We start from the raw sequence: 72,089 nt of genomic DNA, 5'->3' as shown, positions 1-72,089 counted from the left end.
ACATGAATTTTGTGTTTTCATGCATCGTAAGTAGCCCATGTTATCACTGACCTACTACATTAAATGCAGTTTTTGATGATGTGGCCAAATCACATTGTAACAAATATAAATTTCTTGTATCTTGTAAATAGAAGCTCCGGATTCATTTGAAAGTGGCATGATAGGTTACCAACATCACATGTGGATTAACAAATCAGAGCTTAATGCATTAGGGTGTCATGGGTCTCATACTTCCCAAGCCTCACATTTTTTCTTTTTTTTTACACACGCACACACACACACCCACACACTCACCCGTAGTGGGATTTCACCACCTATAGATACTCGAACCCTTGTCGGGTGTTGAAACTCCTGAGAGTCTACCACCCGAGCAAGAGTCATTCATAGTGTAGTTACTCCACATGGATTCAGGAATTATTTACTGTCAAGATTTGATTGAGCCATGTATTGCTGTCATTCACCTCTTTAACACTAGTAGTTCATGGCTCAATCAAATCTCACTGCATCAGGAAATCACCGTGCTCCACAGTTCTCTAGATGTATTCAGTCACCATCCCAATCGGAGGTGTGCATAATACAGACACTGGCTAGATATGCACATATGGTGGAACGGCAGTCTCGTGAGCTTGATTTCTTGTAAGCTTTTGCAGGAAGTTCCCTGTGCAAGGACGTTGGGTGGGCCCCACTGCAATGTACGTCAGAAATTCATTCTGTTCATCCGCTTTGCGAGATCATTTTTGGACATGCAACCAAAACTTAAGTGTATCCAACACTTAAATGGGCCACACAAGAAGAAACAGTGGGCATTCAGTGAGTACTGTTGAAGCATTCTCATGGATATAAAAGTTTTGTATCATGATATCCTTTTAGTGTTTTCACTTCATTCAACCTGGAATGACGATATAAATGGCTCAGATGGCATATAAACATTAAGCCGGACCTCAGGAAGGTTTCAATTAGAAATATCTTTTTCCAAATTTTCCTCTCATGTGACATACTTGAGTTTTTTTCCCACCTCATTTTTTTGACTCACCTCCTGAAATAACTCATAAAATGAATGGATGAAATGGATTTCTCATATACACTACGGTGGCCCCAACCCAGCATCCTTGGGTAGGAACTCTTTGCGAAGGCTTTAGCAGGAAATCCGCGTGCTGCTAGATGCTCTCAAGGTCCAAGTTGCACAAATGGTTCGAAGGTTATCAAAGTTACTTGGGCCCTCATGATGTATTTATCATATACGTTCATCTATTATCATTTTAGACTTTGATTTTTAAAATGAGTAATTTGGAAAGTTCAAGTGAACTATACCACAAAGAAAAGTGGGGACAATGATTTCTGTGGGTCCCATCATGAGGTATGAGTTATATCCAAAATGTCCATCTACTTGGTGAGCTTGTCGTAAGGCTTGAGTTGGAAAATAAGATGGATTGTAAAAAGCAGAGGACTGTACACATGTCATTGAAATCCTTTTGAGGGTCACTGTAATTTTGGATGAATATGATATTTGTTTTTTCTCTTCAATTAGGTCTTTATGACCTATGAACCCATTGAATGGATAATAAATATTATGATAGGCCCTACTAATATTTTAACAGTGAGAATCATTATCCCCTTGCTATTCGTGGTATAGTCCACTTTAATCTTGGAAATTACTCATTTTTAAGATCAATATTTAAGATGATATCACCAAATAAACAAATAAATGATGTAAATATGACAAATACATCATTGTGGAGGCAATGTAAGTTTCATCTCTTTGAACCGACCACCAGCCATTGGCTGGTGTCAGGGGGAGTAGCCAATCCGTTCCCGCGACTCGGAGCTGGAGGAGCGTCAGCATTCGTCTTCGCACGACACGTACTTACACCAGCGAGGTTGCTGTTGCATGGTACACCAGCCAATCCGCTTCACACATATTCGTCTGCATAGGGTACGGATCACATCTAAGCTGTCCATCAAATGTCTACAAAGGTTGGGTATTATACGGATGGTGGGCTCCACAGAGGTTGGGTGTTGTACACTGCCAACACTAGGTGTCGTAAGTTTTTCCCGTCCCATCAAAACCGTTGGAAGATATGTCAAAGAATCAGGGCCATTCATCAGTAGGTGCGCTGAACATGGCACAGACTAAAACTTGTGTACGAGAAGAAGCGACCGTAACCTTAGGACCGTACATGTGTCAGACATCCTGCCATTCATCACGTGGTTATGACGTGAACATGGCATGCAAAATAATGTTAGCTAATTCTGACAAGTCTAACTTGCATATGACAAAATAATAATAATTATAATTCAACGACGTGCCGCTGTTAGAGATTGGCACTCGAAAAGCACATATGAAAGTTGTTCTATAGTGTTTTTGGACCATCTCTACCGTAGTATATTATTCCATCAAATATTGTAATATTGTACCTGGGCCAACTTTGATACAGGCAGAGGTAGTACCAATCCATGTTATAGAAAAATAAAGTTAGGGCTTAGGTGGTACCTTTGAAGGGCGTATTATGATGAAAATCTCACAATATGCCATACGTATTCCTGCAATATCAATCTTTTGTGATAGCTAGGATATTTTTTGTGAAGTTATGAGTAAGATTTATTATGATAATTATGTAAATGTAGGCGTAAGGTATAATTTTGTTAAATTATTGCTTATATATAGAGTAATCATAGTGAAATATGTTAAATTCATCCTAAACTTAGCAGATTTCTTAATAGAAAGTTTATCAAGGGATCAAATAAGGAGAACCATTATACAAAAGTGACGAAGATATACAAATGTATAACTTTCACTTTTGATGGTAATCCTACTTAAGTTTTGAAATATATGCTGGGTTTAGAGAGATAAACAAGTCAAACATATTATTGAAACATATACTAGAAAAAATTTGAGTCTCATTCTTAAAAGTTTAGTTTTTGGTTTCCGCATTTTAAGAGGCTGAGTACTAATTCTTAATTGGCTTAGAACCAGATTTTGCTGGGATGAAACAATTTTAAAAAAAAAAAATAGATTTATCTATATGAGTAGATAAGTGAGGTTGATTTTGAAGAGATTGGGATCGTCTTAAAAATACTCATGAAAATAAAATACGCACAAGGCCAGAAATGTACAAATTTTTACATCTCCAGTTACATATAAATAGATATGTGTTATATGTCCGGTGAGTAATATAAGGTCTTTAGTTTAAAACTAAGACAAAACTTTGATATGTATACATTAAAGCAAATGTCCAAATCCATAAGATATATTTATTTATGCACCTTTTTATAATAATATACCATTCGTTCTAGCCTTTGGTTTTATTTTAAAAATTGTGGGGAATTTTTGTGTTTTAATAATAATAATAAATATTTTATTTTAGCAAGTAAATAAATATATTGATTATGATTTTTTTTTAAGAGTATACAATCAATTGGTAAGAAAATAGGTTTTTACTTCTACAACTAGGGTTCAAAGGTGACACCGTGGGGGAGATGAAGGTACATGGAATACATTGAGTTAATCCAAATTGACGAACACGGAGATTAGGATAATACTACTCAACCCCAACCTTAGCATTCATGCATGTCTCTACGGTGCCGCCATAATGGATATCTCTGCAGATGAGATAGCTCTCCCAATCTTTATCTCTTAGTCGAGTCCTCTCAACATTGCTTGTTTCATAATCCTCTATGAATTATGTCGGACCAAACTCTTTATTGTTGAAAAGACAATAAGAATGATTGTATTTGTCTGGGTTAAAAGATGAAGAAATTCATGTATTTAGTAAAAGAATGAGTGGTTCAAGGAAAAAAAGATATTTCTATGGCTAGAAGAAGTGAAAGAATCTAGAGGGAGGATATGATTTACAAAGCAAAATCTAAGTATTAGAAAAATCACATTTGAAGAAGCCACAATGGCCTCCTGCTATGGTAAAAACCTTTGGTGGTCGCCTCAAACATGCCACGATAGAGGTGTTTAAGCACGAACGGGGCAAGAGGCTAGCTATCGACCCTGGGCGAGCGCCTTGGCTAGATGAACATACTATTTTGTGATTTGCACGACACTCACACATAATAAATAACGTTATATCCACATCAACAAAAATATTGTATGTTCTTTATTACCAAAAATAGCATGTGTTTTATGGTAGAGCAACATGAAGTTGGAATAAGCCTTGCTACTCTTGTCTGAAAGGGAGAAGTAGTGTTGCTTGCCCCGGTGAATTATGGTAGACTAGATCGCCTAAAGGAAGAAGATGGGTGAACGCGCGGATGTCTATGATCGTGGCATTCATGGGACTACATCAAAATGAAATGTGTTAGTCGATTGACTCTAAAAGACCGAAGATGCAATAAGAAGAGAAGTGTCTGTTGTATATTTATGTAGAGAAATGCTGATGCATTCATATATGCCAACATGTCTCTATGAATTGCCATATTTATGGGATATACGAGCAAACCATTCTGGTCATCCTTTCCATGCTCTTGGTCAGGATCTCAATGTCTTGAAGGTATTTGCAGGGTCTAGAAGAGAGTCAAATTTAATAAGGAGTTGTTCGCTTATATAATAATGGAAGAATTGATCAAGTAATTGTAGTTAATCAAGGGAGATTTCAGAGTGAAATGTTAGACCAAGCCTGAGAAATACTCTATCTACATCAATGGGCGTGGAGAGAATAATGTCATCCAAAATTTCAAACAATAGTGCCTCTAACTCTCTTATTACATCTTCCTGATGGAATGTTGTAAGGCCAGAAGATAAGGATGCAGTCATGGCAGTAACAATGTCGATTGGAAAGAGCTTAAGAAGAAGAAAAGCAAGAGTCATGTAAAAATCAAAATTAGTTTGAAATAGCATATATACAGGTTAGAAACATGTGCATTGGTGAAAGGATAATCATTACTCCTCGTACGATACAATTCTGTGGTACGTGTCACAATGACAGTTTTAGGGTAGAGGCAAACCCTCTATTTGGTTTTCACCTTGATTAGGCATAATCAATAAAAAATTCTCATGTGGAATAAGTGCCCAAACACATTTATGGCATAAGTCAATGAACCAACATCACTTTCACATTTTTGTCCATAGGCGAAGCAACGTGAGGGCAATATTGTACCATGACTGATCCTAAAATAATCAATCAGAGAATGACATGTGTCATTGTATGGGAAAGAAATAGCATACAAAAGATTTGTAGAGATATTGAGAACGCTTTTTACAAAAGCACAATTGGCATTGAGTTGGATAGTACACGTCATCTGGTGACATGGCATGGACGAGGAGTTTGAGAGACAAAGCGGTCGAGAGAAGATGAACGATTAGAAGAATACAAAGAGGCGGGAGGATTTGGAAGATTAACGTGGCAACGATTCAGCTGTCATAATGATTGAAATAGAGAATAGAATGGGAAACCAATATAACAAATCATCTCATACAAACCAAACAAACTAATTACTTTATATTTCCTTATCATAGCTTTAACTTTTACGAGTAGCGGTAATCTTTATTTGGAATCGAAGTCTATGCTCTTATACTAGACTATTTCCATTTTAATACAACATGTCTTCATTTAGAAAAGCTCATTGCAATCTCACCCTGTGTTTGATAGTAAGTATTCATTTTCTGTGTGATTGTTTTTTATTACCAGGTATACCAAAAGTCCTTGAATACGGAAAGCAAAGTGCAACCCATCTTTAGAGGGAGAACTTCATCCTCTGACCGTTGTCTAATTATTCTGTAACAGATTGTGTGAGTAGCTAAATAGGCAGCCAATATTCTTAGGTATCAGTCACATAGGATTGCATTTGACGTACCTTCATATCTGGATGCTCGGGGTCAAAGTTGTTTAGTTTAAATTGAGTCGGACAATCAATTCTTGCATGCCGGCACACACCACAAGTGACTAAAAACAAACTGGAAGCCAACAATATATAAGAGCTCACTTAGGTACATGTATATGTCAAAGTGGTATTTGTATTGTACCTGCCAAGACCTGATTGGAATTAACCCAGGTACGGGTACTCCAATCCCCAACCTAAATAGAGAGCGGTGACCCGAGCCTTACCCAAAATGGTGCGGCCCTTACCGTGAGGCTCACCTTAATGCATGTAGTCTATATCCACGCCGTCCATCCATTTTACCAGGTCTTGTTAGGGCATGAGCCAAAAATGAAGAAGATCCAAATCTCAAGTGGACCATACTATATGAAACAATACTAATTAAACACCCTGCCCCACCACAATGTTTATTTGCCATCCAACCTGTTGATAATATCACATAAACCTAAATGAAGGGGGAAAAAATGTCAGGATGATTAAAAACTTGTGTGCCCTATTAATGGTTAATCACCACTATTGCCATGTTATGGTCCACTTGAGAATTGGATCTGCTTCATTTTTAGGGTCATGCCCTAAGTTGATCTGGAAAAACAAATGGACAATGTCGATATAGAATACATATATAAAAGGTGTGCCCCACAATTAGGGCCGCACCATCTTGGGCAGGGGTGTACATGAGCTGAGCTAGCTCAATTGGCTCGCTCGACTCGACTCGGTTCAAAGCTAAGTTTGAACCAAGTCGAGCGGATTTTTGGAGCTTGAAAACAAGTTCGAGCTGAGTTCGAGCTTGCCCCAGCTCGACTCGACTCGACTCGAATCGAATACATCTTGAACTCGGTTTGATTCGGCTTGACTCGGTGCAGGGGTATATATACCATTCAAAAAAAAATCCTACTTACCTGTACTCATTTTCACTCACCCGGCCACATGAACCCTAACTCCTTTGGCCCTTTCCCTTACTCAGCGTCCCTAAACCCTAACCCGAGCTCGAGCTCCCCTCTTCCAATCTTCCTCCCTCTTTCTCTCTAGTCTCTCCCTCCTCTCTCAGGTGCTCACCTCGGTCTTCCTCCCTTTGATATTGATGTTGCTCACCAAGTGTACGTTTGATGAAATGACCCAATGAAGTGTGGCCGGTGGCAAAGAAGGTACGTATATGAAACCAATACCTCTTTTTTTTTTCTTGATTTTTATGTTTCTTATAAGGTGTTTGATAAAATACTTGTAAAACCATTGTTGCTTTCTCAAATACAATGAGATTTTGAAGGTGTAGTCAAGATATTTGGGAAAATGCGGCAATGGCGAACTCGACTCGAATTGGCCCGAGCCGCTAACTGAACTAAGCCGAGCTAGCCAGTCAGGCTCGAGGACCGAACCGAGCCAAGGTCAGCTAGTGGCCAAGCCGAGTGGAGCTGAGGCTAACTCGACTCGGTTCTACTCGATGTACACCCCTAGTCTTTGCTAAGGCCAGGGCACACCTAATCCAATCCCTCGAAATCATGCATTCAAACAGCCCCATTGAGAATGAATCTGGTTTGGGGGTATTGGGGCGGCCATCCTTTTAACCGATGGTACAGCACTAATTTTTAAATGGCTATGATTGCAATTCAGTGTGATTTTGGTCTATGACTCGTTGATGCGTGTCCCTTGTCAATGAACGGTTCTGATGATCATATACATGGCATGTATACTGTACGTAAGCAGTCCTGGATCTATTCCAAATTCCCAATGAGATAAAAAGAGTGGCTAGTAGGCTACAAGCCAACCTGACTTTGACATATTCCAAAGGGCGGCGGGTAGGCGGAATCTTTGTTGATGTGTTGGAAATTGGAATTACACCGAACGGAGTTTCAAGTGGGCCACACTTACATCTTTAAAATGGACGGTTCGGGAATTAAAGAGATCCACTAGTTCGCATTATTATTTGGGACGCTGATTGTGTCCTACCCAGTTGGGAACAGGCAGCAGATTTGAGTGGTAACCGTGATGTATGGGTCTTATACACACTCTCCATCCATTCTCCCTGCCATTTCAGGGAATAAGACAAAAAAATAGGCAGATCCAAGGCTCAAGTGGACCACACCACATGAAGTTGATGGTTTAATGATTCTCACGTTTGAAGTTTATTTTCCATCTAACCTGTTCGTAAAGTTACTGGATAAACAGAAAACATAAATATCAGCTCCATCCAAAACTTATGTGGCCCTAAGAAGTTTTCAACGGTAAGAGCTTAATACCTGTTGAAGTCCACTTGAGCTTTGGATATGACACACTTTTGTGTTTATGCTCTAAAATGATGCGAAAGAATGGATGAACGGTGTGAATAAGGCGCATACATCATGGTGGCCACTCAGAGCTGCTGCCCGTTCCCAGCTGGAGACCTGCCATCTTAGTACTTTATATCTGTACATGTGGGCCCATGATTGATTTATCCAAGCCATTGATCTGATGTCCATCTTCATGGATGAACCACAAACCATCAAATCTTTTGTTTTTTCTCTATTGAATGTGGACTATTGGTGCCTTTCTTCTTATCCATTTATTTACATGCTAATGCTAATAATGGAAAAAGGTTAAAATCGACTAATCCGGGCCCCACATTTACAGATAGGACTACCAAACGGGGAAGACCCCTGCTCGGAACGGATGCAGCTTCGGTGAATCCCTAACTGTGGGGCCCACCATGTTATATGTTTCTCATATCCACGCCGTTCATCCGTTTCCCCAGATTATTTTAGGGCATGATTCCAAATTTGCAGCAGATCTAAACCTCAAGTGGACCACCCCAAAGGAAATGGTGGTGAGTGAAGGTCCACCATTAAAAACTTCTCTAGGCCACCGGAATGTTTTTTTGAGACCTAACAAGGGACCACACAAATATGCTTGATCCAAAACCTTTGTGGCCCACAGGTTGTTTTTAATGGTCAATCACCACCGTATGGTGTGGTCCACCTGAGAATGGATCTGCTGCATTTTTGGGATGGACAGTATGGATAATTGGATATAAGACAAATACATCACAGTGGACCCCACAGTCAGGAATCAACCGACCTCGGTTCCTCCGGGAATCCACCGAACGCGCGTCCGTTCCGAACTGATTAGATGCAACCCTACGTTACTCTCAAGGCCCAAGTTCCTTTTGACACGTCGGATTGAGTACTATTGCTGACATTAGCAAACAGCACCATGCCATGAAAGAATGGAAAGAGCCAGAGAAAATGGAGCTCCCTATCTATTGGATCGTCCATCCATTCATGAAAGGGATATCCATTATCGGTGCTCTTGTTCTTGAATCAGGTGTGGGCCATCGTCTACAAGGGAACGGACCAGGTAAGACCCCGGTCTCGCTCAAGACGGTGCAGTCCTAACCATGGGGCCTACCTTGATGTGTGTATTATGTATCCATACTGTCCATCTCTTTTTTCAGATCGAATTATCCAAAAAAAAAAGCAGATCTAGCGATTGGCCATTAATGGGCCGTAAAGGTTTTGGATCAGGCTGATATTTCTTTTTACCCTTCATCTAGGCTTAAGTGACCTTATCAACCGATTGGATGGAAAATAAACACCAGGGAGATATTAAGGTGCGCCTTCAAAAGTTTTTAACGGTAGGGTATCATTACTGTTTCCTATGTTATGGTCCACCTGATAATTGGATCTTCTTCATTTATTGGATCATACCCTAAAATGATCTGGAAATTAAACGGATGGACAGGGTGGATACAGAGTACACACATCAAGGTGGGCCCCATGCTGCACTATCTTGGGTGAGGCAGCGGTCTTACCTAATCCACTCCCTGACTACAACCGACATTGAGTAGCGAGACTGCTAAAGTGATGTCACCAAGTTATGTGGGCCCCACCATGATGTATGTGTTGTATTTACACCCTTCATCCATTTGGAGAGATCATTTTAGGACATGAGACAGAATGAGGTAAATCTAAAGTTAGAGTAGACCCCACCACAGAAAAGAGCAGAGAGAGTGACACCCACAATTGAAACCTTCCTAAGGTCCACCGTGATGTTTATTTGAGATCAAACATGTTAATAAGTTAAGACATACGTGAATGAAAGAAGGGAAAACACAAATATCAGCTTGATTTAAAACTTGTGTGGTCCTTAGAAGTTTTTAAGGGTGGGCACGCGTCACTCTTCCCATTGTTTTTGGTGATTGGGTCTACTCCAACTTTGTATCTGACTCATTCTTTGGCTTATGCCCATAAAAAGATTTATCCAAATGTATAAATAGTGTGGGTACAAAACATACGTCATGGTGGGGCTCACATAACTCAATGACGTCACTTCAGTCACGGGTGTAGCTACTCAACCTGTAAGTAGCTAGCCGGGCTTATCCATGAAACTGTATGATTTGGATATGTGTTGGATTGTCTTATATTACTGCCGATCATTCAATGCATGTATAGAAAAATGTATACTTCTAGGAGCTTTTATATATATATATATATATATATATATATATATATATTTTACATACGCACCCGACACACACACACACCCACGCACGCAGCAGTGAGATTTCACCACCTATGGGTATTGAGAACCCAATACCTCGTGTTGAAACTCCTCAAATTCTACCACTGAGGTAAGGATATGGTTGAGAAAATAACTACTTCAGCTGTCTGATGGATAATTAATGAAAAAAAAAAAAAGTCGGCAGCTTAAAAAGATAATTTGGTCCATTCTAAGCATAGTTTCCACTGCCTCACCCTAATTGCACCTGACACTGTAATGTCTGGTAACCCCAAGTTTGTTTAGGCCCATTTCAATGTTCTTCTTCTCACATCCATTCTGTCCATTATTTTCGTGAGCTTATGATAGAACATGACTAAAAAATTAGAAAAATGTAAAACTCAAGTAACAACACCACAAGAAATAGTAGGATTGAGCACATACCATTAAAATGTTATAGGTATCCAGAGAAGTTCCTAATGAGGCTGATATTTGTGTTTTTCTGTCATGTTGGGCATCACCTTGTGAATGGGTTGAATGTTATATAAAGATGGTGGTGGACCCATGAAGGTATTAATGTGCGTTTCCATTTCTAAATCCTTCTTATGGTGTAACCCACTTAAGTTTTGGATATGTTTAGTTTTTGGGCTCATCCCTATCATGAGCTCACATAGTTAATGGACGAAGTGGATGTCACAAAGACATATTCATAGTGGGCCCCATGAAGGTTTCAACGGCTGGTGGTGTTTCCATTGTCGAGTGTTTTATGTTGTGTGGTGCAACTGAGTTTTAGATTTACCTAGATTTTAAGCTCACGCCCCATCATGAGTAGGCAAAATTGGCGGATGAAGTGATTGTAGAGGCCCCATGGAGCTTTGGGTTTACACCATCTTTGAGTAAGCATGTGTGGGTGACATTTAACCACGGATTAGTTGGGTTAGTTAAGGGGGTTTTTACAATGAGTTTTTTAGTAATTTAAATGTACCATATTGTTGGATTTTTATGGAATTACGATGGAATTTAAGTTTTTTAAAATCTTGATCATAATTAGCCATATGGATCTCCGTCCATGATCACGCTATGTTTCAAAGAAAATGCAAACCATGCATCTTAAGATCATACCTACATGGGAAAATTGTTGTTGTTGTTTTTATATGTTTGTTTGTTTGTTTGTTTTGTTTTGTTTTTTTTTTTTTTAATAAGTCTTTTTTGTTGCCTATCCCCCGATATAGGGAGTCTTTTCTCAATCTATCACAAACGTTCAAGGATGAAGAGCCATTTCAAGATCTCTTATAGAGGCCAAGGGTTAACTTAAGTTATCCGAGGGCAGACTCCATGCCAAGGAGCATGCACACGTAATGGGAGAAGAAAGGTGACACATTCCACCTATCCTCTCTTTTCCACTCTCTCACGTGTTCCCTAACTTAGACATAAAGGGGGGTTTGGACATCTAGGGCTCTTCCATGGTTCTCTCTCCTAAATATGATCTTAAAGAAAGAGGGTTTATGATTTCAAGAGGAGTACCCAGTATGGTTGTAACGCCCCGAAATTCAAGGGCTGAGTAGGGACTCGACTCCCGAATTCCAGAGTGCCACGTGTACCCTAACGAGCCTCATATGCATGTGAATATAGGTATCATGTGATCAACGGAGGATTGAATCAAACATAAAACAACAATTCATTTAAAGATTTAAGTACTAAATCATTTAAAAGCTCAAGTGCAACTACCACAGTAAATATTTAGTACAAATCCCATGATCGAAAATGAAATATCTATTAGGGACCTAGCCCATCCTCTCATCACTCCCTAAAAAGGGTTGGCTGCCAAAAGTCTGGAAGTACGCCTGCTCCTCTTCGTCGTCCACACCGACATCTTCCAACACGTCTCACTCCAATGTTCCTGCATCTATGCCAGATTCTGGTTGGTGTTTTAGAACACCATTCCAGAGTGGGAGTGAGTAGCTAACTCAGTGGTATCAACAATAAATCGCACAATCATCATACATAGAATAGATTTAGTAAAAAACATTCATCATAAAATCATAAGTACTCTTAGTTAATGAAATGCATGGTTTAATGAAATGATGCATGCCCTCACCACCAATTCTCCCTCGAGCGATGACGTCTAACGATCGTAATGACCACCACTCCCTCAGTTGAGACCTCAACTACCGAGTCGCTATGATAAGTAATGCGATGTCATGAGAATGTTAGCCGAGTTGATTAATTAGGTTCATTCATCCAGCAGGTTGGGAAAACTGGAATACCCTTATCAGAAACATTACCCTAATCTAATCGTGTGGCTCAAGGTCGTGGTCGTACGACTCTCGCGTTCCTTAGCCCTCATGAGTTTGTCAATCCCATAACTTTAAGCTCATACGTAAAATCGATTGGGACTTCCAAGTCCTACTCGTGGTCATTACAGGGAGGTCGTCACCCCAGCGTAGGCCGACAACACGGGCACAGTGTCTCATATCACCGTCCCCGGCTCATGAGTCTTGGTGCTCATTGGTCACTACGGGGAGGCTCGTCACCCCAGCGTAGGCCGACAGCACGGGCACAGTATCTCATACCACCGTCCCCGGCTCATGAGTCTTGTGGGCCGAAATTTATAATTAATAGTTCGCGTAAAGGTCTCGGGTTATCTCGGGTTCATACAGAGGTGTGCAACCATGGTTAACATGCAAGGATGGCCGATTGTGGGCCAATATGCCCCCACTAGCTGCACCATAGACCGAACGGCCTGAGAACGGTGTCTCATGCAGTCTAACTACAACCGACAATTTACAGCTCAACTGGTTGGGCCAGATTTACCCATGGGCTGAACTAACTAAGGGTTTCCCAAATAATTTCGGTTGATCGGCCAATCCATGATAGGGCAGTTTCATAGGCAGATAGCATAAATTTAGCAATTTCAGGAATAATTACACAATGACAACAAAATTCAGCATTTCAAGTACATGAACAGCAATACACTAACCACCACCAAGCTACGAGAATAATGTTCGCACATTCCAACAATTTCTACAAGTTGGACAGCCATACACCCATTCACATTAATTCAATTTCACATATGCTAGCATGAAGCATGTGATTCAGCAATATCAGAAATTTGGAGCAATTAATGAAGAAATTTAGCAAGTTAACATGTAACCAAGTTCGACTAATCAATTCAGCAATGTTCGGAGAAACTGAGTGCATATGCTCTAATTTAACATGTATAATAACATTTCACACATTTGGGGATGTTCAAACCTAAACGCCTTTCCACATTTGGGGAAAATTCTAAATTCACAATCCCAAATTAATCAATCGAAAATTCAGCAACAAGCAAGGACAAAACATCATGCACATTTACTAAAAACTACACTATGCATGAAAATCAGCCATCTAAAAGTAATGGTCCGCACCTATTGTTGACCGGAGGCCTTCGCAATTGACCTAACGTCATCGGGTCCGCAAACTCGACGCACCGAGGCCCTGCGTTGCATGAAAATGGCGGTAAGGTGCATGCATGTGGCTGGTTGCTAAGGAAAGGTAGGTTTGAGTTCGAATCTCACCTTAGATCGGACGTAGATTGGTTCTACGACGATCTTCTCTCTCCCTCTCTTTCTAGCGTGAATGTCCAGCAATACTTTTTTTTTCTTCTCTCTCTCCTCTCTCTCTCTCTCTCTCTCTCTCTCTCTCTCTCTCTCTCTCTCTCTCTCTCTCTCAGATTTCAACTGCTAGAATCTCAGCAAATGAGAGAGGGTTTGGCATTAAATACCTTGGAATTAAATCCTTTGGCCCTGAGTTTTATAAAGTACCTTCATTGGCCCTATGGGGCCCATTTCCAGCTATTGGGGGCACTTTGATGGGCCCCTGGCCCATCTAATTCACGAATAAGGTGCCCCATGGCCAGATGAACGACTGGGTAAAGTTTGACGGCAAATGGATGTGGGGTTTTGTCGCAACGGTCCGGTTCACAATTAACGGTTACCGGTTTTTTTATCAATGATCAAATTTTGTGGGCGAGGCTAGGGAAATATTTTTAGCCTTCGGTGTAAATTTAGAAGAGATCCAACGACTGGAATGCCCAGATTCACTGACTCAAGAAACGGGGTCAATTGATTTAAAATTTCAGATTTTCATTTTTTAAGACCAGCGACTTGCGTTTTCCAAGCGCTGACTGGATGACACAATTCGTCCATTTTTGGGCACCATCTGAGCCTGACGCCTGTGATGGAACACAAGCCTAGTGAGGCCCATGGCCCCCCAGAGTTTCGAAATTTTTAGTTTTTCCTTAGGCAGTGCATGGCTCGCACGAACGAATGCTAAGTATAATTTGGCCATCTAGCTCTAGGACCCGTGTTCGGCCCGAACATAATTAGATCCGATGTATTAGTGGCTTAATCAGGATTAATTTATCGAAAATAAGTCCACACGTGCGTTCGAATCATACGGTCCTGCGTCAATTCACACGTGAGCGCCTCAGGACACTATTCTGACTTGGGCCAGGTGTTACAATGGTGCTCCACCACCCCATGTTTTTATGTACCTTACCGTAAAGTAAACTTATTTACCTTCTTAATCCATGTACCTAATTGTCTAAGTCCCTTCATTATCCTGGTTACCATTCTTAGGAAATTATATGCCACCCCAAGGAGTTGTTCAATAAATCTTAACCATTGGATGTCCATCGGTAGAATTTAAATCAAATCGACACTTGAAAATTCATCATTAACTAATTTGAAAATAAATAAATTTTAGTCGACCTTTAAAACACTTGATGGATGGTTTGAACCATAAGATGAACCCATATACTAATGTCTTAAGAAAATCTAGTGGATCCTATGTATAATTGTGTAGACTTCGACGATCTTAGATCCTATGTATAATTGTGTAGACTTCGACGATCTTGGATCCTTTGTATAATTGTGCAGACTTCGACGATCTTGATCAAACTACCTGACCAAACCCACAATTTGTTCACACGGTAGTCTCGTAAGTGAGCTAAAGCAATATCAATTAGAATCTCTCCATACACACATTCTTATATTAAGATATTTGACAGAGCTAGTCCAATTGCAAGTATCTTCTAGTCTAAGTATGATAGGCCTCCTAGACTAGTTACTTACAAGCAATTCTACAGATGAAAGTGATTCAAGGCTCTATCCCGGTAATCATCCACTCATGTGGGGTATGTGAAGGCACAGTAGCACCGAGTCAGGTCCAATGGTGGAGACTGTCCATCCTAATGTGAAGTCAGTCCCTTAGATACGATGGCTAAGCTGAATGTCATGAGTATGTCTAAGAACCTATATAGTCATGGCCAAAGCACTAAGATCTATAGATTACAACTCACTTGACTATAGGATATTGTGTCTAATCCCAAGGTGCTTATAGATAACAAATCCATAGGAATAAATATGTTCCACATACAACTAATTAGGCTAATAAATGTGTTTACTCCCGTTTTTGGCACATTTATGTGGACCAATGAGATGTCATCACGTGTTGGCACTATGTGCTAAATGATTGATGAAATAGTACTAGCATACCGAGAATATTGTTTACATCTAGCCTAACGCACCCAGATCAAACGGTCTGCAAGACGCCATGTGGCAACCACGTCACATATGGTGTAGATGACTTAGGAAGAGTGGTTAGATACGTGCATGTGAGAGAACATTTAATGCTAGAGTTATATCAAAAGTACTCTCTGCAAAAGTAAGAGTCTCATTAAAGCAAGAGTATTTGTCTCTCTCAACATTAAATGCTAAAATCCTATCAAAGCATATCTCAATATAATATTAAATGTAAAAATTATTCTGAAAGAAACTCTCTACGAATGCTAAAGCCAAGTGACAATGGGACTACAACAACCTTCCTATGCATGAGTCCAATGACATGAAGACTTTATATGATGCATGCGAGAGTATTTCTCTTGTACACATGAAAATACGCAATATTCTATGCTTACGTGAAAAATCAATGAGATTTGAACAACCGATCGTTCAAATTCTTAACAATGTTAAAGATTACACAGGGCCATCGTCTCCCATAAGCTATAAAAGCAATCATCGATGAATAGCTAGAGACCCACACCAAACACAATCTATCTTTACAAGTCCTTACTTTTATCCTTAGCATAGCTTAGCCTAGTTTTGGTTTAGATCACTTGTGTCTAGTGTGGAGTTGGGGCATCGAGTCAAGTCGAATCGAGTTAAGGCTAACCCGACCTGGTTTTGAAATAGACTTTACCCAAACTCGACCTGACTCGGTACTGAGTCCAGCATGTTGGACCTGATATGAGTCCAGTTCTAGAGTGGACTAACCTGAATACCGAAACCGGGTGGGTCAAGTTGACCTTTACTTTTAAGAGTTTAGGGTTTAGGTTTACATTTAGGGTTTATAAAATAGCTCAGCCTGAGCTAGTTCGAATACACCACAGCCAACATGGACGTACCCAAGCTAGCCCGGACCAAATACAAGCACCTGACCCATTCCAATTTGTCCATTCAACCCTACTCGACCACAATTTCAACAAAAAAAAAAAAAACTGAATTAGAATACCCTAGCTTGATGTATTTCACAAGAATAGAGAAAATCATGAAATAGAAGTCTTCTTGAATACAAAATTACCTTGATTAGTTGATTTGAATAGTTTAATGGTCGCCAAGAGTCAGCGGCAAGTGGCAGGGCTAGGTGGGTGCGGATGAGCTGCTCAGTCGAGATGAGTGGGAGATGAGGGAGTGGAGGAGAGAGAGAGACTTTTATGGGCCTTGAGTGTCACGCCCCAAACTCGGGGACGGACAGCTTCCGTGATGTCCCGAATTCGGCACTTGACTTCTATACACCAAGTCCTGAGTTCGGCGCACCACAAGGAAGATTTTTAATTGAAATTTTTTTTTATATACATATACATAGTAATACCTGAGCATGAAGATCCATGATCAAACTACCAAGCAATACTCTCCATCATAAGTCCCGATGGTTATAAGTATAATGTTTTACAAAAGATACGCAACGTCAACATTGTCAAATCGAAGAATAAATGCAATGCATCGAGAAAGCTAAGTCTTCCAAGCTACTCCAACCCTGAAAAAAATGGAAAATAGGAGGCTTAGGCAAAAAGCCTAGTGAGTACACACGTGTGTGCAGTGTGTCCTACAAGCAGGAAAGATAAATGTACTACAAGGAAATCATACCATAGCCATAACCATATTACATGCATCCGTAATCACGTCATCATCATCATATTGTCATGCCATAATTATACAATATCGAAAATACTACAAGTCCATGAGTCATATAATATCAGAGTACGCAATATAAACAGCATGTAAATGAGGAGTTATAAAGGGTCAAATATCAGATGTCGAGGATGCAATGCAATATGTGGTGCGAATGAAATAACTATGCTGGAGTGAAGTCGGGATGGTGGTACATAGTATCGTAGACTATGGGGTTCGTCACAAGGGACTTCTATCCAAGCCAATCTTATACCTAAATTTGGATAGCCAGACTCAATGTGATAAACCCTTGACGCCCCAACCGAAATCTTTTTCATTGCGAAGGTACACAACAATTAGTTGCGCACCACCAACCCGAGTGAATAGTAAATGAATGAATGAATGAGTATGCAACTCCTATTCAATAAGTCCACGTATCAGTACTGTACATCTCTGAGATCATCACCGGAGTCTAGTACACTCTATGCTAGTGTGCCACCCCATCAAGCGCACAATACAACTGGGTAAGTGGAAGAAACCTCAGTATCCGCCTGGCCAATAGTCTGCCAACCTATCTGGCACGTCGATAGCGGACCTATTTATGAGTTGGTCAAACTCAACCTAGTAATGCCCCCTACCCTCTGGCGAGTAAGGCCACACCCCCTCCTAACCAACCATGACACAGTGGGAGACGCGGCCTCTTGGTATTCGGCACTCGGGCGCTCATGTATCCACTCGGTCTCGATGTTGGGACGTCTCCTGGCCTCGGAGGTTTAAAGATTTTCACCCATAGACATATATGGTGCCCGTATGCTAGAACCAAACATTTCCGGTGTCCCATCTTGCCATCCACGATATGCCTGTGGAGGCTACGGCCTTGATGTCGCTAGGGCACACAATGCAAGATGCATGAGTCATACAATATAGTCATGCATCAATCCTACACATACCGTGCACTCATATGAGATAACCTCCGCCTCTCAGGGAGTCTCATAACAATCTGTCCAATGACATATGCAATGGTCAATCACATCTCATAACAAACATGCAGATGATGCGTATGGGCATGTATGATGATGCTGTTACGTACTCATAATTAGTATCAATAACCGGCCTCAACAATTGGCTTCGACAATGTGGACATTTAACCAACATTGCCCCTAAGGAATGACCCACATAAATATCAATACATACATCATTGTGAAATCACACATCACATCGGTCCTCAGATACATTGCTTTGGGTCTCACACAAGGGCCGCACATTCATCGCATTGGGCCTCACTCATGGGCCATGAATACACCACATCAGGCTTCACAACCCATGGGCTTCAAATACACAATAGGTGGGCCCTACACATGGGCCTCAAATACAACACAATGAGCCACAACCCATGGGCCTAAAACACATCTCAATGAGCCACACCCATGGGTCTCAAATACATCACATTAGGCCTCGCCCATGGGCCTCGAATACATTGCAAGTGGCCTCAAATCCATTTCACAGATGCCTAATACACATCACTATGGGCCACATCACATGGGCCGAAAATACATCACAATGAGCCTCATCATATGGGCTGAAAATATATCTCAATGGGCCTTGCCCATAGGCCACGAATACATGGCTACACCAATTATGATAAGTCCTATACTACAACCACTTCGCATGTCACATAGATAATGACTCATATTCGGTGTCACTGGTTAAGGGCCGAGAGCCACATTTCATCATACCATTTATAGTTTAAAGATCACATTGTATAAAAATCTAGGATCTTGATAGCATTAGCTTGGGTAATATAACCCTAAATCATATTCGGTTTAGTGTACAACTTGGTCATGTGTGATTCAAGTGGTGGTATCTATGTCGATAAGTACAAATCTACATTGTTGAATGGTCATCAATGCCACTTGATTTCATACGGTTAGGTGGCCTTGTACGTATTTCACATTCATACAATTAGATGACTACGTATACTACATGTACTCCACCATTGCCTATGATTAGGTGGCTATACATACATCAAATACCCACATGATCAATGGGCCAAACAGGTAATATCACACCCTCACACCACTAGAGTTTATATATTTGTTATAATTAAACATGTTTTTAAGAGTTTAAACACATGTATCATGATCTTATTACTTGGGGCCGCACTCTAACCAAAGTGCCAAGTGATCAAGGGATGTCCACAATCAGCCCATTTAAAGGATTAATCATCATTACTTCAAAAATTACAATACCAGTTCATCATACATTCCACACATGGAAATTACAAACTCTTATCGAAGAGGCCCAATGGTTAGCCCAAACAAGGCTATCACTGATGGGTCCACATGGCGTTCACTCAAAATGGGCCTTAAAATTCTTAGGCTCACATATCAATGGAATTCATAATGGGTCCTATGCAGTAGAGTCCATGGGGATTTCCCATGAGGTTGAGTTGTGTGTGACCCACCTACGACTTAGGTCTGCTTTGATTATTTTAGTCCAAGTCCTAAAATGATATGGGGAAGTGGATGGTCTGCATGAATTAAATAGATACACCATGGTGGCCTTAAGTTGAATTCAATAGTTAAGTACTTATCCTCACAGCCTTGTATTGCATGGTCCAATTCAGGTTGGATTGACTGTTCTGTGGGATAATGGCTTAAAGGAAACCCGGTATATGGGTCGATATCTAATACATCGTCAGGATGGCTCATAATGAATTTTTAATGATGAGAGTCTAATTTGCATTATTTCATAACGTACGACTATCTAATCATTGAATGGGCCTAAGTCTTGGTAACATATCGTCAAAAAAGTTGATAAAATAGATAAACGATGAGGATCTTAAATATAAATCATGTCATAACCATGGTGGATTAAGTGGCATAACACCTACATCAAAGTGGGTCATACCACACACAAGTTGAGAGAGTTACCCTCCCTTAAATATTCATAATTATTTGTTGGGCCCACAGAGGTGTGGTTCATAAATCCAGCCCATCCATTATGTGTGTCCCACTTGGTTGAGGGGTCAGACCAAGTTTCAAATACATCCAAATTTCAGGTGGACCTAACAGGTGATTTACATACTCGAGCTTCGAGTTGTACAGACAGTTAAGGAGATCAAGGTTACATGGGTGCAAAGAGATGTATTTATTGCATATACACAATTCACTTATTTTTATTTTTTTATTTTTATTATTTTTTTTGAGATCATTTTATAGCATCATCCAAAAATGAATCATATCCGAAGATTATCTGGACCTCACCACAAACAGTAGTGGAGATAATGATTTCACCACTAAACAATTTACAGGGCCCACCATACCGTTTATTTTCCATCCAATCTGTTCATAAGGTCACAAAGACCTGAATTAAGGGGAAAAACAAATTTCATACTGCTCCAAAATTTCTAACCCAAAAGGGTTCCAATGGTTTATGTTCAATCCCCGCCACTTTTGTAGTGTGGCCCACTTGATAGTTAAATCTATCTCTTTTTTTTTTCCAGCCTTAAGACAAACTTGCCAAATGGATGGACGGTTTGGATATAACACATACCTCGTGATCAGATTGATCCAAATCTTTTTTTGTAATTATTATTTATTATTAATATTTATTTTTATGGTGTGGGCCGCCTGAGTTCTGTGTACGGCTGAAATTTGGGGGTGACCCATTTTTAAATGGGACCCATCAAATGCACAGTGCTGATGTTCGACATACATCAAGGTGGGGCCTGTGGTGAGGCCCACATCCTTCCAGCGTCAGACGCTGGCAGCAACAGCGTCACTGCTGTTGTGTTTTTCTTTTTTCTTTTTTTTAATTTTTCATATATGGGGCCCACAAAAGGATGATCCAGTCCATCTATTGTGTGTGTCCCACTTGATGGAGGGGACGGTCCAAGTTTCAGATGCATCCAAATTTCAGATGGGGCCCAGCAAGTGCTTTTATATGTTTTAGCCATGTCTGCACATTATTTTAGATGGTGTGGGCCACCTAGGTTCTTTGTACGGTTAATTTTTGGCGTGACCCATTTTTAAGAGGGGACCCATCAAATGCACGGTACTGATGTTCAATATACATCAAGGTAGGGCCTGTGGTGGGGCCCATTTTCTTCCAGTGTAATAGAGACGTTGCAGCAGCAGCGTCAGAGTGTTTTTTTTTTTTTTTAGTTTTTTTTTTGTTTCTCATATATGGGGCCCACAACAGGACGATCCAGTCCATATGTTGTGTGTGTCCCACGTGGTGGAGCGTTCAATCCAAGTTTCAGATGCATCCAAATTTCAGGTGGGGCCCAGCAAGTGCTTTTATATGCTTTAGCCATGTCTACACATTAGTTTAGATGGTGTGGGCCACCTAAGATTTGGATTGTCTTCATTTTTCAGCTCCATGGCTAAAATGAGCTGAGAAATTAAATGGACAACGTGGATTAAATACATACATCACGTGTGGGGCCCGTTGGGGACCCACAACCCCTACCCCTTTAAATCAAATGGCTGGAAGTGTCCCTCTCTTCTTCTTTTTTTATACGTGTAAGTGTGTGTGAGTTTGGCCAGCCCAATGGGCCAATGGATGGGTGATTTGGATGCCATACAAACATTTTGGTGGGGCTCACTATCAATGGGTCCCACATGAACTCTATAATAAATTAATTTTATATGTTTTCTCCTATGCATCCCCACCATTAATAGCATCATCATCATTATTGCAATTATCTTCACCATCAATCATACTATCTTCATCATCCACACCATTAATCACATCATCATTAACATCATCTCTACCATACATAAACACAACAAAATAAAATAAGAATGAGTAGGGTGGGTGTACTCACCTTGATGAATTAGATGGATGGTTGAGATGAAATTAATGGTTGAGATGGATGGAAGGGATGTGATTGATGGCCCACCAAGATCAATTCTCTCTCTCTCTCTAATTGTAGAAAAATGGTGAAAGGCTAAGGGGTGGAGGTGTATTTATAGAGAAATGGATAAACTTTTGGTTAAGTTAAGCTAATGTGATTAATATTAGCTTAGGCTATAATTTTGATAATTAACTCATGATTTGTAATTAATGGTGGATTAAAGAAGCATGGGATGGCATGGTTTGATGATGTCATACATGAGGTGTGGCATGGAGAGATGTTGACTTTGGGGAGCACATGAGAGATGGGAGGTATGGGTATGTGACATCACACACATGGGTAGAGATTCTCTCACCCATGTGTGGCATGTACATGTGTGCTTGACATGTGTTGTGCACATGTGTGGAATGAAATACATGGTGTCATGCGCACATGATACACTTATTATTCTTCACGGCGTATCTCACTAACGGAGTATCATACCGACGCACGGGTGGTACCTCCACGATCGCGACGATGGGGCGGTCGGTATGAGATAGGTTTCAAGGTCATGGGGTTCTGGTCAGTTGGGTGTATATTATGAACGGTCAATCCAGGTCTAGCTAAGGACATCAATCATCATGCACATATGCATGGAAAATAGTACCGAATGGACCAGGTGTTACAGGAATGACTGTGATATGCATGAAAATGACCGTGAAGTGAGGCATTAAAGCAAGAGTATTTGTCTCTCTCAACATTAAATGCTAAAATCCTATCAAAGCATATCTCAATATAATATTAAATGTAAAAATTATTCTGAAAGAAACTCTCTACGAATGCTAAAGCCAAGTGACAATGGGACTACAACAACCTTCCTATGCATGAGTCCAATGACATGAAGACTTTATATGATGCATGCGAGAGTATCTCTCTTGTACACATGAAAATACGCAATATTCTATGCTTACGTGAAAAATCAATGAGATTTGAACAACCGATCGTTCAAATTCATAACAATGTTAAAGATTACACAGGGCCATCGTCTCCCATAAGTTATAAAAGCAATCATCGATGAATAGCTAGAGACCCACACCAAACACAATCTATCTTTACAAGTCCTTACTTTTATCCTTAGCATAGCTTAGCCTAGTTTTAGTTTAGATCACTTGTGTCTAGTGTGGAGTTGGGGCATCGAGTCAAGTCGAACCGATTTAAGGCTAACCCGACCTGGTTTTGAAATAGACTTTACCCAAACTCGACCTGACTCGGTACTGAGTCCAGCATGTCGGACCTGATATGAGTCCAGTTCTGGAGTGGACTAACCTGAATACCGAAACCGGGTGGGTCAAGTTGACCTTTACTTTTAAGAGTTTAGGGTTTAGGTTTACGTTTACGTTTAGGGTTTAGAAAATAGCTCAGCCTGAGCTAGCCTAGTCATGCCCAAGCTAGCCTGGATTTACTCAAGCTAGCCCGGACCAAATACAAGCACCTGACCCATTCCAATTTGTCCATTCAACCCTACTCGACGACAATTTCAAAAAAAAAAACTGAATTAGAATACCCTAGCTTGATGTATTTCACAAGAATAGAGAAAATCATGAAATAGAAGTCTTCTTGAATACAAAATTACCTTGATTAGTTGATTTGAATAGTTTAATGGTCGCCAAGAGTCGGCGGCAAGTGGCAGGGCTAGGTGGGTGCGGATGAGCTGCTCAGTCGAGATGAGTGGGAGATGAGGGAGAGAGAGAGAGAGAGAGAGAGAGAGAGAGAGAGAGAGAGAGAGAGAGAAGGGTGACTGTCAGGCTTAGGAGAGAATGAGGAGGGAGGGAGAGAGGTTAGGTCGAGTGCAACAGGTAGGTTAGATAACACACACATACACACGCGCGTGCGCACACACACTACTTGAACCCGAGTCGAGTCGGGTTTCAAATCGAGTCGAGTAAGTACCAAATTAGATTTTGGGTCGAGTTACTGGGTGTCCTGGACTCGACTCGGTTTAAGTTCGGATTGGACGAAGTCTACTCGGTTCAAATTGACTCACCCACTCGGTTTGGGTCAACTCAGGTCTAAATGAGTTCGCTACAATACCATAGGAGTTATTAAATGTTCGCGACCTTCCGTCACTAGATCCCAATCACTTGAGTTCTTACTTGAGAGATCAAACACTCTAGTCACATCTTGCTGACCAATCTGCCTCGATTATTTGTCCATAAAAGTTATCGTGGGTATTTATCTTTATTTCTTTGTTTATTTTGTTTGCTAATTGTAATAAGCCCCAAATACAAATTAATAAAATTAGATTTTTAGCTTTTAGTTTTATTTCTTTATTTATAGTTGTTGTATTGATAAATATTAGAATCCATTAGAAATAACCCACCCCTAACCTTTCGTAAATCGCATGATTACTATTACAACCAGTGGCTAGCTCGATAACTGAATTTTCGAATCCGATCTTACGCAACCATTTCAGTGCAGGGGTCAGTAGCATTTAATTAAACATTGAGTCGAGTACGACTCTGGTATGCCCGCACCTCATAATCACATATGAAATCTGAATAATGGCCATCGATCATATGTGTGGCCTTGTGTTTGATCGAATTGCTCAAACAAAACAACTTATACATCGACTTATAAAATAGATCAATAAAAAGCTAAACATTGATTTTTTTAGGGCATAACCCAACACATACTTTATACATATGAATTTTTAACGATGGGTACTTGATCAATCACCTAAAAGGTGGGTGCTTATTTGGAAACAATTTTAAAGTATGTAATTTTTTGTATACACTAAATGATAGGTGATCATATGAAAAAATTCCTTTTATAATATGCGCCCGTTTGAAAAATTCCTTTTAATGAAGGGGCACATGAGATCCTCAACAAATACATGTTTTTTTGTAACTACATATATAAATGTGAATATGGAGTGCAACTTGAATGAGAGTATAGTTTATGCATCAAATTGATTTTGCATTGAATGGCCCATCTACAAGATACGTCATGGGCCGCATCAAATTATTGTCTTGAATTACCTACATTAGGAAGTGGTGGGAATCTGCCTAAGTCCATCGATTTCCATTTTGAACATTGAATTCATGATGAGTCAAGTTCTAAAATATCTGCCATTAGAAGGTCCTTACTGTAAGATAGTTGTCTGAAAATGGACAGTCAAAAACGAATAAAAAGGATCACATATGTGATGAACATGTTCACCGATCAACATGGGGATGCTTTTCAAGAAAAAATGGCAAATGGCTTGTAGTACTTGAAAATAGACTTCTTCTTTATCGTTATGGGATTGAGAATTCTTTAGTCTTCCATTTCTTGACTATATATATATATAGTTTTTCATTTCTTGACAATATACGGGGGGTGCATTCAACCTCATGTTGAACATCAATACTGTGCATTTGATGGGTCTCCTTTAAATAATGAGATATCTCAAAAATCAACTATATACGGAACTCAGGTGGGCTATACCATCTAAAAACATGTGAAGACATGCTTAAAACATATAAAAGCACTTAATAGAGCCCACCTGAAACTTGGTCTGACCCCTCATCCAAGTGGGACACACATAATGGATGGGCTAGATTTGTGAACCATATCTCGGTGGGCCCAAAAAATAATTATAAATGTTTTAATGGGAAGGTAACCCCTCTCAACTTTTGTATATGGTGTGGCCCACACAAGTCATGGATTGATTTGATTTTTAAGCCCGAGGCCCACCATGGAATGGTGCATCTGATTGAAGGGGTAGATGTTTGCCATGCATCGCAGTGGGCCCACACAGCTCGACCTCGTGGCAAGTTCCCATGAGGTTGGGATATTTTATTTTTGGCAAAATTTATTATTTCTGATAAATTTTGATTTAGACAAATTAAGACTCTTAATTAGAATTTTTGTTTTTCTATTTGACTAATGTAATCACAAAGTCTAAGTACGATTGAATAATAAAAATTTGAATTTTCCTTTTTATTTCATGCATTCAAGATTGACCTTATGAATTTAAGGTTTTTGACTACTCAAGAGTATACATATCTTCCTACTTGTGTCCTTTTTGTGCTCTCGATTGTTACAAAACTCACTACAAAATCAGACACGTCCATTTTTACAATGGGCCACAAAGGGCTGATACATCTATCATAAGTTAGAATGAATGGGGAGTTACTATTGGTCGTCGTACTTGAGGGCCCAATCTAAATATATTTTTAGTACTTTTTTAATTACATAAGCATGCAGATTCCATATGAACTCCGGATTGCAATTTTCATTGGACCGGACCCCACCTGTTCCAATCTCGATTCGGCATTTTCCAACCATGACTGAGAATTCGAGAGGAAATCGAGTGGCCCAAATTGAAATGGAAAAATCAGATGGTTTCTATTATCTTCTCAACGTAATTTTTGGATTTTGCACCATCCACAGCTGGGTTGGCCATTTGGGTGGAATGGATTGCCATAAAACTAAACCACGTGTACGATTGAACGGTCGCCACCATTTTCTAAATGGTGGTGAACTAACGCAGCAAAACTCGTGAGATCAATCGAAAGACGGCATTGACTAAATCGTCTGTCCGTTTTAGCCTCATCTCATGAAACCAAAGCAGGCATTGTCTATGAATATGTTAGCAGTATGGAATGTCGTCCACTCCCGGCCTCGCGTGCCAACCAGGAAATCATGCGGGAAATCACAGCCTTACATTTAAGTGGGCCCCATCTTGCAGATAACATGACCCAAATACCACATGGTTCTACTCATCTGGCAGAGAACACGTCAGGCCAAGAGATGTACAGAAGTTGATAACGGTCCACAAGTTCAACTGCATGTGGGGCCCACCCAGTGAGTGAATTGGCCTGATTTTCGTGTATCTCATGCGCACAGGAGGGCCCACCTGACCGACAGATGGAATATCCAACACACGATTGGCACGTGCGGTGTACCTTTGTGTGGGCTTGGGATTACGTGGATAGAATAAAAATTTTACTACAGTTTTCATTGAATCTACACTTTCAGCAAACCCCATCAACGACTCGATTCGATGGATTTCCGTACCCTGGCCGTAGGATGTAAGGTTCACGGAGATGGTACCGTTTAATCAATAGAACCGGATTATGGTTGAACCTGTTGTTGCTATTTCAATCTTGAGTCACGTGATAAGTGCGCTTGCTAATATTGATTGTGTGGCTGGATTCAAACCAAACAAGGTATGACCTAAGTGCCAAGGTAAGTAGATAAATCAAAATTTGATTGCATATGATGGAGTTCTAGTAAAATTGATAGTTTATTTAGTTGTCTGTACAATGTTACTTAAGGTGATTAAGTAATAGTCAAATGATAGAGTTTGTCCTATAAAAATAGGCCACACTTCTGTCTTACATACGAAAATACTTTTTATTTCTAATACAAATATAATAAAAAGAAAATTTTTATCATCAAACACAAAAAACAACTATAAAATGCTTTTCTAGATGGAGAACTTTGTTTGATGTTCGAATTGAATATATCATATAAGCGTATATTCGAATTACAGATAAAGTTAACAACTACTTGATTACAATAGCATATTATACTAAAAAATGTAAATAGTAGCTAAAAGTAAATTATTACACTACGAAATGTAAATGAGATATAAAAATAAGAATTAAACTATGTGAATGATTGATAATTAGAAAAATAATTAAAAAATAAATTTGATTTATTTTGTTTGGTATAAGATAATTTTTTCTATTGAATTACATTGATATTTATAGTCTTAAATAGGCTATATAAATGCTTTACACATTCTTACCTTTGGTATAACTAGTTCATCACTACTGAATTTTTGAAACCATCTTTCTCAGCCCTCCACTTGTACTGATAATCGCTCTAAGTCATGTAATCATGTTCTGCTCAGTCACTTAATAATTTATAGATGACGACAAATGTCAACTATGTACCCGCAAATTGTTCTTAGTTTGGATATCTCAATGTATCCACGCAACTTAAGCAACATTAAGCATACCTCTTTATAGTTGGTTTACGGTGGAATGGATGGAAATAGGGTACAACGTAACCATTTTTTCACCGTACGTACGCATGGTTGCTTGGTTTATCAATCAGGACTATCCATCTAGCGAACCATCTCATGGATGTCCAATATATAAAGCATCACAGCCATTGGGTAATTTTATTAGTATTTTCTTCATGTTCCTTCGCTGATTGTTGATCAGAGGGCTGTGATCATGGACCTATATTTATTTTTGAAACTTTTGCCATCCAAGGTAGAGGTAACCAGATGGACGGTCCAGGATAAGTAATTATCCTGCCACGTGGACCGTTCCCAACACCCGGATATGCTTATATGTTAATTAACCCTGCTTCACTCATGTGGACCAATATGCTTATATGTCACTTTAGGTGTGAAACAAACTCCACTGCCTAACATTGGTGTTACTCTATGAATATGGACCGACCAGATACTTGGGCTGGGGCATATAAACTGTGGGCCCCACATGATGGATGGGTCAGATGTTGCACATATCTGTGGTTTGATGGATCTGTCTGTCTGGATCTAGGTCTTCATTAACCTCAACCGTTTATACCATGGGCCTCATTAAAATAATAATACTCAGATTAAAAAAAAAAAAAAAAACTTCAATAATACTCTGATGGAAGGTTAAAACAAGTTTGTTTTCTAGCCGTCCATTTATTTTCTAAATTGTGGCCCACCACTTAAGTAAACCTCCTAGATTCTCCGACAGCGATTTTTTTAGAATTTATCTCTTGATTTCTTGCTGTACTTTACAATGGCCGTTCCCTTTTTCTATGGCTCCAATACACCATCTTTACAGTCAGATCATCAATATCCCAAAATGAAATGCCTCTCATCCTTTTAAAAAAAGCTAATGCATACCAACCCTTTTGATTTGAATGGTCGAAAACTGATTTAAAAAACAAATATTTTAATATTTATAGTATAAAAAATGGTTTTTGAAACATATGCTGAGGAAACCATTGTGAGGATGACCCATGTCTCCATCACAATCACAATCGTTCAGGATCAAAAGGGCTTCATGACCATTGATCCAACACATTGCCGTGTGGATAGTTAGAAAATCTATTGAGATCATATCCAACTTTAAGACTTTCAATAAAAGGATGTATCCATCTTTCACATGATTCATTTGACTAAGCAAGGCCTTTGTGTTTTATATTCAATGGCCACCTGTGCTTGTATGGCTAACTTCTCTTTTTGGGTGGGCCCCACCTGTACTTCGAATGACCTTTGGCTGTTCACTGACTTGGACAATTTTGTCCTGAACGGTCAGTGGGCCAGCCTGATTTTTGGTCCTGGTGATTCTCATGGCGTTTTCCATCTTCTTGAATGTTTTGCATGCATTGCGCCTTGTTAAGGAGGGCTTGCTTATAAAATTAAATTCACATACCATGCTTGTGTTGGACCATTTTTCTATTAGCGCACACATACTAATGAGAGTAGGGTTGTACACGAACCGACTTAGCTCGGTTAGCTCGCTTGACTCTACCCGAAAAAGCTCAATTTGACTCGGTTCGAAACTGAGTTTGAGCCAAGTCGAGCTGATTTTTTGAGGTCGAAAAAATTTTGGAATGAGTTCGAGCTTGCCCAAGCTCGACTCGATTTAAATCGAACCCCAGCTCGAATCGAACTCAAAACAATCCAACTGGGTGACTCAGTTACTTTGATATTGATGTTGCTCACCAAATGTTTGATAAAATGATTCAACGAAGTGTCGGCTAGTGGCAAAGAAGGTATGTATATAAAATAAATACCATTTTTCTTGATTTTGATGTTGCCTACAAGGTGTTTGAAAAAATACCTATAAACAACTATTGCTATTTTACATACAGTAAAAAATTGAAAGTATACTCCATGTGTTTGTAAAAATGCGGTATAAGCTTGATCTTGGCTCGAATTGGCCCAAGCTGCTAATCGAACCAAGCTGAGCTGGCTAGTCAAGCTCAAGGACTGAGCCGAGCCGAGATCGAGCTGGGGTCAGCTAGTGGCCAAGCCGAGTCAAGTTGTGCCAAACTCGACTCGGTTCAACTCGTGTACACCTCTAAATGAGAGTAATGTGTCCTGAGAACGCTGAACTTTTAACATGTGATGTGGGCACAAAATCAGGTCAATCCATTAAATGACTTACCTCATGAAATCCCCAAGGTTATCTTTTTAGCATAATTCAATAATTTGGTAGGCCATATAAAGCGAAAACCTTTAAGCCCTTGATTTGCATCTTACTTTATTATGGCCCATCAAATTTTTGGATTGGTCCAAAAAGTTAAACCGAAGCGTTTTATAAGGTGACTCGTCTAATGGACTGTACTGGTCATAATGTGTCTAAAGTTCTCACGAAGTTCTCACGGGAACCAGATTCGGGAACCAGATTCAGGGCAGAGGGAAGTTCCCCTACAACTAGCTGCATGTGGGACCCTCGATGGAGTGCGGCCGCATCAAACCTCTCATGTCACCAATAAAACAGGACAACCTAACAGTCAAGCCAGTCCAATTAAGTCGACCATGTCATTTTTTATGTTTTTGGGTGGTTTTCCATTATTTTAATCGCAACGGCTATTAATTGGATTGACCTAACTTTCATTGAGTCCCATTCTCTTGGTTTGTATAAATGTCTACGTGATGTTATACTATCCTATCTAAAAGATACATTAAGATTATGCTAATATACTGTACCATAGTCACCTTATTAGATAAGTTGGACGGTTTATGTAAACTACAAAGAGCTCACATGCAGCTAATTGCACTAAATTCTCATCTGCAACAGTTGTAGAGGATTGGGCTTCTCCATTTCAACTTTTTATTCGGTCGGGGATCTTGATTAATTAACAGAAGACAATGAAAGGTTTCTTAATTAAGTAACTAAACCACCCTCGAAAGAAAATATCAACTTTGAATTGCCGACATCCGAATTTTATGAAAGGGAGTCGGTGACCCATTCTCGTTGCATGTTTCTCTTAAGTCGCATTCATTTATTAAATGGAGAGTCGGATGCATTCGAGTGGCCAGGTCTTTTGACTCGGTGACTCTGACTGACTTGTTAGTTTTGAGTCGAGTCGGGACTTGGTTGATTTGGGGTGTCCATATCACCCTCTATTTTGAATCGTGACTTGTATGTTGAGATGGATCAGACCTGACCAAGAGCGAGTCAACTCATACGAGTCGCATCTGACTTGGCTGAGTCATCACTTCTTGTTTGAGACAGATACAAAAGGGCCAATCAGCTATTTTTATTTTTATTTTCTAAGTTGTTCCAGTTAAAAAATAAATAAATTTAATATTGGTTATTAATTGGATTAATCAGTCTTATTGAATAGTAATGAGATTTCTCTAGGGATTGTCCAACACCATAGATTTAAGGGGATTTCAAATCGGCAGGTTGTTTGGCACCACAAAGTAAATGGAGGTTTCAAATCCATGGTCAAAGATTGGATTACATCTAAAATCCTTTCAAAAGTTGCATGTGTACTATACATTACTAGACTATTAAATTATTGGGCACATGGCCCACTAATGATATCCCAAAACAACTAGATGATCAATTGCATCACTATAATTACTTTAATATGATGATCAACACCGTCCTAACATTGTCCATTTAAATCAATGGTTAAAAATTGTTGGTTAGTCACTAGGACATGATCTTCTGCTTGTGGCCCATCTGAGACTTGAAATTTCATCATTTTCAAGTAAAGTATATATTTCAGCGGGCTTATTACAACCATTGTATCAAATATTGCATATGTTCACTAATTAGAGATATTAAAATTGATTTAGTAATTAAATTCAAATCCTTGTAAATATGTCATGCAGAGCTACTTTTGGATTAAAGTTGATTCCCAGTCCAGGGTGCCAAACACAATATGAGGATTTCAGATCAGGGGGTCTCAAATACATGGGTTCTGAATCCAAGCTCCCAAACGGGCCCATTACATGGTCATGTCTATCACCTTACTAAATATCTAACAAGGGAAAATCTAATAAATGAGATTGATTAGATGACGATGGGGAAGTAGGCCCCACTTTGAGCTTTCAGGAGATTGTGAGATCAAATGGGTCCTACTTCCTCACCATGATGTTAAGATCCACCTATTCTAGATCACATTATGGATGACTCAGACATGATATGTTTGGCTCTGATGATCCATTCCAGATCATGTAAAAACAAATACTTCAATATCTAGAAGACTTCAAGCTGCTGCACTGATTGGTCCACCTAATCAACGTTGGATTTTGAATTGTGCGAGTTACCCCCACCTAGGCGGCGCCTTGCTTACCATTCAGCATCAATAAACATGAGGCCCCACATCATACAGAGAAAGCACGTGCAGGCAAGGTAACACAGCTTGTGGTGCTGTACGATCTATTCTGCCAACTTCCCACTTTTAGAGGACATCAGTACCGCAGTACCATGAAAACAGTAGGCCTCTTGTATAGGACGTGCCACTTTTAGTACCATGATACCATGAAAACAGTAGGGCCCTTGTATAAGGACATCCACATCATGAAAACAGTGGCCGTGACAATGAAAATCCATGATGTGGGAGTTCGGATTGCAAGTTTAGATAAGCTACTTATATATTAACTAGTTTATCTTATTTTCTACTTATTAAGTAAGCAAGCTTGCTCAGCAGACAACCGACTTATGGGCTAAAACGTAGAAAGGCATGTTTTATTTTGAATAGAGTATTCATCCGGCAAGTCTGTTTGGTCCACTCTCGTATTCATTGTTTATCATGTGGGGCTAACCTTTGATGTCGATTATTCATTATATCGGTCGTCCATCATGCAAGGCTCACCTTAGATGAGAGCCATTCATCATTATGGGCTGACTTTTAATGTGCACCATCCATTATATAGCGCCCACCTTTGATGTTGGTCATCCATCATGTGGGGTTAACCTTCAATATCCACTATCCATCCTCGACCATCCATCATGTGGGCCCCACCTCTGATGTGGGTCGTCCATCATGCAGGGCCTGACTTGGATGTGGGCCACTCATTGTTAGGGCCGACCTTTGATGTGTACCGTCTATCATGTGGAGCCCACCTTGACATGGGTCATCCATCCTGTGAAGCCCACCTTTGATGTGGATCATCCATCATGTGGAGCCCACCTTGATGTGGGTCATCCATCCTATGAAGCCCAGCTTTGTTATGGATCGTCCATCATGTGAAGCCCACCTTGATGTGGGTCATCTATCCTATGAAGCCCACCTTTGATGTGGATCATCCATCATGTGGGCCCCACCTTAAATGTGAGTCATCTATCACGTGGGGCTTGCCTTGGATGCAAGCCATTCATTATTAAGTGCCAACCTTCGATATGGACTGTCCATCATTTGGGGCCCACCTTGATGTGGGCAATCCATCATGTGGGGCCCTGCTTCAATGTCCACTGCCCATCATGCGGAGCCCTCCTTTGATGTGAACCATCCTCATGTAGGCCCCACTTTTGAAGTGGGTTGTCCATTATACCATCTCACTTTAGACATGGGCTATTAACAATGGGGGTTGGCCTTTAATGTCGATCATCCGTTATGTGGGCCCACATTAATATGGGGTCATCTATCATGGGGGGCTCACCTTTGATGTTGATTGTCTGTCATGTGGGCCCCACCTTCGATGGAGACGGTCCACCATGTAGGGCCTCATTTGATAAGGATGGTGAGAAGTAGCTTCCTTTGACATGGATAGTGAGCGAAAGACAAATGTAAAAACTCTAGAAGTTAAGAAGTTATAAAAAAAAACATTTATAGGAATAAGTAACTTTTAGCATTAAATTATTTTTACAATAATATTTACCAAACTGTCTCAAGTGAAAAAAGTAGCCCAATAACTTAAAATAAGTTAATAAGTAACTTATATGGTGGTATCCAAACAAACCCTCAGAATCAGGCTGGGTTGCTAATTGATGGGCCACACCATTCGAATCAATACACAAGCGATGATCTAACTTAAAACACAAGTGTGGCCCACTTAATTGATGGATTAGCATGATTTTCGAGAAGTGTGATTTTGATGGTGGTCTTTTCATTATACTCATTTCCCACCCCAGTGGCCCGATGGCAGGAAAGATGCTACTGTTTGGTACCACAACATACGTTTTGGTGTCATTGCTTGTAGGTGAGCATTTCTCAACATCCAAAATAGGTCTAACTGTGTTTAAGTCATAAGTGCATCGAGTTTATTTAGGGCTTATTTGTTTTTTTTTTAAAAAAAATACACTGTATTTGTATGTGTAAATGACTACTAAATACTTCTAAATAGAATTTAGAAAAGAGGAAAATGCCCTTCTTAAATGTGCCTCAAAAACTATGCTCGTATGTGTGGAAGTGATCGAAATTGCATAACAATAAATTTGTGGGTCTGACAATAATATGTTTGATCCACACTGTTCATAAGTTTTATCATCTCATTTTAGGGCACAACTTGAAAAATGAGGCAACTTGTAAGCTCAAGTGGACCACACCATAAGAAATAGAGGGGATAATGACGTCCACCATTCCAAACCGAAACTTTCCAAAGGTCCACAGGATTGCGGGCACATCATCTAACCTGTTCATAAGGTCACACAGATATGAATGAAGGATAAACACAAATATAAGCTTGATTCCAAATTTTGATGGCCCCCAATAAGTTTTCAATAATAGGCATTCAATTCGCCTGCTTCATCTATCTCATTTTTGGGCTCATCCCGGATGGATGGCATCTCAATTTTAATGTCACAGGTTCCATCACTTACCATAGTAAATAATAAATGCCTAGATACGCTACTAACCAAAAAATCAAACACTCCCTAAACTTGAACACACTTAGGAGTTTTTATTGGATTTGGGCTTAGGATTTTATTAGATCAATTTGCACAAATATCGGCTAATCTCAACTGTTTATCCAAGGAGTCACCCACTTGTGTGGCTAGAGCCGAGAACTGAGAAAGCTTGGACTTTTTTGTTAACTTGTAAGTGCATCATGTCCATCTAACTTAAAAAGATCTTAGACAAAAGTCGTACACAACACTTATCATCGAAAGTTTTTATCATATTGAGACTTAGGATCTTAGGTGTCCAATTGGCACAAATGTCTGCCAATTTCAACTGTTTATCCAAAGAGTTAAACCCTTGGGCAGCCAAAAGTTGAGAAAGCTCGGGAAAATTATTTAAACTTTTTTATACCCTTAGCGGTCATCTAAATACCAATAAATTCGTATAGGTCGAGTGTTGTTTGGATGCAAAAATTTAAACGCAAATTATTTTTAGGTTATAAATAATAGCATGGAGAATACAAGACGATATCGGAGAATGCTCTAGTAGTGTTATGTATATTGTTTTATCCCCATTAGGGTTTAAATAGAGAAATAGAACGACATACATTGAAGGAAAATTAACTGTTATACATGGAAAGTAAATCAATCAAGATAATTAGAGGGAAACATTGATTCTCCTCTCATTGAGAATAGAAAATAAAAATCCTTTTTTTCTTTTTCTTTTTGTACAAACCTAATGTTTCATATTATAGGTAAAGGTTTGTTTGGATTAAAGGTAAACTAGAAAAGTACAAGGGAGAAAAGAGTAACATAAGCAAGAGATAAACTAATATCAATGTTAGGGAAGTAAGCCTTTTGCACTTGTTTGTTATGTTAAAGAAAAGTTCTGAGAAATATTTTTCCTTTACATTTTCAACTTTTTGGATTATAATTTTATGAAGGGAAACCACATTTGTTCTCTTGAATTATCATTTAAAACACCCCATCGGAGACAAATTTCTCCCTCTGCCTAACTTTTTTCGGAAAAAAATTTGTACTTTCTTTTAAATGCATACACTTTGTTGTAGCATTCCTTGCTTTCCAAATAAGTACAAATGTCTTGTCCATACAAATTAGTTAATTTCTTAGTATATATTTTTTTCTAAATAGGCCCTAAATGAATTGCACTTGAAAAGACATAATAAATAGTAAAGCGTGACGGTAGAATACACATGCACTTTTTATGGGGCCCACCATGATGTGTTCGGTACATCAAATCCTTGCATCATGTGCATCCCTTGGTGCTCTCTTAAAGCTCTAAAAAATAGGCTAATTGATTCATTAGAAGGGCCATAAAATGGAGGATAGTTGGGATGGGAAGCCCATCATTAGCTTGTAAATTTTTGTGTGGGTGTCAACAAATAAATAAATAAATAAATAAATTCTCCGTCTTATTCCAAAGCCGATAGTGTAGAGTGTAGCAGAGTGACCGCAAGCACACAATTAAGAGTTAGTATGAGACTTGTTGTGTATGGAAAAAGGCATTATCTATAGTTGTTTTTTCCCACAAGGATTTTTCTCATTTTAATTTTTATGTCGTTTCTACACTTGCGACATGGATACAGAGCTTTTCGGGAGACTCATGTGAAAATTTTAAAAGGTTCCATGACCTTTGACAGTTATTGCGCCTACTTAAGAGTAGCCTTAAAGCTTTGCCATATCCAATGCTATTTTAAATGCTTTGTCGCTGAACATCTATCCCTTGTGCCGACATTCTTTTGAGAAAAAATTGGAAATTTTTTTGCACCTATTTACCAAGGAATGGACATTAATGCTTAGCTCTGTTTAAATAGAAATTAACCTCAATGTTAGTTCTTTAATTTTCAAGATCAACAAAATCATAAACTCTGGTTGTCCAACCAAGGGACATCATGTAAGCAGGACCACCTAACTACTTTTTGAGAAGGAAACCAAAACCCCCAAGACTATAAATACCCCATCGAACCTCATTTGCAAGGAGTTGGTCATCTCAAGACTTCAAAACACTGTTCTCCAAGTTAAGATAAGCTTATCTAGTCTAGACACTCATTCCCTCTAGGAAAGCTCTACAACATGGCATAGACTTTTTAGGGAAGGTTCCATGCCAGGCATAAACCAACCATTTTATCCTTTGTACTTAGCTCAGACTTCATCAAAGACTTAATCAACATGGACTTCAAAGGCCTAGTTCATTAATTACCTCTGCGACGTCTCACTAACTATACAAGCATATGAAATCAATGTTTCTTTTTGACAAGTTCATGATGTCCTTCTTTTGACAAGTTCATGGTGTCCTTCTTCTATATTAGATACTTGGCGTTCAATGACTATATAACGCTATGATGGCCAACAACTATGAACAGCCCTAAGCTCAACTACTAGCCCCTCAACCCTACAAGGTTAAAGTAATTTTTTACACTATAGCATATAGATGCAAACACTCTAAAATGAGCATCACCATTGCTACAGATGCAGACAGTTTAATACAAGCATTATAGCATTCTACTCATGCAATACATCATTTGCATTCATGAATAGTATATTGGTTTTTCCCTTTTAGTTGGGAGCTAGCTTTTTCACAAGGAATATAATTAAGAGCTTATACCAAATCACAACTTGAAAGTCATTATACCCATATTAATGAAACTCCTCAAAATTGATATTTGTGTGCATATCTTATTAACGGTAAAGTCAATTATCAAACCAAGAACAAAATATATTGAGAATAAGACATATGTTTATAAATAGTAAGGCTTATTTTAAGATGGTGACGCAAAGATGAATGTGATGAGGATAACTACTCCGAATCCACGGAGCTTCTCTGGACTCCTCATAGAGACTTCTCGAATCCACGAGGAAAGAAAGCAGAAAATATAAATAAATTCTAATAAATTTAAAATTGATTAATTGATGAATAAAAACGAGTTCACAACCCTTTAAATAGGGGTACCAAGCAATGGGAAAGAAATTAGAATCAAACTACAACTCAAACTCTTAGAATCCGCGACTTACTATAAATAGTAAATTTACTATTTATAGACGGTCGTGATGTCTACTAGTGCGCAAGGTTTTCGGCCAAAAATAGTAAGTGTCCTATTTGGCTTCACCAAACCGTTCTCCTAATTATTCTAAGCCCTTTTCACGTTGGGCGCAACTCCTAAAGCCCGACGGATGAAGAGTTATAATCAAACTAAAACTTACTATTTATAGTAAAAACGAAATTAAAATAAGGAAACGACTGTCGATACAGGGGTTTTTTGTAATTCCGGGCTACGCAAACCGGCGTAGCAGGGTTGGTTGGTTTCAGTAGCTCGTTCTACCCCAAAATCATATATTTTACGTCAGATAACTCATTCCGGATTGCAAGATACGCCCGATTTAAGGTTCGATGGTCTGGATCACTTCTGTTGTCGACCGGGCCTTTTCTGATCCATCTTGGCCATGTAACTGTCCGCGACCCGCTCTACATCAGATGGGTACATGACATACAATCCATCCATCATGTGCATCCATTGATACTCTCTTAGAGCTTAAAAAAACAATTTTCATGATATTAGTTTTGGCAGGATTTGCCACTCCAATCCCTATATGGTATGAATATTATTCACCTTCTACAACGTAAATACTTTACAAGTAAGTCTGATGTAAAAAAAATAAAAATAAATAAATAAATAAAAATTGCTTGTAATTATAAACACTTTACTGCTTTAAGCCAAACAAGATTGAATATAAATAGTTTACCATTAAACTCTTTACAAGTGTAAGGGGTCATTTGGCACGGTAGATTGGAGGGGATTTGAGGGGGTTTTAAATCCCCTGGTTGTTTGGCAGCATAAAGTAACCGCGGGTTTTAAATCCAGTGGTTTCCAATCCCCTCTTTGAGAGGTTTGCAATCCAGGGTGAGAGCTTGGATTACACCTAAAATCATTCCAATAGTTGCAGGTGTAACATATATGTCACTATACACTATCATTCTATTGGGCACATGGCCCACTAATGATGATCAGCACCGTCCAAACATTGTCCATGTAAATTAGCACTGTTCAAACATTGTCCATGTAAATCAATGACTAAAAATCGTTGGTTAGTCACTCAGACATGATCATGTGCTTGTGGCCCATCTGAGACTTGGAATTTCATCATTTTAGGGCAAAACATATATTTCAGCAGGCTTATCACAATCATTGTGTCAAAAATTACATATCTCACTAATTAGAGTTATTAAAGTTGATTTAGTAATTAAATTCAAACCCCTGTAAATATACCATGGATAAGTACTTTTGGATTAAAGTTGATTGATACTCTAGGGTGCCAAACACATGGGAAGGATTACAAATCCAGGAGGTTTCTAACCATGGGGGTTCCAAATGCACGCTCCCAAACAGGCCCTAAGGTATTTGCAATAAAATATTTTACAAGCATCCAAACGACCCTTTAAGTTTCTTTCTTAATCATCCAAGTCGAGCTAGTGATCGTTAAGCAATGGCCTATCAAGGAAGTGACCTATTTTGCGTTAAGCGATGGCCTATCAAGGAAGTGACCTATTTTGCATAAAACACGCATGATCCTCGAAGCCCACCATGATATATGCTTGAAATCTACCCCCCGAATTTTGAATCAGGCCAATTTTCATATAATTATTTCGTCTCTTTTAGTCATACCTGATGAATGGGTTTGATGAAAGATACCTACCATGGTGGCGCCACAAAAACCTATGGCTGGCGTCCCATTTCCATTATCCCCTGTGGTGTGGCCCATGAGTTTTGTATATAGATGATGATTTTGGCTCTAAGGCCTAGAATCAAGGAGCATACCCGATGGACAGAGTAGATCCTACATAGACAACCAGGTGGGCCCATGCATCTTAGTTGTTGTGCCTATTGGGTAAAACAGGTGTTGTAGAGGGTTCCACTCCATTTGAGTGTGGATGGAACCTAGGCTTGAATCGGTGTATGTAGAGGTGAAGGTGACTGGCCCACCTATGGATGTGGCCCACATGGCTGTATGGTTAGATGATCCACCTTCTCCTCCTAGTGGGGATAAAACACTATCCAAACTATGGTGGCCAGATTAATAACCTTGATGAATTACTACAATACATCAAGATGTGTCACAATCTACATTCACTGAAAATCGAAGTTCCATAAATTGGACGACTAAGTTTCATCCATCCACTTCTTATTCACCTCGTGTAATTGGTATCCCAATTTTGTAAAATTACTATGTATCAAAACATGAAGTTTAGGATGTTAATCTATATATGTACTTGAATAATGCCAGGTAGAGGCCATTGACATACCTTTCATGAGTCTTTGAAGATACCTTGGGGTTTCCTACACTTAGAGACCTTTGTGCAAATTGCGTTGAAAATGGATGGAAGAGAAAATTTGATATATGTATTTCAAAAATAGAAAGAAAAGTGTTTGAAAAGCAAAGCAACATTGTTCGGTTCTTTCGTCTTTTGTGAAAAGCTTTAGTTTCACATCAAATAGAATGGGGCATTGTAGATGGGTTTATAAATCTCTGTCTTTCATAGACTCGTGTTGACCTGTACATAAGTTCAGTCAGCTCGGCCATCTTGCTCGACTCGACTCAGAAAAGCTTGACTTGCCTCAGCTCTAAATTGAATTCGGACTGAGTCAAGCTAGTTTTAGAGGTGGAGTTTGCTTGAGCTTAACTTGACTTGACTTGAACCCCAACTCAAATCGACTCGGATCAAATCAGCTCGGTAACTTAGTCATTTTGATCTTGATGTTGCTCGCCAAGTATTTGATGAATTCTTGAAATGGTTATTTGAGGGAAGATTGAAGAAACAAATTCCTACAAAAAAACAAAAAACTTTATATTTTAGGATTGCCATCATATTTTAATCTTAATGTTGCTTATTTAGTTTTTGATGAAATGCCTGCAAAGTGTTCTTACTGATTTTGCATTCAAAGTGTGGGAGATTGAAGATACAATTTATGTGTTTGAGAAAATGTCGCACAAGCTTGAACTCAACTTGAGTTTGTCCAAGTTGCTACCGAATTGAGCCGAGCGAGCTAGTAAGGCTCAAGGACTAAGCTGAGTCGAGTTCGAGTTGGGGTTGGTAGTTGGCCAAGTCGAGCTAAATTGTGCCAAGCTTGACTCATGTACAACTCCACTCTTGTGTAATGTACTAAGTTATGTCCAAACATGTGTGTGCATGCAAGCTTGCCCTAGTTGGGAAAATTGGTCTGTAAATCTTTAATTGTGTGTGTCCACCTTTACACACTTCTGTGTACTCGTACAAGAAGGGAATTGGGCTCAGATTAGCTTGTATGAGTTTCCTTGAGTTAAGTCTTAGCATTGTAGTGTTGATGTTGAGATTCTCAACTACCGCATGTAGTGAAATCAATCTACTAGGGCATTATATCCTAAGAGATAGCACATTAATAACTTTCTGCACTAGTTTAACACACCAAGATGTGCGAACTATATCAAAGACAATGACCACCAAGAGGTGCAAACTATATCAAAGACAGTTCATCACACCGAGAGGTGCCTTGACTTAATGGTGAATCAAAATTCCCATCAGTTATTATAATACAGATCTTCGTATAGGTGTGAAGTTCCATTGATCCTGTTATATTTTATTCGTAGTCCTTTCTTCCATTGTTTAGTTTTAACAAAAATCAAGATAGATTTTTAAAAGGGAGATGGACAAAGAAGAATATAGGAAATATGCAACTTGTGCACAAGGAGTCAGGGACACAGATTAGGTGGCATTGCCGACACCAGCCATAGGGTGGCATGTTGATGTGTCTAGTGCTGTGGGGCCCAACATGATGTATGTGTTTTATGTCTATGCCATCCATCTATTTTACCACCCTAAATTTAGGGCACGAATCTAAAATATAAAGCAGACTTAAATCTCAAGTGGACCAGGCCATAGGAAACAATGGTAATTGAACACCCACCATTAAAATCTTCCTGAGCCACAAAGGTTTTGGATGAGGCTGATATTTGTCTTTTCCCTTCATTCAAGTTTAAGTGACTTCATTGACAAACCACACGCCAGATCAACATTACAGTGGGCACTAAAAATGTTTCAACTTGTATCGTAATCTCCAATGTTTCCTGTGATGTGGTCTACCTGTGCTTCAAATCTACTTCATTTTTTGGTTCATGGCCTGAAATGAGCTCAAAAAATAGATGGACAACGTGTTTATAAAAACATATATAACATTGTTCCCCATAATGCCCAACACATCAACACACTGCCTATGGTGTCACCACCTAATCTAGAGTTGCAAAGTATATGAAATTTAAGCTGTTTGTTTAGTTGAATAAATTCTACCATTACTTAATAAGCATATAGTTTTTGTAAAATTCCACAAATATATTTATTAATCTCGAAATTTTCATTAAAATAGAAAATTATTAAAATACATTCAAATTATGCAAACAAAAACATAAGGCATTGACATTTCAATCATATTTAATATATCACTGATAATTCAACCTACCAACGGTCCTTATACACTTTAGACTAATGGTTAATTTTCTTTATTTTAATTGAAACCGTTGATATGCAATAGCCCATTGCATGAAAGCACCCCGGTCCTCACCGGTCCGTTCTTCTAAAACCGTGATCCGGAGAGGCTATTGAGAAATGATGCCCTTGCGTACAGCCATCTCTTTCCCTGCCAACGTGACCTAAGCAGGCTATCCGATCCGTACAAAGGTGGGCCACACCATGATAATAAGTCGGTTTAAGAATAAGGTCTATCAAGTTGTTGGGTGGGCCACAAGAGTACACTAGCTCATCTGTGATGGTGTGTCCTGCTTGATAAATGGATATGCCTTATCAGAAATCCAGATGATCATCATGATGTGGCCCACCTCTCTAGAGGACCGGATATTCTACACACGTAACCCGTTAGCAGGAAAGAAATTAGTGTATTGGAAGTTCACATGCAGCCGCTGTATGTGGGAAGCGGATTGCCTGGTGACCTGCAGCCATGGACGCGGATTGCGTCCTAGCCCCGCACGGACAGTCATCCGTCCGGGCAGGGCTCTGTGGGGCCCACCGTGATGTAAGTGTTTTGTTTGCTCCGTTCAAAGCTTTTCTCAGATAATTTTAAGATATCAAGCAAAAAAAGAGGTAGGTCCAATGCTTAATTGGACCACAAAGTGGGGATTGAACGTCCACCATTAAAAACTTCTTGGGAGCTAGAGAAGTTTCGGATCAATCTGATATTTTTGTTTTCACTTCATCCACGTCTACATGACCTTATGAATAGTATGGATGGTAAAAAAACATCACGTTGGCTATTAGAAAGGTTTCAGCAGTGGGTGTCATTATCGTTGCAGCTTTCTTTGGTGTGGTCCACTGGAGCTGTGGACCTACCTCATTTTTTTTGGATCATACTTAAAATGATATGAGAAAAGCGTTGAACGGCGTGGATAAAACACTCACAAAGGTGGGCCCCACAGAGCCCTGCCCGGACGGTAATCCGTCCGGGCGGGGTTAGGACGCAATCCGCGTCCATCAGCCATATACCTTGTGAACCATGATGTATGTGTTTCATCCACACCGTTCATCCTTTTTCCAACTCATTTCCAAAGCAAAATCGGACCGCACCACAGGAGGGGATTCAAGCCCGCCATGAAAAACTTTTTCCCCGCTGATGTTGCAAATAAAAATCTTGGTGGGCCTAGAAAGGTTTCAACCGTGGGCATCATTATCTCCGCTGTTTCTTGTGGTGTGGTCCAACTGAGTTTTTTTTTTCTTATTTTTTTGGACACTAAACTGAAATGAGCTGACCAAACGGATGGACGGTGTGGATGAAACAAATATATCAGGGTGGGCCCTACAGAGTTTGGTCACCAGGGAAATGGCTGATGACCAGGTCACCAGCCAATCCCCTTCCCTGAATGTGATATAATTCCTCCAATGGAAAACGCCCCACTTCCATGACTTCCAACTGCCGACTCGGTCCGATTCGGACCGTCTCCTAACCCGTAAGAAAAAGCGCCGGCGGCCGGCTTCTCGCTTATAAATGCCTCTCTCTCTGCCTCTCTCCTTCTCTCCCTCCCTCTCTCTCAAGAGAATAAAATAACAAATAAAAAACAAAAAACCCCTCTTCTTCCTTTTATCTCCAGATCTCAACAGTCAATACCTTCCCGAATCAACGGCTCCCTTTCCCCCACATCCCCGGCCCGATCCTCCTCATCCTGCGGCGATGGGAGCCGTTCCAGACGCAGAAGGTCCAGCGCGTCGGTTCTGGGTCAGATTCCGCAAGGAATCGGTTTTCGCCGCGTATACACCGTTCGTTGTGTGTTTGGCGTCTGGGAGATTGGAGCTGGAGACGTTCCGGCATTACATCGCGCAGGACGTGTATTTCCTTAGGGCTTTTGCGCGGGCGTGAGTTCTGGATTCTTCTATTTCTTTTATTTTCCTTCGGTGGATTGCTCGCGTTGTCAGGATTAGGGTTTTGGTTTCAGTTGTTCTGAATTAGGGTTTTTTTAAAATTTTAGGTACGAGATGGCGGAAGAATGTGCAGATGACGACGATGCGAAGATGTCGATATCTGAGTTGAGGAAGGCCATTTTGGAGGAGATGAAAATGCATGATGCGATCGTTGAAGTAAGCTTTCGATGTTTTGGGTGTGTACAATAGAGTTTGCATTTCCTTCGTCCTTTGATCTTTCTTTGTGATGAGGAATTATACAGTCCTGGAATGGAGGATTTCAATGATCTCTCAGTTTCCTAATTTCGTACTAGTGGGGTCCATGGTTGGATGATCCGGACCATTGATTTGATTGGCTCATCAGTAGATGCGCCATGCGCCATGAAAATATCTGGTGTGACCATCTAACTGTCCGTGGACTGCTAATGGAGGGTTAAGAACAAGAAAACACAGCTGCCATCCACATTTGACTGAGAAAGGCCACGGCTTGGATGGTCAGGATCTTCCACTCTTGGACAGTCCATCCGTTTGGGGCCATTCAGATCGACAGCCTGGATCACTGGTCCATGGGCTTACTTGAGGGTTGTATGCATGTCCTTGGGTCGAGGATCATGTATCGCAGAATCCCTGTCGGTAATCATTTCCACATCTGTTCCAAATGAAGGCGATAAGTTAGTTCTTCCTGCAATATTTATAAATTTATTCCGTCACATTCTTAGTTTTAGCTCTGGACTACGTCAAATGGAAATAAGCAACTGAGGATGGATTTGTTGGGGAACATGCCACATGTCCTGTTCTGTCCAGTTATGCCCAGATGCATGTAAGTTTCCAAGTTGTGACTTTCAGCTGTAAGTCATTCACAGGGAAGTGACTTCTTACCCCCAGCCCCATGAGATTTCCTGGCAGTTTGCTTGTGATGACTTACAGGTGAATTTCCTCCCCCAAACACTACGTGTAAGTGATTTACCTCTAAGTCACTTCCCACTTGCAACTCATAGGCATCCAAACGACCCCTAAAGGTGAGTCTTGAAAGATGGCAGAAATAGCTTTGTGGACATAGAATTAGAGATTGCTTTGCAGAAGCAGAAATTAGAAATGTAATCATTTGTTCCTTTGGAGACTTGGATCTTTCTAGTCTGGATTTTGAACTGTTCCACCTCCCCCCCCCCCCCGCCAAATTTTTTTATCAGCAACCAAACCTCTCTTTGACATTCATGAAATTATTTCTGCAGAGATAGTGATCTAGTTCTTGAATTTTTAAATTGTGGACTCACACAGAGAGAGAGAGAGAGAGAGAGAGAGAGAGAGAGAGAGAGATGATTTGTGCACCTTCTTAGGTGAGAACTTGTGCGCACCTTTGCACACGTGTCATGGGCACAAAATCCGAACGGTCCATGTGATTCAGCATCCCATGAAACCCCCAAGGCCCAGATTTTAGTCTGATCCAAAACTCAGGTGGGCCATAGCAAAAGGAGAGGTAAATCAAGGTAGGAAATTGTTTCCCTTTGTTATGACCCACCAGAGTTTTGAATCAGGCTAAAAGTTGGGCCTTGGGGGTTTCATGGGGTGCCACATCCCATGGACTGTTCGGATTTTGTGTCCATGACACGTGTGCAAAGGTGCACATGAGTTCTCACCTAAGAGGGTGCGCAGGTGGTAGACATACACCCCACATGGGCACTCAAACCCAGGACTTCAGTGTTGAAATGCAAAGCGTCTACCACTGAGCCATGGATCGAGACCCTCATTTAGATAGGTTGAATACTTGTTAATAGCTAGATAGTTTTAATGTCTTGTCACTATGTTCATGTATCCTTTACAAAATTCAACTTAATTTGTTTTCTTGTTGGCTTTTTAACATGCATGGGGTTATAAATGCTAAGATAATAACTCCTTGTTGTTTGCCTGTTATTGAATACTTTGTGCCAGCATGCATTCTCTGTTCTGGCTCTATCTTCTTAGCTTGGAGGCTAACTCTTCATTGATATGGAGACAATAACTATGATTGTATGCGTGCATTAGCCCATTTCTATTCATTTTACATCATTGAAGGAAATTATTTCTGTTATTGTATTTTCTGATGGAAATCAGTTTTGCAGGAATGGGGTGTTGATCTCACAAAAGAAAGCACTCCAAACTTGGCAACAGTAAAGTACACTGATTTCCTGTTAGCAACAGCTGCAGGAAAGATTGAAGGAGGGAAAGGCCCCATCAAAATTGCAACACCTTTTGAGAAGACAAAAATTGCTGCTTACACATTAGGTGCCATGACTCCTTGCATGAGGCTCTATGCCTTTTTAGGCAAGGAGCTTCAGTCGTTCTTGGATCCTGGTGAAACCAATCACCTCTACAAGAAGTGGATTGAGAATTATTCATCTGAAAGTTTTGAGGTTTGTCTCATATTTTAATGGATGTACTTTGCTGAGATAATATATTTTATGTCGTCTTTGAAGGTTATAGTTATTAAATCTGCTTATTGTTGTTTTCTTTTTTGAACCAACACAGTCATCGGCTCTGCAAACTGAGGAATTGCTTGACAAACTAAGCATCTCATTGACAGGGGAGGAACTTGAAGTCATAGAAAAGCTTTATCATCAAGCTATGAAACTTGAAATAGATTTCTTTTCTGCTCAGCCAATTGTTCAGCAAACTGTAGTCCCTCTGTCAAGAGTGCAGGATCCAGCAGAGCATCAGCTTATCATATTTTCTGATTTTGATTTGACATGCACTGTTGTCGATTCCTCGGCCATTTTAGCGGAGATTGCTATATTAACTGCACCCAAAGCTGATCAGATTGGGCCTGAAAATGTAAATGCTCGTAAGTCATCAGCTGATCTGAGGAACTCTTGGGATGCTCTTTCCAGTCTATATACAGAGGAGCATGAACAATGCATAGAAAGCATTATTCCCAGTGAAGAAGCCAAAGGTAAGCAGTTGCATTTGGTTTATATATTTAAATCATTCTAGGGCAGTTACGAGCAAAGTGGTCAGGAAACAGTTGAGGCCTTTACTTATCAGGTGGTTTTTTTTTTTTTTTTTCTGCTTCCTATTTCTGTGGCTGTTCAGTGGAAACTTTTAACTATGAAGGTCTATGCGAAGCACTTGAGCAACTTTCTGACTTTGAGAAACGGGCAAACTCTCGAGTCATCGAGTCAGGAGTGTTGAAGGGCGTGAATTTGGAGGACATAAAACGGGCAGGGGAACGTCTAATACTCCAGGATGGATGTCCAGGATTTTTCCAGCAGATTGTCAATAAGAAGGAAGAGTTGAATGCAGATGTTCATATACTTTCATATTGTTGGTGTGGCGATCTCATTAGATCAGCTTTTTCATCAGGTATTTTTTTTTCTCTGCTTAGCAGAGTGATTTTCTTCTTTTCTTTTAATTTTCATCATGCAATCAAAGGTTTTCTAGAGTCACAATCTTTTCAAATCTGAAGAAAGTAAAGTTTAACTTCTACAATGTTGGTACTTGATCTAAAGATAATTGTTTCAAATTTGTATTTTCAAATTTATTATTATTATTATTATTTTTTTGAGAGAATGAAATTGTATGAAGTGGAAGATTTTGGAAGCCCCCTTTTGCATCAGTCTATCTTTGCAGTTGAATTTCTGTTTGTTCATGTGTTAAGATTAGGAGTTCTGTCTTTTAAGGGTAAGATTAGTTCTTCTCAGCTACTTAAAATACTGAAGCTAATTTATATTTCATTATCTACTTACAAATTTAGCAAGAAATGATTCTTGGGTTGATTGTAACAATTTCTCTATTGAAGGTGATTCCTGCATTTGTTAAAGTAGACTGTTATATTTCATTTTCATGATATAGTCAACACATTTAGCACGGAAAATTGGGGACCACTTCTTAGCTAAGCTAATATATGCATAATGTGTAGGAAGGTGGAGGAGATGATCAACCGCATTTTCATTCATTGTCCCACTTAGAGAAGTTTGATAGAATTTCCTTACTTGTCAATTATCATCATTGTTAAGCATCTTCCGAAAATGCAGGCTATCTTGTTAGAGTTTGGGGGATTGGGCTTTCTCATTTAGATGGTCAAAGTTTGTGGAGAATCCTTCTCTTGCCATTATATGGGGCATTTGGAGGGAATGGAATAAGAGTCGTTTTAGTAACGACGTTGCTTCTTTGGCTATGCTAGTTGATGGGTAAAAAAGCTGTTGATATCGAAGGTGATGGTATGATACGAGGCATTGAGTATAGGTGCCCAAGGCATATGTCAAAATTAGAAATAAGTGGCCGGAGGTAAAGCTAGGCATCGAGTTGAGTCGGACTGAATTATGGCTGATCCGACTTGATCCGATTTTGAAATAGGCCTGACCCAAACTTGACCCGACTTGGTACCAACTCTAGCATGCTTGACCCGATCCGAGTCCGAGTCTAGCCCGGACTAATCCGGATCGAGTCTGACCCGGTCACAAGTACCGAGTCGGGTCGAGTCAGCACCGAGTTGGATCGGGTCACAAATACAAGAGGTTTCGTCTTTGCTGCAACATGCCAGTTTTGGTTAATTGAGTAGTCCTGTACACGGGTCGAGTTCGAGTCGAGCTAGGCGAAGCTCGGCTCGGCTTTGCTGGACCCCACCATGACCCAAGCTCGAGCTTAGCTTGACTTGGTCTTCGAGCTCACCCCTTGAGCTCAAGTCGGCTTGCTGGTTCGAGTCGAGACGGGTCGAGCGAGCTATTCGAGTCGAGTTAATATTATTTTACAAATTATTACAATAATTAAAATGATAAAAAATCAAGATTGTTAGAACGAAGATAGGTGCAATGGCAGTGCATAACAAGTTAATACAAGCTAGCAAATAAAAATACGAGAATGTTATAAGAAAACCATAAACTCACTCAAAATTAATTGGCGTCTTGTTAAAATGGTCCATATGAGGAAGGCCTTTTCGACCGTCGGATAAGAGAGTAATCACCTTCATCTGAACCTGATCCATCACCATCGCTTTAATCAATAGGAAACATGTTTGTAGATCCAGATGTGTTATCTTCTCCATGGTAATTGTTTACTTCTTCTGAATCGGAAGGTGGTGAAACTTCACCATCATGTTCCTGTATAGATTTAGCTTACTTTTTCAATCCTTCTTTATGAGCCGATTTATAAGGAGTTCCCAACATCTCATAGAATGATGAGAGCCTGGAGAGAAACTTTGATATTTTGTGGCCCTTCTTTGTGTCCATGCTCGGCCCTGCCTCGACGTCATGTTGTCTTGGAGGATATCGATATGTAGATGCCTCTGCCTCTTCCCAACTTATCTTCAAGGCAAGTTTCAGTTGCTCTTCTTCTATAGCTTTTAATTTAGCATTTTTCTCTTCTTCTTTGTTATTCATTTGTTGCACTCTCTCTATTTTTGAATATTCATCTATTATAATAGGCTTGTCATGATATTTTTTGTGGCTAGTTGAATTTGGTATGGAGGGGGTGTGAGTTTTCTTATTTGAGTCTAAGAGAGCTTGGAAAAGAATTCATACTTCCTATTAGGCATTAGGACATGGTTTTGCATCTCTTCCTCGACCAAATAAGTGTATTCTTAGCCGATTTGTTTTGTTGACGAATTTGTCTCCACACGAATGACATTTAATCTTCATTCTTCCAAATGTTAGGGAGTAAACTTGGGTACCATAATCCCAAATGTTGGCGGATGGGTCATCAGACGACATTTCTGCACAAGGATTTTTGTTAATAAAAAATAATATTTTTAGGAGAATATAATTTTCAAGAAATAAATTGTAGTACGTTCAAAATTTCAATGTCAATGACAATGTCAAGTACTCTACTCCAAAAATAATAGAAATTAAAGTCTTACAGAACAAGTAATAAGATCAAGATGTCTAAAATAATTAAAACAATGTTTAAACTTTAAACATTTAAAGGTGTAGTGCTAGTTTCGTCTAGACTCTCGGTCTCATCCTCTTCATCAAATGAACTGCCACCCCAAACTGGACGTAACCAATCTTGCATACAAACGAGCGCTTCAATTGTTTTAGATGCAAGAAAGCTTCTATACTTGTTTACCACCCTACTACTGGTGTTAAATGCAGACTCTGATACCACTGTTGTTATCGGAATTGATAAAATATCTTGAGCAATCAACGGCAGTGTAGGGTATTTTCCTTCACAAGCTCTAGTCTTCCACTAGTCTAAAACGTCAAAGTTTTGGTTATAGACCTTCATGACTGGCTCCTTGAGATATACTTCTAATCCTGACTCATTTGTTTGCTAACTCGCTTCATCTTGTTCTAAGGCTGAGAAGTACTCATCTATAAAATCGTCATCACCTATAGACGAACTGGAGCCGCATTCATGCATAAGTTGTGTGTCCAGACTTCTAGAAGAATTACCCACATAAGAAGAGTACAATTCGTCAATTGTTACACGAACATTAGATGTTTCAATGACAGCCTTGTCAAACAGATAAATCTTCTTATAAACGTAACTAACTAGTCCCATTTTGTAGCGAGGATTAAGTACAACTGCTAAAGTCATCAATAGGTGACATTCGCCCCAGTATTTTTCAAATTTCACTTGCATGCTTAGCGTCATGTTCTGAATATAATTCGGACTTGTTGCGACACTTCTTTGAAGAGCATCCTTAATCTTCCAAAGCTTTGGAAGAAACAAATTTGCTGTTGGATATTTATTTCTGAAAAATAGCTTCGTGCAATTATAGTAAACTCGAAGAAAACCACGAACATCTTCAGCTCTTCTCTAATCATCTTCATTTGGTAACCAAGCATATGCTTTATCCCGAACTGAAATTTCGAGAATGCATTTTTCAACTCCATTGCCGCATCAAATATTTCATATGTTGAATTCCAACGGGTGCACACATCTAACTTCAATGTTTTTTGAGTTCCAACATTTAAACATTGGAGTATGTCATTCCATATGTAAGTCTTGATGGTGACTGCCATATATACTTCACGCTTTCTCTTATGTTTTCAATTGTGCTGTCAATTTTTTTAGTCCTTCTTGCACAATTAGATTCAGAATGTGAGCACAAAATCTCACTTAAAAAATCCCCCCACCCAAATAAAGATTTCCGGTTGTCTTGAATTAGCTCCGCAAAAAAGAAATCACAACATCATTTGTAGATGCATTATCTAGCGTCATTGAAGATATCCTACGTTCAATGCCCCACTTCTAAAGACAATTGTATACGCAGTCTGAAATAACCAAACCGGTATGAGGGGGAAGAAGGTAACAAAAGTTTAAAATAGTCTTACGTAGATTCCAATCTGCATCTACATAGTGTGTAATTAGCGACATGTACCCCTTCCTTTGGTTCGATGCCATCCGCAAGTCTAAAATGAGACTTATACGTGAGACTGATGACAGAATGACTTTCATCTGTCTTCTCATTCATATACATCTTCATGCATTCTCTTTTCACCGTGACCCGCAAACACTTCTCAAATCTTGGATTCAAGTATGTACTGTATTCGCTGAAAACTTTGCTCTCTATAAATCTAAATGGTTTCTCCTCAACAATAACTATTCTTGCAAACCACTCTTTTAATTTGTCTTTTTCAAAATTATGAGTGATGAGAGTAGCTTGCATGTAGAGTCGCTTCCTCCAGATGAGGCAAATGAGAGCAATTGTTGGCCTAAACGTGGGATTTTTGGACTCTTAACACAATTAATCGTATGTTTGCGATAATGTGAACTTGATCCCCTAGAATGCTTTGCGAATGTTAACTTGCAATGCTTACATCTAACCTTCGTAACACGATTAGAACCTTCTTTCACCTCAACCTCTTCAAACTCGTCCCAAATTGCTAATTTTTTTAAATTTTTTTTTCCTTTATTCGACGTATCTGAATTTAAGTTTCTTTCATTTCGTTCAACATCAGCAACTAGAAGGGATGTGGCAGATGCACCAACACTAGGGGTAGTAGGGACATCCTCACTAGCCATCTTTAAATATGAAAATAAGAAAACACGTGTAAGATATGTGAAGTTCGAAGGTGTGATTGTAATATGTGATTTGTAAGTAGGCATTTTCTAACGTCTCCATACTTTTAATTTCACTTTTTATCCCATTCGGTAATATATCATATACTCACATAATTTACATGCGATTCGAAAATTCAGCAGCATCTCCCCATAATTCTTCAAATATATGTAAAAATCCTCTACTGTTTGAGTGTCATCACCATTATCTGTTGTTCACAGATGGGAGGCAGTCAACCAGTTGAGAACCATATATTCAAAGAATAAATTGGGTTGATGCACCGAATCTTGAACTCCATGTAAATTGTGTAAGCAACATTAGGGTACACGATATATTACTAAACTGTCCAACATGGACAATTTAAGAATTCATATATATCAATAATTGATTTGAATATAATTTATTGTATATGAATTCTTAAACGGGTTGGTAAATTATTGTCAAGTATGTCAAGTGCAAGATGTTCTGTAACAGTAACGGCTACCACCATTACCTTTACGATATGGGTCGTAACGGCTGTTACATCCCCTGTAATGGCTGTTACGATCTCTCTTTTTTTTTTTTTTAATTGAAAAAAATCCTGAAAAACCTGTATCTGCCTCGTAATGTTGATTAAAAAGTATGGAAAACCTATATCTGCCCCATAACAGACAATTGCGGGGCTGTTATGGCCTTTATAGGGACGTAACGTACCATTAACGATAATTACGGGTCATTTTTTTCCACAACGGCTGTTACGGCCGTTACGACCCCATAACATGTAACGGTTGCCACCATTACCTTTACGTAACGGCCTTTACGGCACACCATGGTCAAGTGTCAAGTGAAGTTGCTCTAAAACTAATTGATTTCTGTTTAATTGAAGTATACAACTATAAATCATATATTAAATATATGATTTTTAGTTGAATTCTTGAATTAAGCATAAATCAATTTCAAGTTAAGTAATCAAATACAGGTATATGCAAGTTTAAAATTTCTCAAATAATATTAAATTCAATTATTCAAGTAATCAAAATCAAATATCAATGAATCATACCCAACCCGACGCTGTCGCTGACCCAACCCGACCTTGACCTAACCCGCCCGACACTGACCCAACCCTACGCTGACCAAAAGCTGACCCAACTCGACTCTAACTCAACCCAACCCAAATGGGCAAACACACACCTTGGCCCAACCCGACACAACCTTGAGTCCCTGGCCCAACTCGATTTGGATTAAAAAAAATACTTGAAGCTCAGCTTGTCGGTCGGGTGGTGGTGCTGCTTGATTTCTGCTTGGAGGTGGGGTGGGGTGGAGTCCCTGACCCAACTCGGAAGCTCAGCTCGTTGGTCGAGTAGTGCTGCTGCCGGATTTCTGCTCGGAGGTGGGGTGGGGTGGAGTCCCTGACCCAACTCGAAAGCTCAACTCATCAGTTGGGTGGTGCTGCTGTCGGATTTCTGCTCGGAAGTCGGATGGCCACTCGCTCGCACAGTCACTCGGCTCGGGTAGGTTAGGGTAGCAAAGGAAAAAGGCAAGAGGGGGAAAGTGAAGGGTTTTAAGTTTTTTTTTAAAAAAACTTATATATATTATAAATTATATATATATATATATATATATATATATATATTAGTATATTTTGAGGAAGTCGAGTTCGAGCTCTGTTTCGAGTCGAGCTTGACCAACCTTGAACTCGACTCATTTTTATTCGAGCTACAGTTACTTGCGCTCGGCCTGATCCGAACCTTCATGCGAGTCAAGTCGGAACGAGCTCAAACGAGTCGAGTCGAGCAAGTTTATCGAGCTAGGTTGACTCGTGTACAACTCTACATCCAACCCCTGGACTTCTGATTAAAAAAGACTTGCCTGTGAATTTGGTGGAATTATTAACTTGTTCCGGTAGGATAATGTATTGATAAGGTCCATGTACTGGCAGTAGGATGGGTGGCTTATGTTTTAAAACTAAAAAAGACTCATAAGAAATCTTATCCATTGCTTTTTTCTTTTTAATGCAATTTGTCCCTAGTGCATATCCGACCGTTAAATGTTTTGATTTTCTATCGGCACTTTGATTGATAACGATCAACGAATAGGATTGCCTAATACAAGTGATTTTTATGAAATAAATCATCCATGCGCTCGGCTCTGTAGATGGTCTGACCTGATTTAGATATTCCCTGCCACGTGTCCAGTGAGAGATGGATTTGCCCTACGGTTCTTCTACCCCTATTCACGTCCCTTCACCTACTTCTAGATAGGTGTACTACATCATGTGGCATTGAAACCAAAGGGGATGCATCTTTATGAATGCTCTGCAAAAGCTACTCGCCCCTTGGTCATGTTAGGTTGGATTGCCTTAGAGTTTGTAGACTCAAATGATGAAAATCAATTCCATAATTCAAAAATGGTTCCTGTGCCGCAACAAAGATCGGACGTTTGGAAACCATATTCCTCGAAATGGGCGGGAAGGAGAAGGAATGAATGGTATGCTCGCTAGAACAACCTCAGAGATTTTGAGAAGACGAGGGGCTGACATCTTTCTTTGGGTGTATCGCTTGCTGGTGGGGGTGTGCGATAGATATGGCGAAGTTCGAGTAGAACACTCGGCTCGCTACCACTCGCTGTAAGTTTGAGAAAAAAACGGACAGTCAAAAATGGTCACTACTGAATAGAAATTAGTTTTGTTTTTTAGTTATATATATCTGAACCCGATTCGAGTTGGGTTTCGGATTGAGTTGAGTCTGACCGAGTCGGATTTCGGGTCGAGTTACTAGGCAACTCGAACACGACTTGGTTTGAGTTTGGATTGGGCGAAGCCTACTCAGTTCTGACCGAGTCACCCATTCGGTTGAGGTCGAGTTGGATCTGAACGAGTCGGATGAGTTGAGTTAGTCGGATTGAGTCGCTCGGTGCCCACCTCTAGCTGGAGGTGATGATGGCAATGACGGGGTGCTGGAGAAATGGAAAGGATCTCTGGTTGGATGCCTCAAAGTTTATCTTAGATGAGAGTTCTTTTAGATGAGAGTTCTTTTAGGTATATCATTATTATTGTGTTTCATTTTTGGGATACTTTTTCTTTGCAAATAATTTATTTTTAGCTTTATTATTAGAGAAATTTACAAAAAAAATATAAAATAAAAAATAACCTAATTAATATAGAATTTGCATTCCGATGCCTTTTTCAAAAAGGTTTTAAAAAAGCTACTCATTTTCGATATAATTATCATTCCACTACCTTCTGTTATAGTTCTTTAATGGCTAGTTGAGTGGGCGTTTGGTCACACCAAATATCTAAGGGTGCATTTGGTCGCAACAGATATCATGATATTTTGCACCAAATTAGACTGATTAATCATTAAATATCATGAAATTTGGTGTAACTAAACACACCCCAACAAAGATATCATACTTTCTTTTTGAAATTGTGCCATTTCAACACATGGTCATGTTCACGTGTTTGATTCTATTGAACACGCTCATGCAGTAAAAAAATGTTCGTTTTATGTTTATTTTTATTATCTTTAATTTTTAAATGCTTCTTTGAGTATAAATAATTGCGCCATTTCAACACATGGTCATGTTCACGTGTTTGATTCTATTGAACATGCTCATGCAGTAAAAAAAAATGTTCGTTTGATGTTTATTTTTATTATCTTTAATTTTTAAATGCTTCTTTGAGTATAAATAATTGGTTTTTATGTTAATTACTGTTAATATTTTTTTGTGAGTTTTTTTTTTTTTTCAAACATTCCAAATAATTGTAATATCCCTATATACTCCTGGTAGAAACGGGTCATATAAACAAGATAATTTTTTTATATTTCATTATTAGTGTGTTTCATTTATGGGATACTTTTTTTCATGCAAATAATTGATTTATAGCTTTATTATTAGAGAAATTTACCCAAAAAAAAAACTAATTAATATTAGAATTTGCATTCTGGTGCCCTTTTTCAAGAAGGTTTTAAAAAAGCCACTCATTTATCGATATAATTATCATTCCACTACCTTCCGTTATAGTTCTTTAATAGCTAGTTGAGTGGTCGTTTGGTCACACCAAATATCATGATATTTTGCACCAAATTAGACTAATTAATCATGAAGTATCGTGAAATTTGGTGCAACTAAACACACCCTAGTAAAGATATCACACTTTCTTTTTGAAATTGCGCCATTTCAACACGTGTTCATGTTCACGTGTTTGATTCTCTTGAACATGCTCATGCAGTAAAAAAAAATGTTCGTTTTATGTTTATTTTTATTATCTTTAATTTTTATATGCTTCTTTGAGTATAAATAATTGGTTTTTAGGTTAATTACTGTTAATATTTTTTTAACATTTCAAATAATTGTAATATCCCTATATACTCCTAGTAGAAATGGGTCATATAAACAAGATGAATTTTTTTTTTTTTTTTTAATTTTTTAATTTCATTATTATTGTGTTTCATTTTTGGGATACTTTTTTTCATGCAAATAATTGATTTTTAGCTTTATTATTAAAGAAATTTACAAAAAAAAACCCAATTAATATAAAATTTGCATTCCGGTGCCTTTTTAAAATTTTTTTAAAAAAGCTACTCATTTATCGATATAATTATCATTCCACTACCTTCTGTTATAGTTCTTTAACGGCTAGTTGAGTGGGCGTGTGAGCAGATGGATCGGGTGCTTGGGTGGGCCCCATCGTGATGTTTATATAAAATCTACCTTGATCACTAGGTGTGTTAACTCCATGGTGTGCCATAACGGCCGTTACAAGGTCATAAAGGTTGTTACGTAAAAGTAACGGTGGCAATTGTTACATTACAGCGTTGTAACAGCCGTTACACCACTTGTAAAGGCCATAACAACCTTATACGATCCATTACGGTACCAATATAGGTTTTGGGTTTTTTTTTTTTTAAAAATTAAAAAAGAAAAAAGAAAAAATAGATACCATAACGGCTGTTTCATAAAGCTAACAGTGGTGACTATTACGGCCACCATTATCGTTACAGAATACCTTGGTCGTCTCTTGTAAGCTAAGGGCAAAAAAATCACTCCCATCTATGATTCAGGTGGACCATATGATTGAAAGCACTGTATAGGGCAATGATCACCTTCGAAATTGTTTCCCTTGGTATGGGCCACCTAAATCAGGTATGGGCCTTATTTTTAGGCCCCAGGCGTAAATTTTGGTTTGGCATATATAATGGTTGGAGTGGATTTCATATAATCATCACTGTGAGCCCTGTAAAAATCAAGGTTGGACATCTCTCTCTAACTATTTTCTTTGGTGATGGCCCACCTAAATTACAAGCTAGCTTGATTTTTTGGCTCCGGGCGTAAACTAGGATTATGCATCCAATGGTTGGAGTGGATTTTACATACACATCACAGTGGGCCCCACCAAAAATCAAGTCCAAGCGTCCCTTTATAACTTTAAGAGATTATTAGTAAAAAAAAAAAAAAGGGAATTATATAGGATGCGGCTTGTGATTTTGATGGGGTCCATTGTGAGTAACATCATCCTTTAAAAAATGTTTATGTAAGATCCAATTTGACCATTAGATATGTAGTCTTATATTAGAGACAATTTTTATTTTTATTTTTAAAGGTTGACATGTGATTTTGGTGGGCCACATCAAAGGGAAGGGTTAGGAGAGAGATGCCCACCCTTGATGATACAGGGCCCATCGTTATAGTTATATAAAATCTACTCCAACCATTAAATTCCACAGAAAAATTTAGGCTTGTGGCCTAAAAATCATGCCCATTCGTCATTTGCGTTGGCCACAAAATGGAAAAAGTTTGGAGGTTGAGTATTGCCCCGTAAACTATTTCTAATGTAGTCCACCTAAATCACATAAACATCACGATGGGGTGGATCCAAGGTGGTCAGACCTGGCTCGCGACGCATCAGACCCCGAACTCGGCACCCAACGCTCATACCCCAAGTCCCGAGTTCGGCTCCTGACTATAAATTTTAGGGGTAAATTTTTTCTTTTCTTTTCTTTTCTTCTTTCTGCAATATTGTATCACAACTGAGACAAGTATCCACTATACACAAAGTAACTATTATACTATTCATAGCCAATTATATACATCAGGTTTGTATATGTACATCGCCAACTTATGGAATTTTTAGAAAAAATGTGGAATTATGACACTATTTAAGGGCTTTTAAGGCTTCTTGAGCACATGAACGCCAATTGTTCTTCTCACGATAATTGGGTTCTGGTGCACGCATTGACACGCGAGAGGTATCATTGAATTCGTAGTGATAGCACGGTTGTACTACACACTCGATTCGGGTCCTGCCGGAAACATTAATCGACCCACGAGAGGTACCAGAGGTGTATCGTTCATGTTATGGATTGGGTTGCGGGTATTACAAGTCTACCCCCCTTGCAAAAATTTCGTCCTCGAAATTTCCGTACTCTAGGGTTGAAAATGAGCAACACAATCATGAAGATGGAAATAACTTGAAACTTTCTTATTATAAAAGAGAAGCGTATATCGGCTATGTACACTACATCATGTACATGGATCAAACAAACAGGTGTGGACATCTCTTACATATATCATATTCACGTTCCCAGGAGGCTTCTTCTTCACTATGGTACCCCCACTACACCTTTGCTAGCGAGATGATCTTGGTTTGGAGGACCTGCGCCTTCCGATCAAGGATACGGACCGGATGCTCCATATGACGCATCCTCACGAACTTCTATTAGCTGCCAATCTATAATATGCTCCGTCTCAAGCTCACACTTCCATAACATGGATACATGGAATACATCATGAACGCCTGCAAGCCAATAAGCTATGGGCCCAATCCTCTCCACTATCTTAAAGGGTCCTATGTAACATGGGGCAAGCTTCCCTCGTTTGCTGAATCGCACCACGCCCTTCATGGGCAAGACCTTAAGATAGACATAGTCTTTGACCTAAAACTCCGACTCTCTTCGCTGGTGGTCGGCATAACTCTTTTGCTGACTCTAGGCTGTGCGCTTCCTTTTTCTAATAAGGCCAATCTTCTCAGAGGTCTATTGTACTATCTTGGGCCCAAGAAAACTTCGTTCTCTCTCTTCTACCCAATAGTTGGGTGGTCTGCAAGGTCGGCCATATAGGGCCTCATAAGGGGCTATGCCAATAAACACATGGTAGCTATTATTGTATGTGAATTTGGCCAAACACAAATGCTCATCCCAACTACCTCCGAAGTCCAACATACAAGAGCATGTCCTCGAGGATCTAGTTAACTCTCTTGGTTTGCCCATCTATTGAGGGTGATACCCTATGTTGTACTTTAGGGTCACCTCCAAAGCTTGCTGAAAGTTCCTCCAGAATTGAGATGTGAACCTTGAGTCTCGGTCAGACACTATAGAGATTGGGACCCGCTATAACCATCTGATCTCATCAATATATAATTGAGCAAGTTTGTCCATGGAGTAGGTGGCACGGATTGGTAGAAAATGTGTCATCTTCATCAGATAGTCGACGATAACCCACATCTTGTTGTGACTGCGTAGAGTCCTTGACAGTCCGATGATAAAGTCAATTGTCATGTGCTCCCACATCCACTTTGGAATATTCAAGGTACCCAGGGGTTGTTGATGTTCTGCCTTAACCCTCTTATATGTGTCACATCAGGCAACAAACTCAGCTATGTAGCGCTTCATCTCCTGCCACCAATATTGCCTCCTAATGTCATGATACATCTTCGTACTGCCTAGGTCTATGGTGAATTTGTATTGGTGTGCCTTGGCCGATACTACCTGAACCATACACCTTCGATACCTCTTGTGGGTTGTTCGATGTTTCTGGCAGGACCCGAATCATGCGCACAAGTATGCAACCGAGAGAACGGAACCCCAAGAATACGAAACCCACACAACGTGATTGCGCCGTCGTTATGAATCCAACGATATCCCTCACACATCGATGCTTGCACCTAAAACCGACTTATCGCGAGAAGAACAATTGGCGTTCATGTGCGCAAGGAGTCTTAAAACCCTTGAATTGTGTCATAATTTCACCCTTTTTTTCTAGAAATACATAAGTTAATGAAACCCCTTAATCAAACCCTAATGGTACCATAATATGACCCGAAACTAGCTTAACCTATCATTATTAGCTCTTGATAAAGGTAAATGTCACTTTTTCATAAAAGTCAATGGTTTTCCTTGAAATAAGGAGAGAGCCACCTTATTGCTTTTAGAAAGTGATTAAGTCTTAATAAACCACTCTTAAGAGTCCTAATTCATGGATTAGATAGTATAAAGATATCATTAATTAGCTTAATAAAATGGTAGCAACCAAAAGTAAACAAAATCCCTCAAATTAAGGGGACTTATCAATACACCTTTTCTAAAAACACTTAAGCCTAATATAAGCACCATTAAACCCCTTTAAGTGTGATTAATTAACCCAAAACAATGATTAAATTAATGCAAATAAAGTGCATGGGCAAAAGTCAAATGTCATTTACTAAAGTCAAGGAGGGCCAAGTATTTTGTCCCCCATAGTTTTATAGGAAAGCAACTTGAGACTAATTAAGCTGTCATTAGCACCCTTAAACCATGATTTGGTGGGACAAATCAACCTTGAAACAAGGAGGTGCTTCCACCTAAGCCCTTATCTAGAAACCTCTCCCTGGTCACATTCTCTTCTATAAATAGCCCTCCCCTAACTAAAATTTGGGCACAATAGTGCCCAATTTTCAGCCATAGTTAACCCTTTCCTAGATAAAGGAGAGAGAGAGGGGGGGGGGGGGAGGAGAAGTGGACCATCTATCAAGCGATCCTAGCCATTCAAGGAGGTCCAACCCATTTCCAAGGTGAGTGCACTCTCCCTTCCCATTTCTTTGATTTGGATTTCCTTAATCATGCTTCTCTTTGATGTAGGAGTGGGATATGAAGGCAGACCCCACGGTGGAGATTTAGAACCATCTGGATTATCCGATGGTTTGGATGATGGAGAAAACACGAATATTAGCTTGAATGAAAACCTGTGGGCTCCATTGACTGTGGGCCCCACTGAGATGTGCACAACCATCCAACTTGTTCATAAGGTCACAAAGGCCTGGTTGAAGGGACCACAAAAATATCAGCTTGATCCAAATTGTCTGGGACCTGCCATGATGCATTTAAAAGATCCGAACTGTCTAGATGGAGGACCTGACTGGTCTTTTCAGACACTACACCCACACACTTTTATATATGTTAGGAAGAAAAAAATAATAATAAGTAATTTATTGCAGCTACACTACCGCTGCTTTTAACTAAAGGTGGGGTCCACCTGATCTTTGGATCTACCTCGTTTTTGGCCTCAAGCCTTAAAATGATCTGAAACAATTGATGGGCGGTGAGGATTAAGGAACATCATCATGTGGGTTCCTGCATTGGGCAAAAAAAAACATCACTGTGGGGTGGATTTTACATAGACATGGGGTGACGCACTTGGTTGGGGTGTATTTTACATAGACATTGGGTGACGCACTTGGTTGGGGTGGATTTTACATAGACTTGGGGTGACGCACTTGGTTGGGGTGGATTTTACACAGACATCACTGTGGGGCCCCCCATAGCCACCCACCCATTTGGTAACGCAGCTACCGCGATGGAAGGTAGTGAAATGATAATTATATCGATTAATGAGGTAGCTTTTTGAAAACCTTTCTGAAAAAGGTACCAGAATGTAAATTCGATATTAATTAGGTATGTTTTTTTTTTGTAAAATTCCCTTACTATATTATTGTCATTTAGTTTTTTGAGATTTTTTATATTGTTATAAAGTAATATTTTGTTATTTTAAATATTTGTATGGACGCATCAGTGATTGAGTTTTAGAAGCCACTTCATCTGACACCTCTTTTCAGTGTCAAACACTAAAAGATGTGTCCGGGTCCTTACTCTTGTCAAAAAGTGTTAAGACTCTCAAGAGCTTCAACATGAGGTCATGGGTTCAAGTACCCAATGTGGTGTGAGTGCATGGGTGTGTGTTGTAAAAAATCAAAAAAGCAGCAATGAACAATATTGAAATATTATATCTTATTACTTTAAATAGTTGTACAGATGTGTCAGTGGATCTTTCAAAGTCAGCGAGTTCAACAACCCATATCTGTTTCCAATGACCTCGCAAGCCTGTCTCTAAATTACATAGGTCATATTCTGTTGAGGTCTGCCCATAGTTACCAGTTTGTCCAAAGTTCCCTCAAACTGCGGACTAGTTCAACTGAACAGATTTGCAGCTTGGACTACCCTGGTCTGAATGTGATTTTCAAGACATACTCCATTCTTGATGGGCCAAAAGATTTGAAGATCTGAATTAACATGCAAACATGGCATGTGTGCAGGGGTTTCACCACCATTTAAAGATGGAGGTTAACCATTACCAATTCTTGGACTCACATGCATGCTTATTTCAAATGAGAAAACATTGATACTCCAGTCAAGTGTGGCTGCCATACACATGAACAGAGCCTCTCTAAATGCAGCACCTATCTTCCTTAATTGAAACCATTCAAATGGTGGGTTCCAGTTTTGATTGGGCGTGTGTCCAAAATCAAAGTGATTGGTAATCGTAAACTATTTGACTAGTTGACTTTTTCTCATTTTGACCACTCATTTTGGCCACACATTGGGCAGTTAACGTATTTAGGAGAATTCCATTTTGGCAATCATGATTTGGACAATTTAGATCTCCAAGCCATGTGTCCCCCCTGTATAGAGAATTTTGTTCTTTGCCACTAAATTGGATATTTGGGGAGAAATGATTTAGTAGTACTAGTACTCCATCAAAAATTGCTCCCCATAGGGCCCAATACTGTAAATATGATTGGACCATTCATCTGGTAATCCCATCATCAATAACCCAAGGTGCAGATGTTTTATCAATAAGACATGCCTATGAATCTATCCATTTGGGCGAAGGACTTGAATGTAGAATATAAGACTTTGGCCTCTTTGTCTTTAACTATTAAACACAAGCCACAGTAGGACTGGATCTAGATCACAGGACTTGTTGGATCATCTAGTAAGTGCCATTTTCGAATTATCAGTAAAATTAAGTGCCATTTTCAAACAATGGGCTATCCATGGTTTGGTTTAAGAGATGAATGGTTCCAGTAATTTATTCTTGAATGGTAAGAATTTATTGAAAAAGGCAGCAAGAGCCTCCCAGCCAACAATACAGAGTCAAGGAGCCCAATTGCGAAAGAGGATCAAAACTTTAGAGAAAACCACTGCCGAAGAGACACTGGTATTTCTGAGCACGGTTGTTCCTCTCGGCCCACACCGCCCAAAGAACAGCCATCAAAATGGAGCGCCACTTTCTCTTTCCCAGGCTTCCACCCTGACCTGCATGCCACAAACAGGAGGTGATCAAGAGAGGGAGGCATCCCCCAAGAAATATCCGCAAGACAAAGGATGCTCCACCAAATATCGGTAGAAAGAGGACAGTGGATAAACAAATGATCCACAAATTCTTCCTCTTTGAGGCATAAGGGACATGCATTCGGCAGCACCATCCCATGCCTTTTTAGATTATCAATTGTAAGAATTCTGTTTCTGCTTGCAAGCTAGCCGAAAGCTGCCACCTTGGGAGGAATACAATTGGCCCAAACTGATCCAGTCCAGTATGACAGAAGGAAGAGGGAGGAGGCCTCTCTGCAGAAAGAGACATAGAGAAAGATTTGGCTATGAAACATCCAGATTTGGTCAGCTTCCCGATCATGGAATCTTCAGAGCTGGGATTAGGATGAAACTCCTGCGAAAAGGATAACATTGAAGTGAACTCCTGAAACTCTTCATCAGAGAAGTTTCTTCTAAAATGAGGGATCCAGATTCCTCCTTGGCCATTATGATAAAAACAATCTTTGACAGGGATGAACGGATTAGAACAAACTGCAAACAGAGAGGGAAAGGTGTCAGCTAATGTAGGAGCACCACACCACTGATCAAGCCAAAATCTGATTTTATTCCCATCTCCAAGGGAAAAGGACACATTCTCTTGAATGTGAGACAGCTTAACATTGTTCCAGTCATCGAGTGTGAGCCTCGTAAATAGTGGGGGCCCAAACACTAAGGGTCTATGACACTATTTTTCTTACCAAAAGGTGTCCGCTGCCGCTGCCGGCCACCACCATCATACCTGGCTTTTTGGAGTTGGCTTCATGAATTTGTTTCACCAGTCATTCTACCATAACACTGTTACAAATTGTAGCATTGCTTCGGTATCTTTCAAAAAAAAAAAAAAATGTAGCATTTCTTCGGGAGTGCTCTATCTTGTTCAGGATTCGAAATAAGATTCATTCTCATGGTCGTCATCATCATCTAAGCCCTGTCCCAACTAATTGGGCCCAGCTTCATGAATCCTTTTCTGCCATTCCACTCTATCAAGATTCATTCTCATGGTAGCTTGGCCAAAAAAAAAAAAAAACAGTAGTTCTTTAATGGCTGATTGCCCCCATGACGTCAACCTACATTTTTATCTGGAGTAGGGACCGGCAAGTGCAAATGCTACTGGCAGTGGCACGTGCAATTACTAATTGACGGAATTTGTCCATGAGTGTCTTTAATTTTTTGGAAGATAAGAGGACTTGCCCGATTATTTATTTCAAATTGATTGGCAGTTCAGCTGGCATTAGTGCCCCACTCATTTTTGTCGCATCACCCAGTGGTCTAGCCCTTGGTTCTTCTGTTGCATTCTCTTCTTTCTTGAATTCTTGATTGTTCTCTTTATGTTTCACCTAGCTGAACCGTATCAGTGACATGAAAGTAGATTGTCACCTGATTTCCCTAAAGCAATTAGGATTGATAACTGCACCCATCATCTCTCTTTTTTGGCAATATTTACACTGATTAATCTGTCTTGATGGACAATGCTGGAGAGCCATATTGCTTGGATGCGTTATTGTGGTTATGAATATGCTCGACTTTCCAACACAGTCTAATTTAACCAATCCCTTTGGCAGGAACCCTGAGTAAGTCTTGGTATAAACCTTTGTCCAAGGATGCTTCCTTTCTGTTTTTTTTTTTCCCCCGAGGAATTAGTTCTGTGGACTATTGATGAGAAAAAAAATAATAATAATAAAAAATAAAAAAAATTCTTGGTTGTGTGGGTTAACTTCATGGCATAAATGCAGTCTGAACCCTCGACTTCATTTCCATACTTGTTGCTCCATTTGTCATGGTAGAAATTTTATCCATCCATACTGAATGTTCAATGACCACGCTTAGTCTAGTTTAGTTTATTGTTTTTTGCATAATAGTCAGTCCCAGGCCTACGCTGCATTGGAAGAGTGTGTTTTAGGCTGCATTCTCATTCCATGTGGATGGGTTTTGGGTATGTATATGGGATTTGCATTGTAACTGAGTAAAGTTTCCTCATTTTCTTAGATTACAATATGAAATGCATCACTATTCTTGAACTCCAGTTTCTGTCCTTGTAATTTAGACAGACTTAAATTTCATGGTTTGTTAACGAGGAATGAGAGTTTGTATTTGTTGAGAGAACATGTTCTGCAAATAACTGTTTGTAGTTTTGATTTTGCCATTTACCCTAAGAAACAGGGACACTGTAAAGATCTTTTTCATGTGTTAGTATAATAGTGCTGCAAGGAGATTAATGAAAAATTTCATACCTTTTGTCAAGCAGGTGGCCTTAATGTTGTGAATATACACTCCAATGAGTTCACATACGAAGAATCTGTTTCCACTGGGGAGATTGTTATGAAGGTGGAATCACCCATGGACAAGGCTCGAGCTTTCAAGGATGTTTTGAGCCATAGTGACAACGGCAAACATGTATCTATTTATATTGGAGACTCAGTGGGTGACTTGCTTTGCCTGCTTGAAGCAGATGTAGGCATTGTTGTCGGATCAAGCTCAAGCCTAAGGAGAGTGGGTCATCAATTTGGTGTCTCTTTTGTTCCGTTGTTCACCGGATTGGTGAAGAAACAAAGGGAATTTGTTGATGGGGATTCATCTAGTTGGAAGGGTTTGAGTGGCATTCTTTATACAGTCTCTAGTTGGGCTGAAATACATGCCTTCATTTTGGGGCCATAATATTCAATGGCATTCTCCCTCTGTTTTTATTTTTATTTTTATTTTTTTCTATTTCCTTATTACCTAGGCAAATCCAAGGATTCGTATATCTAGGTCAAGATATTTATGGTGGCTAATTTTACAAAGAGCCGCCGGTCAGCTGTTTCTTTTTTTCTACAGGACCACCATGCAAGTGCCGAACTTTGGCCGTTACAGGTGATGTTGGGTAATACTCTCTTGCGTTTCAGTCCTTTTTCGGCTTTTTATAATGGTTTTAAACATCAGTTTAAATCAAGTCGATTCCACGGTTCACGGATCTAAGGAATTAGGTCAATGGTAAGAAGGTACTGTTATATTTTCCCTTTTACAGCTACAGATTTCAGCTACTTTTTTACTAAAAAGAAATGGTAGACCCCTGAGTGCCATAGAACCTTCAGTCCCCACCTTAAAACTGCTCAGAAGTCTGCTACTGAATATTCCATGGAGCCGGCTACTGAGGCTGGTAGAGGTCTCCTGCCTTGGTTAGATCGAAGGGGGAAAATCCAACTAGTTTTGTTTAAGGAGCTAATAGATAATTGCCTCCTTAAACATGCATGTCTAACAGTGGTTGGAACTTTGAATGGGTCTAAACCATTTTCCGTGCCTGGGCAACTTGCACCCAAATTGATGCTTAAAAACATTCAATATTTGCTCTTTGTATTTGATGTGGGTCATATGCTTTTGTATTTGTTCAGGTAATTGAGACGTTCTCAGCTGCAGACGGCCCCAAGAAGATGCTTGGATTTGTTTGTCCAATTAGATTTAAATGTAAGTGATTCTTTAATGGGTATATTTGTTTTGTGGGGGAATGGGCCTCCGTAGGTTTCCATAAACTATTACAATGTAGTAGGGATGGACGTGTAAAGCTTCAGCTAGTTTTTCCTATGGTTCGGAAGCGCCACCCATCAAATACCATATGTTCTTTTTTTAATTTCTTTAAAAAAAAGAAAAAAGGAAAAAAAATTTGGGTTGTAGAAGGGGATTTCAGTTTCCCCTGGTTTTATTAAAAGGACTCCAACATTAATGAAATCCCGCAGTTCCTCCTTGAATTGTTGTGTTCATATATTCTTGTGGTACGTGTTCATTTTGATGTGGTAATCTGAAGGTTTTTCCTTCTGCTTGCGTCATGTTCAAGAAACTTCTGCCCTGTTTGGCTGATGCGTAAAAATGAGTTCATCCCCTTTTCTTTTTTCTTTTAAACAGTAATTGTGTATTAGTGATCTTCATCTCTAATACACAGTGAGTTCATGTTAACGGAAATTATGTGTTAGAGATCAATATCTGTAATACATAAATGCCCTTAATGACAACCAAGGGAAGAGGCACGTGTGTTACACTAACACACGTGGAGAGGAACTGAGAGAATTTCCTGGGAGAGAAAAATGAAGGATATGAATGTGGCTGCATGCAAATAAAAGAGAATGTTGCGACTGGTGTACAACCCATCCACACTTTTTTAAAGGTTTTGTGGCCCACTTGAGTTTTAGATCTCTCTTATTTGGGCTGACAGCCTAACAAGAGGGAAATCGGATTGCGTTCTGAGTTACTCAGTACACTTTTATCATACTGAGTAAACTTAGTTGGGCCTACTGTGAATATATGTAGTTAATCCATGCTGTCCATCCGTTTTTGCAGCTCATTTTAGTGGTTGAATCCAAAATATAAGTATGCCCAAAGCTAAAGTGGACCACACCACAAAAAACCGTGGGAATAAGGACTTCCACAGTTAAAACCTTTCTAGGGCCAACAGTGATGTTTATTTGTCATCAAAGCTGTTAATAAGATTACACAGACATGGATGAAGGGAAAAAAAACAAATATCAGATTTATCCAAAACTTCTGTGGGTGCTAAGAAATTTTCAACGGTAGAATTTCAATTCACACTGTTTCCCATGGTGAGGTCCACTTGAGATTTGGATGCACTTCAATTTTGGCTTCAAGCCCCCAGATTATCTGTTAAAAGGGATGAACGGAGTAGATAAAATGTGTAAATCACGGTGGACCCCACAAAGTTTACTCAGTACGCAATCAGCTTCCAACAAGAGGCGGCACAACAACCTTGCGGATGAATGTTATAAAGTCATCATGGTGGGCCCCACCTAATCTTTGATGGATGACTCCCTGGTTGGATTGTCAAGCCATCATGGTGTGAATGCAAAGGGAGGTGGGAGCAGGCTACTTGCGAACGAAGTAGGAGGGGGATGTGAGCGGGGCTACTCGTGAACGAAGTGAGAGGGAGAGGAGCAGGTAAAATCCAATCTCCCATTTAGAAGCTTGTAGATTTTCAAAATTTTACAAATACTACTGACTATATTGAAAATCTGATTTAATGTCCTATAGAATCTTAAAGGCCACAGCTCTGCTAAAAATTAATTGCATGGCCAAATATAGTATAGGGATGAGATGAACTCATTTTCCGGCTTCTATTCAATGTTTGTGGATAGATTATTCTTTTTCAATGCATTTTCCGGAACAACTTGTATCTTTAAGTCTATGTATCAGAGATTTTGGTAAGCAAAGATTTACATAACAATGATCTCTCGTGCATGATTATTGTGAACGAAAATAGAATTTACTCATTTTTAAATGGGAGCCAAACAGTGCCCAAATGGTTCTCTGGATTCTATACATACATTATGGAGTCTGCTTTTATAGATCTGCCAATCTTATCAAGCCCTAGATTTTGAACAGTCAGTGAAAGGTACAAAAGGATTGCTGGTTTGAAGGTCGTGATCACTCAATTCCCATCCTAGAGCTGTCCCAGTAATTCGATTGTTTAACATCATTGGATGGTGATGATAGTATTAGTCTGTGCACTTGACTTTGGATTTGTCTTTGATCATTCCTTTCCCTAAAATGGACGGTGGCAAATGAGGGAAAATTGATGGTGAGTTGGTTTAAGATAACATTTGCTTTCAATAATCAAGATAGACTGGCAATTTATTATGGTGGAAATGGGCCAGACAGGCCGATCCTGTGCTGGGATTGGACTTGAAATCTATCCAAAGTGACGGGCTTGGGGCTGGCCTGGCCTTTGGCCCAATCCAATCATCAAGGGGCTACTGCTAAAGAAAAGAATGTGATGTTTAGGGCTCGTTTGGATACCACTAAATAAGTTACTTTTTTTAACTTATGTTAAGTAATTATGTTTTTTTTTTTCACTTAAGTTAGTTTAGTAAACATAATGGTAAACCAAAAGCTACTTATCTTAATAAATAATTTTTTTTAACTATTTAATTTGTGGCTTTTCTACTTCTCTCTCATACCGTTTATATCAAAGGAGGCTCCCTCTCACTGTCCATATCAAAGGAGGCCCCACGTGGTGGACTGTCCACATTGAAGATGAGGTACACACAGTGGATAGTCCACGTAAAAGGTAGCCCTCACATGATGGATGACCCCATGTTAATGTGGGCCAGCATATGGATTGTCCACATCAAAGATGGGCTCCACATGATGACAAGTGAAAATTGAATCAGGCCCCACATGATAGATGGCCCATATTGAAGTGGCCCAACATGATGGACAATCCACATCAAAGGTCGGCTCCTAATGATGAATGACCCACATCCAAGGTGAGTCTTGTATGATGAGCAACCCACATTGAAGGTGAGGCCCACATGATGGACAATCTACATCAAATGTGGGCTCCATATGATGGGACATTAATAGCGGTGGGCTCCACATAATAGACAATAATATTGATGGTAGGCTCCACATGATGGATGACTAACATCAAAGGTGGGCCCTACCTAATGAACTTTGCACATTAAAAGTTGACCCCTAATGATAAATGACCCACGACCAAGGTGGGCCCTATAAGATGGACAACTCACATCAAAGGTGGGGCCCACACAATGAACTTTTCACTTCAAAGGTTGGCCCCACATGATGGACAATGGATGTGAGGGTGACAGAACATACTTTTGGAATTACTTACTATGTTGGAAACCAAATATGTTTTTCTACTTTTTGAAAGATAAATATGTTGTTTACAAACCATACTTATCCACTGATTAAATAGAAACCAAGATAAGCTTTTTATGGTAAAAGAAGTTTATCTAAAATAACTTAACATCCAAACACCCCATGAAATACATGTGAGTGGTTAACTTTGCCCGTACATGCACTTTAGCATGTTTATTTCATCCATTTCCCTAGTAATGTAATATAAATGTGTTACCATTATAATTTTACCCCTGCCATGTCAAACCAAATACGAGAATAGTCGGTCAAATGCATATGCATTAAAAATAAGTTTTAAGAAATTGTAATCACTACAGTTTTCATATAATTACGATGAAAATATTGAATCCAAATAACAACATCAATGTATTTTAGTAATTATTTGACATTAAAATAATGTAAAAATGCCATCATTTTTATTTTACTGCCGATAAATCAAACATGAGAATCTGCGATCAAATGCCGATGTTGTCAAGAAAACAAGTAATTTGTAATCAATGCATGTTTCCTTTATCTTACTATAGTCACTAGTGAAACAAATAGGCCCTAAAGACATTCATTGGGTGTGGATCATTTTTCAATGCTCTAAACCACATCATCCTAGCAACAAAGGACAATAAAAAAGAAAAAGAAAAGAAAAGTAGATGGAGGGGAAAAAGAAAATTACTTGGATTGTTTCAAACCCTTTTTCATTTTACATCTTATCATTTTAGGGTTGCCCATAGAGGGTTAGGGACATCATTTTAAGCCCAGTATAAGGATGACCTCGGCCCCCTCCACACCTAAAATTGATTGCAAAAAGGGATGTATATCGATATCCCTATATCGAAATCCCTAAGGGATACCAAATCCTGATTTTTCTAGGTCTCAACCATATTCAGTGCATGCCATGATATAAACCATTCATTCAAAAAAATGTTTGTCGACGGGCCATATCACATAAATCACTAATAGAAAAAGTATTGTTGTTCAATCGGACATATGGCCACGTGTTACAAACGGCTCAAATGTGATTAGATATAGTGTCGAGCATACTAGAGTCATGGTCAACTCAAATCAATTGAATGCTGGTGACCCCTAGGCATTGAACTAGCTAGATTAGAACCAGCTCCGTGAAGACCAACCTGAATATTCAATCACTAATTGTTACAGTGATCAGACGATTTTAAAAGGAGAGGGTTAGTCTTTAAGAATGAGATATTTTACATTTTAACTATGGACTTTTCTTTCAACGATAATAATATATCAGGTTTTTCAGTAAAACAATAAGGATTGGACAGAATTAAAAATAAGGCCAAATCGTCCAATTTATTGATTTGAATGTTAAAACAATACAATTGGTGAGTAAAAAATAAAACTAAGAAGAGAAAAAGATAAAATACCTATAATGGATTATGTTGGCAAAATGGTTGTAGAAATTACTAGACGATCATGAGACGATTGTGATGTGAAGTCAGTATAATGTGATTGGAAATGTATCAAGTAAGAACTTG

The 72,089-nt window shown here is 39.3% G+C and overlaps 1 protein-coding gene across 4 annotated transcripts; it reads left to right on the top strand.

Moving 5' to 3' along the window:
- Positions 1 to 44,104: 44,104 nt before the first annotated feature.
- LOC131245728 (bifunctional TH2 protein, mitochondrial-like) lies at positions 44,105 to 67,679 on the top strand. 4 transcript variants are annotated; one of them, XM_058245383.1, is made up of 7 exons: positions 44,105 to 44,556; positions 44,670 to 44,778; positions 46,701 to 46,991; positions 47,107 to 47,527; positions 47,689 to 47,937; positions 66,203 to 66,817; positions 67,326 to 67,679. In XM_058245383.1, the coding sequence occupies exons 1-6, from the start codon at positions 44,375 to 44,377 to the stop codon at positions 66,610 to 66,612; spliced, it is 1,662 nt and encodes a 553-aa protein (XP_058101366.1). In that variant the 5' UTR covers positions 44,105 to 44,374; the 3' UTR covers positions 66,613 to 66,817; positions 67,326 to 67,679. The 4 variants fall into 4 exon arrangements, with proteins under 4 accessions (XP_058101366.1, XP_058101363.1, XP_058101365.1 ...); XM_058245380.1 differs by having other exon boundaries at positions 44,107 to 44,556; positions 47,668 to 47,937; XM_058245382.1 differs by having other exon boundaries at positions 44,107 to 44,556; positions 47,668 to 47,937; positions 66,203 to 66,927.
- The last annotated feature ends 4,410 nt before the right edge of the window (positions 67,680 to 72,089 follow it).

The sequence above is a fragment of the Magnolia sinica genome, chromosome 5, assembly GCF_029962835.1.
Source record: "Magnolia sinica isolate HGM2019 chromosome 5, MsV1, whole genome shotgun sequence".
NCBI lineage: Eukaryota > Viridiplantae > Streptophyta > Magnoliopsida > Magnoliales > Magnoliaceae > Magnolia > Magnolia sinica.
The sequence above is the reverse complement of the archived record's forward strand: the minus strand, read 5'-3'. Positions and strand labels throughout refer to the sequence as shown.

What these genes read in the sequence shown, in the direction of transcription:
- LOC131245728 (XM_058245380.1), top strand. Translation starts at nt 44,375, where the DNA reads ATGGGAGCCGTTCCAGACGCAGAAGGTCCAGCGCGTCGGTTCTGGGTC. An exon ending in ATTCATCTGAAAGTTTTGAG is followed by an intron (nt 46,992 to 47,106) that starts GTTTGTCTCATA and finishes GAACCAACACAG; the next exon opens with TCATCGGCTCTGCAAACTGA. An exon ending in TCCCAGTGAAGAAGCCAAAG is followed by an intron (nt 47,528 to 47,667) that starts GTAAGCAGTTGC and finishes GTGGCTGTTCAG; the next exon opens with TGGAAACTTTTAACTATGAA.